Raw genomic sequence first — 72,089 nt, 5'->3', positions numbered from 1 at the left:
ACCTGCGTTGTACAGTACCTCTGCTTGCATGAAAGACCAAGCTGAGCTTTGCCGGCGCATGGCGCATGGCTTTGATGCAAAACCCCAAACTGACATACACATACCAACTCTCAAAGATATCCAGGCAAAGGAACACAATACCCACCGTAGATCCATCCACATTATTCATCCATACTGTTATGTTGTTGTGTTTTGTATGCATTCACAGATTAAACGGATAACTTTGTTCATGTGAAGTTTGATTTGATACATTGCGATGTTGAAGTGTACCTTTCATGACATGACAACTAGGGAATGCAAGAACGGTAAAACGAGATCAAACTGTCAGAGTGCAGTGAAACATTGTGCTTAAATTTGAATAATTTAATGTTAATATGATATAGCTTCAAAGCACTGAAACAGATAGATTCCCAGTATACACTCAAAACAGTTTCAACAAACACATTATACCCTTGATGAAGGAGCAGTTTACTGCAGGGCTGTTTGCATTACACTGCATTAGTTAAAGCTAGCTATACCTCGCCGAAACTCGGAAAAGTAAGAGGGATTATTGGAGTTTAAGATGTTAAGTGAAAAAAAACTACAGAATCTAAAGTCTTTTATATGTAGTCAGTTTACTATATATCACATTGTGTCCACTGCTCTGTGTTAGCTCTTTAGCATATACCACAAAGACTACTAGTAATATCTAAGATCTAAGAAAACTTGAAGTAGCAGTACAATACTGAAAAATCTTAAATAATTGGTCTTTGATAAGTGATAAGTGATGTGAGATCTTGCATACCAGCCAGATATGCAATTTCTCAGATGTACATAGTTTTTTTTTATGTATGGTTGTATCAAATCTTGAATGACGTAGATTCTTTTCAGCAAGTTTTAGCATGTATGCATCTAAACTCCTTTCTTACTATTACTATACACAGTTTCAACAGACTGGGTTGGTTTTAGCCAGGTACAGCTGGCTGAAGCTAATGCAGTTTTAGCTAGTTTTATAAAGAGGTGCAAGTGTACCTGATGTAGCATTGTGCATAATGCTAAATCAGCTTTTGACTACTGGCAATATATTTTAGCAATATCTACTCAACATCTACAATATCTATTTTGTGTGTTATATGCTGTGAACTTTTAGCATTAGAACGATACATCAAAATATTATATGTTATGTAATGAAGTCTGACAGTTACATAAAATACGTTGTACTATGTCTTTCTTTTACTATATGAAGCAGCTTTTAGGTAAGGTTAAAAGTTTGCCAAAATCCACTGAGTTGAGTAATTTTTTTTAGCATGTATAAATCTTCATTCCTTTTTACTTGATAAGCATGGAGCGTTTGAGCAACAGGACAAGTGTATTCCTGATTAACCTTTAAAAAGTTGACATTTTGAGATATATCTCTCCCAAGATAGAGACGCCTTTTCATCTCTGGCAAATCTCACCTGCGTGTGACTATCAGAGGCAGGTTTTCACTGCAGCGGAGTGGTATTACATATACCTGGTGTTTTACAGAGTTTTACAGAATCGGGGTTAGGTCTGACTGTACGCCTCGACTCGTAAAGCTGTCATCTGGGTAATGCGAACTGACACTAGGGTCAATGAGAGCAAAAACGCTAGCGGGGAGCAATGTGGCGTGCCGCCTTTGCGAGACAGACGGGTTAGAGCAAGGGAAGAGGGGAGAAATAGAAGGAGACAGGAGAGAGAGATGGGGAAAAAGAAGAAAGAAAGAGAAGGACAGGAAACATACGAAAGGAGGGAGATGGGACTGTACCTGTTGGAGGAGGGAATCTAATACAGACATACGTATCCCTCTTCCCTGTGGCTGTTGGCATGTTTTCAGCTGCTTCCAGAAGATTCTCTTAGATCAGCCATCAGACAGGTCAGAGTCTCCACTAGCATTTTTGCCCTCCAGCCAACATCTCAATACAACTTGGAATAAACAGCTGCGAGAGGAGAGGAGAGGAGAGGAGAGGAGAGGAGAGGAGGAATGATTGAGTAACTTCATCCACTTATTTTTAAATCAATGATGTATCAAATTAGGGAATAAATGACAAAAGCTGAATTTTTTTTTATTATCAGCCGTTTGTGTGTTTGACTGACACTCAAATATTTGTGGTTGTTTAATATATTTGTACCATAAATAGATTAAAACAGATAATGGTGCAGGTCTAACACATTCACCTCAATTTTCCATCAATGGTAGATGTGTTTTTCTGTTTTCTGTCATGATCAAGCCGCCAGTTTATTGACTTTGTTGCAAGTACAGCTAAACCACATTTTATTATTTGTTCTAGTCTTTGTTGAAGCCATCAACAGAGGCAAATGTTTTGTAATGAGAGACTGTACATCAGTTGTCTCAAGTTTGGGCTTGAATTAATTCCTAGCGACGCTGTACTCCCCCCTCTCTGTCTCCCCCCCTACCTCACCTCTACTTTTCCACTCCCACTTCTCTCTCGCTTCCCCGTCCTCCTCTCTCTTCCTCCCTGCTGTATCTGTCTTTATCTATGCAGGGAGGAGTCTGGCCAGAAGCCCAGTGTCTCTTCAGGAACAGCTAAAGGACACACAGATCTGGATGGACCTCTGTTCCACCGAAACGGCACCAAGGGAGACGGTGAGTTTACTTTAGCTTTTCATGCGTCAGTATAGGTATTAAGTTTCTCCACTAACTTCCCTCCTTGTTCCCATCAGACTCTGACTCAGACAGTGAGCTGTCAGTGGATGAACACAGCTCCTCCTACGCCTCCTCCCACTCCTCCGACAGCGAGGACGACGACATCGACGTCAAGCCCAAGTGGAACAACGAGAGGCAGCCCATTCACAGCACACCTAAAGGTATGTACACGGTCCAACTGAGCCTGTACCAATCTGAGACACTTAAGTTGTCCATTACATGCTACATGCTAGCATACTTTTTACTCCACTACTTGAATTTGACATCTGTATTTACTTTTCAGATTAACTTTTCCATAGAAAACTTGATATGAATGTGAATGAACTAGATTAAATTCCTCCAAAGCACATAAAGTAGTGTGTGTCAGAGTCGAGTCCCTATCACCTGAGTCCAGGTCATCAAGGTTGAGTCTGAGTCGAGGTCCAGGATGGGCTCCAGTGCTCCACTCTGACACAGTCAAAGAGCTGAAAGGTCTACATTTAATACAAAGGATACAGCAGTCTTGCAGGATTTGCAGCAGGAAGTTAATTTACTGTGTGACACGCACACACTACTTAGATGTGAACATTGTTTTTGAAATGAATAATTCAAATTGAATAATGTTACAGTGTCAATGTAGCGATCAAAAATAAAATGACAAATTATTATAGACTTCTACTACAAAGAAACTAACAGAAAAAAAGTCAGTCCGAGTCTCCAACTTCCAAGTCTGAATGCAGTCAGTGCTCAAGTCCGGGGTACAACCTTGCTGCTACAACCACAACAGGAGAATCAAAGTGGAATCTTGTTTTAATATTGCTACTTCAAATTTGTCTTGTCCACCCCCCACCCCCCTATCAGTGGAGTCAGTGCCCAATCACATGAAGCCTTACTGGCCAACGGAGGCCACCACAGCCAGTGACAGCGAGGATCCCGGCGGGGCAGAGAGGCTGAGGGTGGAGACCAAGGTGAATGTGGAGCTGCACCCGGAAAATAAGCTTAACCATATCGGAGAAAGAGAGAGGGAGATGCTCCAGGAGAGAGACAGACAGACACCCAGTAATGCTAAAGACACAGCGCACCCAAGTCAACCCAACAGCAACAGCAACCATCAACCAGAACAGAGAAAAGGTAAGAATAGAATTCAATTGAATTAAATCAAATTCAATCAAATGAATGAATGAATATTGCTTGATTTACACTGGGATAAATTATTTGTCCGACTCAGGTATCTTAAAGAACAAGATCAGCTATCCTCCGCCACTCACCGACAAGAACATGAAGAACCGTCTGAGGGAGAAGCTGAGCGACTACAACTCCCCCACCATCACCTCCCCTCCCCCCAACAACAACAACAGCACCTCCTCCCCGCCCCTTTCCTCCATCAACATCATGACCCCTTCGTCACGTCCACCCTCACTGGCCTCCAACGATGGGGGTCGCCCCGGCAACCACGATAACAGCTCCCTCATCAAGCCGCCCGTCGCTCCGCGGCCGCAGATTCCCACCGGGCCCCCGCCGGCGGGCATCTACCGGGAGACCAACGGGGGAATGGCCATGCACTTGAAGTCAGGGACGGTCAACGGAGGCAACGAGTCAGACTCAGAGTAAGTAGTCATTGAGGGAATGCTGGCACGTTTTATCAGTCGACATCTTTCTTTGTCCTAATAAAAACATCGTTAATAATGAAGTTAATTTGATAGCACAAATTAAGGAATGATGCATCATCCTTGTCATTTAATCATGTGATTTGAATCACTTCAAAAAAAATGATTCAAGATCAATCAGAGTTTGACAAAAAGCTTGTCAGCAACCTTACAGCTAGATGACATGTTGGTTGACCATTATGTTAACTGATGCAACAATGCATGAGTAGGATAGTGATCGTAATAGGTAGTTCCACATTTTGAGAAATATACTTTGTTTTCTTGCTGAGACTTAGATGAAAAGATTGATACCACTCTAACGTCTGTACGCTAAATATGAAGCCACTATCATTAGCGGGGCTTAGCTTAGCTTAATGTGTAGCATACAGGCATGAACATGGTCTCAGTCTTCTTATCTAACTTAAGGCAATAAAGCAAATAAACATATTACCCAAACTGTCAACCTGTTCCTTTCACTAAAGCATGAAATAATATGATCACCCTGCTTCAATGCTGCATGATGACTCCCTCCACCCCTGCATTCATTTTTATATTGCATGTTTTCACCTTCCTTCCTTTCTCCTCACATCCTCCCTCCCTGCATCCACCCCCCATCCCTCTTCTTTCCCTCCCTCCATTTCTTCCGCTAACAGTGGCAGTAACGAGACTTCGATCTGACCTGTTAGGAAAACCCAGACCAGCCTGCCCTTGTGAGAGGAGGAGCGAGCGGGAGAAAACCGCTGGGGGAAGAGAGCCTAGAGCGAGGGGAATGAAATGAAAAGAAAAAGATGGAGGGGTGCTGAAGATTGGGCCCACGCCTGATCCTTCCATCCAGCCCTCCTCTGGTGTTCCCTCTCTCTCTCTGGAGAGCAGTATTAATTGCAGACTTTAAGACTGCCGGGGACAAGAAAATAAGCAGAGATGCTGAAAAGATGTGAGAAATAATAAAGGGAATGCTGTGTTGGACTGTACCAAGAGAGGACGAAATGGAGCCATGTGTGCCAAAACCACTAAAGGAAATGGAGAGGAGAGTCAGAAGATGAAGAATGCCCCCAGAATGCATTGCAAGCCCCAAAATGATCACGGTTATGAGGGGTCGTTATGTCGCTTTCCAGCGGGTACAGTTAGGAAAGCAGGACAATACTTTCGGACAGCTTCTTTCTCATGGAGAAAAGCAGATGTATAACCACTGTGCATGAACCTATACAAGCTGGTACAGTCTCATTTGTAGTCCAAAAGGATTTCAAGGACTACATGTCCCTTAAAGCGTCATCAGACATAAACCTGTCACAAGCTGTTCCCACTGACTTTTGGACACTTCCAACCCGTTGATACCGAACGGCGCTATCACACACCAAGTGCTCTTTTCTTCTTCTTTTTTTTTTTTTTAACTCAAAGAAAGGCTACCACAGCCTCTCGATGCAGTGCATTTAGAGTGTAATTAATGTGTAGATATTGTTAAAGGTGAAGAAGAAATGATCTATTTTGTATTTCAGCTGTAGCAAGGAACTAAAAATCGTTTGCCTGTGTTGCGTTGGGATTGTGAAAATCACTTGATATGCTGGTTTAATCGACTGAGAACAATAATCTGTGCCTTCATCCTGGATTGAGGCCTTACACATGAACACACACACACACACACACACACACACACACTCACTCACTCACTCACACACACATATTGTATTAGCCCGTACTGGGCTTTCAGGTGATGTAACACACTGTCTGGCGCATACACAGACATAACAGATGCAAGGCTGTTATGTGTGTGTGTGTGGTCGTCCCAAGTGCGTGCACACACAGTAGGGCCTAAATGAACATTAATTATTTGGAATGGAGGGAAATCCCCCCTCTGTTGAAAACTCAGTTCGAGCACTATGAACCTGAAGCCTTCTTTTCCAGTGTCCATCCTGCCTGTTTGTTCAATGCAGCACATATTCCTGGTTACCAAAGTCATGAAATACAGTAAATGTGCAGAGTAGAGTTGGGGTCAGTTCACTTTTATTTCAGTTTCATTCCAAAATTAACCCAAAAAATGTCTTTCAAATTTGTGGCATCAAAGTCAAGCACAGAGTTAGAGGATCAATGTCATGTTTTTTCCTTTTTTTTTTTTAATGGTGCTATTTGTAAGTTTTGCTATTGATACATGGCTAGCGTTAGCATTAACGGCTGTTTACTTACCACTCTAAAAGAAACGGTGCAAGTTCAGCATCCTTTACTCGCCAAGAGCTGTGTCCATCGGTGGAAAGCAACGCCAATGTTAACTCTCGTCTCTATCACATCTTTACTTCCACTGAAGTTAGCACACTAACCAAGTAGCCCCGGCCCGTCAGATAGCGACTCACCGTAGCCTCCAATCTGCCCTGAAGACATGGGAGAAGAAGGTTGAAGCGATTGTGAAGTGACAATCACCAATCACCGACAATCAACCCTCTCCCGGTAAGAAACCACGTTCAGCCACATAGAAAACTTACAAATAGCCCCTTTAATCCTGAACGGATATAAATTAACCCTTTAACATGAATAAAAAGATTTTTTTTAATTACTGGATTTTTGAATCTGAATTCAAAGTGAAAATGACAGCAGCTCCAATGCATTTTTCAGCTTGTAAAAGGCAACTTAAAGTCTGGTTTACCACTCACCACTGAATGCCTTTGTACCATATATACTGTACACCCCCAGTGTTTTGCCCTCATGCAGTCAATGCTGCCGATAGATGTCCTTGTGTTTTTTTTATTGATCCGTGACACTGGAAATGTTTTGTAACATAATGTATATTTATTTTTTATGGTTTTAAGACACTGGAAAGAAAAGATGATTGTGACTGTAAAATTAAAGATGACATGATGAATTTGTAACCGTGTTGTAGCCTTTATATGTCTTTTGGCTGGAGGGAAGCATGGGTGAGCTCAAACTTGTTCGCAACCCAAGGGAAATTAGGTAACAACAAGTGATGAGTAATAGAAATGGTTACTCACCCATTTTATAGTTTTAAAGTAGGTAATCACTTGTCGGGGAAGTGTTGGCAGCCTGGCTGCTACGGAGATGCTGCAACATGACTGATGTATTTTTGTCTTTTGAAACGCTGAATATGGAGACTTTCCAGATCCCATGCTCTCAACTGGCCTTACTTGCAGCATTTCTAGAGAAAGTCAATCTAGAACAATTTCTGTTCAGATGCATTATCCCAGAAAGCACCTCTGGAAAACTGCTGATTTCTTTTTTACCAAAACAACCAATTATAGAATTTTCAACCTTATGTAAACAGTACAATTTTAAGGAGACTGAATGTACAACAGCCACATTAATTCAAAAATCTATTTTAAAGACACAGGATACCTTTTTTAATCAGCTTCTTACCATGACAGATGGGATACGACATTCTTCTCATGTTCTTCTGGCTGGTTTGAAGGGGGTGGGGCTCAACAGCAAAAAGGTGATATCAAGTATTTCCGTGCACCAATCAGAATTCTTGTGAATCAACCTATGATTACAGATGGTGGACTTTTTGTGTATGTTGCCAGGGCACTGTCGGTCAAATCTGGTCAAACTAAAACCCACACATTTCTCAAAAAGCAGATTACCTGAGTTTTGGAGTTTTAAACTCATGAATATTTCATTTTTTATCAAGGAAAAACTTTATATTTGAATCCAGGTTTTCAGGGGCTTTAATGCTAACGCTAAAGCAGGTAAAGAATAATCCTGTAGATAAGGAGGGAGGACGGAGGGACAGATAAATCGACAGAAAGCCAGAAAGAATTCAACAGATATGACTGTTTTCAAACAGAGGTTCACCCTGGAGGGCTGTGCCTGCTATGGAGATGATGTCCATACAAGGTAATATGTAAGGAGAGCAGTTTATCTTAAGCGTGGTGATCAGTGCCTGGTGCAGACACCTGAGTAAACCTATAGTGTAAAGTCAGCACAGTGTGCATGTGTGTTAATGGTCGACTGCCTCACTGTTGGGCTGAAACTAAAACATAAGAAGTCTGTGTGTATCAAAGAGGGTGGGAGGCCTTAGGTATGTGTCTATCTGTCTGAGTGACTGTGTTAATAAAACAGTGGTGGCTGATAAATTGCCTTACTTTGATCTGGGTGCTGTTGCTGGACACACACACACACACACACACACACACACACACACACACACACACACACACACACACACACACACACACACACACACAGGGACACACCACAGCTCTGCAGAAACCCTCTTTTTGAAAACATTAATACCTTGTCGAAATTTTTCAGATCAGGAAAGGACTTTTCAAAATGAATTAAAATGAATCATAAAATAGCCAATATTTGTGATCCAATCTCATTTTGCATACCAACACTCCAGTGGGTATTCACCAAAGTTTAATTTCACAATTATGTATTTCACAAAGAAATATCCCTTTATCAGATGACTATTTGTATATTTGTTTAACTGTTAATATGTACATTATAATAAGAGTTTTTTGACATGAGCAGTGTCTAATTGAAAGCAATAGTTGAAATTAAGGGAAATGTGACAAAATTACTTATTCATAATATAATTTCTACACTGAGCTCCATGAATCTTTCTTAAACATGACTCTGAAGCCACTGCTAAGTACTACACTCAACTTTTCCCCCCACATTATTTACATTTTTTCCACAGCTCAGCTCACTTAAAGACCCAGCACTTTGCTGTGGCATTCCAAGGTAAGCTACACTTACTGGGGAGAGCTGGGGAGAGGTACCACGAGGGCTTCTTTTGCTTAAACTGGGGATGAGGGGTCCTCAGGTCATTGATGTAATGGGTCTTTGTAAGGTTAGATACCATGTCAGGGCCTGGAAATGGCAACTGTGCCAAGACCACCACAAAAACACATACACCTAGGGCCTTCTGCCACCGGGTACTGCCAAGTAAATTATTGTCAACAGGTGGAGTGAAAGGTTAGACGGCAGAGTCAGGTTTCAGAAGCCTATTGGGCGATTAGTTGTTATGGCGACTGAAGCCAGTCCTCCCTTCAGGTGACAGAAGGTGCAAAGATGAAGTAAGGAGCTGGAGCAGAGGCAGCATGTCAAATTATGACGAGTGGCAGGGTTAGTCGTGACGATAATGAAACATGTTTGTAGTAAGTCTTCAGTAGCTAGACTCCCTGCTGTCCCTATCTTCTCTGTTACATGACATTACATGAACTTCAATCACTCTGTTAAAACAGGTATCATTTTGTCAGGTGGTCTATATTTCACTTTGGAATGAAACCTCCAACTTGAAACCTGAGGAGTTATGCCGGCACCGGTAACTAGTCTCAGACTCTCTATCAGACTGACCCCCTGCCCCCCTCTTTATCTCTGTTCCATCACAACCTGGCAAACTAAATAATTTAGACCCAGGAGAGCCACAGTTGGCAAGCCGTGCTGAACAGGACCAGGCAGGAGAGGAGAGGGTGACTGATACAACTGTGCCATCTACTGGTGGAGAATGGAAAGTCAAAGTTCATTTAGATTGTGTGCAATTTGTGTGAGTATTTGTGAGGAGAGTTACTGAAAGGAGCAAGGGATGAAATGCAACTTCCAACCTTCCAAGAGGTTTTGTTGCTACAGCCTTTCTTGGTCTGGTGTGACCAGTAGCTAATGGTGGCTAACTTGAGGTAGATGTGGCTGTGTGGCTGACGTTAGCTATTGAGTCAGTGTGATGACTCAGTTGCTAATGTGCTGCTGTAACAGTATTTTTTAGCATTTAGTACCACTACTAGCCACCTTTCATCAAAGGTTAGTGCTTTAAAATGACTCTTTTATTCAGCTTGTAGAAACTAGTTTAGGCTTAGAAATTAAGGTTAAATTGAACAAAATCCTACTTTTTGAGGCTGTAAAATGGCTATACAGTTCTCTTTATAATATATATAAATCACAGGATTTGAATTACCTTATAGCTTGAACTATAGGTCACAGTTGCTCCGTGTATGGGCTGACAATCTGGACTGTCAACCCGAACCAGTGATGTACAGGCGGGTATTATTATGCATCAGAAGATAAGGGTTTGATTCTAAATTAGTTTATAGTTAGGGATGGCTTTAGGTTTAACGTTATGGTTACAAAAAATTTTAGGGAACTTAATGCTACATATGTAATGGCCCCTGTAGTTGTAGGTTTCAATTTAGGTTAAATTTTAAATTAAAATGTGGGTGGAAGGTCCTTAGAAATATAGTATTGCAACCAGTGCCAAAACTGACAAAAAAAGGAGTTAGTCCAATTTAAATCAGCTATGATGAATGTTATCTATGTCTTATATATCTTATAATGTTTACACTGGAAAAGAATTCCTTCTGAAAACATATCTAACTAAAATAACATGTTAGTGTGAAATCAACCATCTTATCCAAAGGTTTTTTTTGCATCAGCAGCCTCATCATCCTCCCTTTCCTCCCAACTGTCCTATAATTGACTCTGAATACTCTGCCAGTTGCATAAGACACGCGTGGTTGTGCAACCCTCTAGAAAATGCTGGCCTGGGATTAAGAGGTTTATTACAGGGTTTCTAAATGAGCGCAGAGGGAGGATTTGGGAAATCTCAACAGCAGTAGTTTTGCTAGAAGACATCTGAAGAGGATCACAGGCCAGAAACCCATTGTGTGTGTATGTCATCGTTTTTGTGTGTGTTAAGCGTGACTAAGGGAAATCCCGTCTAAAAGCATTAGTCCCCTTGTTTGCTGCATAATCTCTGATGACTGTGCAAACCCTGAGTGGTTTCCTATCAGAGCTTTGAGTATTAACAGATCAAGTATTGCATGGTTATTTCCAATGATACATCAGCATACATGGATGAGGTAAAAGGCCTAAAACATAGACACAGACAGATTTCAGTTACGTCTGTGCCAACAGGAATAATGTGGAATGATGCCTTCAAAATGATTATGTAATAGGGATTAATAAGATATTTCTGATTGATTCTACATTGAATCAAATAATTTCATGACAAATTGGTTTTCTGTGGAAAAAAAACCCCATAATTCTAACTGAACTAGGGAAAAGGTAGTGTTGACTTAGTGCATTGGCAGAAGGAACAAAATACAAGGTTGAACAATCAATTACTTTGACCAGACATTTTCATGGAAACATTTACATAGACTGTTTCTGCTAATGTATGATTAGACTTAGATTTATGTATGACAGTTATCATTGCTTAAGTTGAGAGGTCCCCCTCGTGTATGTAAATGGTGTTGAACAAAACACCAGCAACACCATCCACTATAATGCAGTGCACCTCAGTAGGGAAATTACATCTTTTCTGATTAGCTGACTGTTTTCTGAATAGTCAAATAAAAATATATCAAAAATCAGTAAACAATCAGAAACCAAATCCTGCAAGGTTGGATGGTGGATGCTGGTAGGCAGGGCTTGGGGCATGGCTGAGGGTGGTGACTGCTTTGTTGTGACATCACAATGTTATGGAAGTCCTGATGGCTTGTTTTAAGGCTCAGTTTCTGAATACAGAAACTGTGCATTTCTCTGTGGACTTAGCGCTTTGATACTTTCACAGTATTAATATAGAACCTAGACCTGCTTTATAAGCAAAGACCACATGGAAATCTCACATGATACAATATGGGACCTTTAAACCAGAAACTGTTTTTTAGCCACTTCGGGGATGCAAAACTAAGCTGTAAACGCAACACTGACATTTTATCACCTTTCAAGTTGATATGTTAAACTTGTTGGCAAACAGTTGCCTATTTACGTACCCAATGATTATGTAGCAACAGTAGCATTCATTTGGAGTTGTGTTTCTGGCTACCCAGCAAATACACATCCAAAATTCACTCTCCTTTTAGCTCTGTTTTGGTCGCCACCAACATCAGAGTCAAATATCTGGCTCTCTAGCTGCTATATGCCCCATAATGTGCACCAGCTAGGCGCTAACTTTGTCTATCTGCTGTTTAGTGCTGGATGATGAGAGCCGTGACAGTGAACCAAAACAGAAAAGTTGTGGGCAGTAAAACCAAAATTAAGAGCTGAAAGACAACAAAAAGACAAAGCTTTGTAGAGCTGAGGGGAACTGTCCTGTAATAATTCTGTGTTGGTTCATCACAGCAAGCATCCCCATTCACACAATAGTAGTCATTTGATCCGTTGCTGAAAGAATTGAAAGTATTGAATATAGCTGCTTGAATGAACTTCAGTTTCCATAGTTCGATGTTTCCTGAAAGAAACTGTATGTTTATATAAATCTAAGAGTGATTTCAGACATAATGGCATAGACTCTCTACCTGCATACAAGTGGTACCCAGCAATTCTTTATATAGCAGATTGAAATCACTGTTAATTATTCTAATATGTGGTAACAAAGAATTACCTATATTATTTGCTAGAGTCAACTCATAGTTTCCAAGCTGTTTTTCATATCATCTGATCAGTCATGCAAAATACTATAGAGTCTAAGACTCTAAGACTAAATATAGCCTAAAGGTCTGCAGAAGGTACAAATGGACTGGGTATGGAAAATCTTCTCTCCCAGTGCTGCAGAGATTTGCCTACACAAATGTGAAGGTAATCTAAACCAGCACTATGTGTCTTTGCCTACAGTAGCACCTTTAGCCACACAAACATGAGTTTCTTGTCAGCATAAGCTGCACCTGGATGACGGTAAGACACAGCTATGACTTTTTCTGTCTGTTTCAGTTTTTAAATGCGGAATGGAACCTTGATTAATGTGGAAAAAGTGCTGGCAATGCTTTAAAGTCTGATCCACTTTCATGCTAACATGATGAGTTGTTATGTAGGCAGCTGATGGTGTGATTTTGGTGCTAGTGAAGAGGTGTCAGCATGGCAGCCGCAGGACAATCAGGCCAAAGCTCTCGTAAGGACAAGACTATACACTGATCCTCATCGGCCTCATTGGTAGTCAGACAGCAGAAACAGAAAGTACTTGTGATTACATCCCCGTAATCTACAGTCTCATCTCAGGGGTCAAGAGTCAAGTCAACTCCCGTTTCTCTCCTGCTTTCTATCCATTTCACCCTTCGGTCTTTCAAACCCCTCTCCTTTTTTTGTCTTTTTGACTCATTTACAGTGTAAGTGCAGTGACAAGAGGATTGTCAGAGGAATCTCTTAAATCAAGACCACTTCATCACTCCGAAACATGATTGCTGAAATAAGGGGATAACTTGGACGACAGCAAAGGCTCCCAACTTGGATTCTGGTACTTACAGAAGACGAGAAGAGTCTCACAGACTGACACGACAACCATGCAAAGGTTAGCGCTTCAAAAACTCAAGTCTTTATTCATCTGTTCTGCCTACTTGAGCTCACTGACTTATCTTAGACTTCAACTCACAGTTACAAGAGGTCAAACACAGAGATGACAAGGACAACATATGTTACCTATGGCTAGGTTAGGTTTAGATCAACAGTAATGAGGTCATATATAGTTAAAATGGTAGATCTTCTGAAACAGAAATGACATACACAATACACTCAATGTAATTGTATCTATAGAGTAGATTCTGTTAAACTACTATTTAAAGAGCCCTGTCGGAGTCAGGGCCCCTGAGGCCATGCCCTTGTAATTTTTCCCTTGAACCATGGACAATTTATATTTTACAGGTAAAATCTTTCAAATTCTTGGCTAATTCAACTATTTTCCCATCAGGATTCAATATTTTCCCACTAGAATTTCATTCCTGGAAGTGTGAAGAATAATACTAATAATGGTCTGAAACATCCTTATAATTTCATAAGAAGTCATGAAAGAAACTATGCAATTTGGTAGGGAAACAAACAAAGTTCAGTTAGTATTTGTGTTGATTTTTAGAGGGATTTCTTTAAAAGAACTGCTCCATTTCAATGAAATAGAAAAATTATTCATGAGTATTACAGAATCAGCATTTGGAACTAATAGGAAAAGAGACTAATGGGGCATTTTCACATCATATTCAAGCATTTTTGTAAATATGTTTGAATAGAAGAGCTAATGGCTAAAATCAATGCACCACATGAGTCAGTAGGAATAATATTACCGCAGTAATATCATCATTTGTCTCTGGGGTTGATTCACAGTAATGTCTAATTACATCATAATGAGGCCATTGTTTACCCACCTGTTTTATAATTTAGCACTACATGACAGTGGCAGCCACAGGGCGGTGGTAAGGAGAGGTGTCTGTGTCTGAAGCATCATTCACTACTAACGGCCCCTTTAAGACGGCGGCACCGAACACTGACGAAATTTCCTCGGCCCTGCTGCCTTGGCTGTTTCTGCGAAATCAACAAGAGGCGAAGGCAAAGCTGGTATCTGCAAGCTCCGGGCCAACTACGCTGGTCAGGGCAGCTCTCTCCAGAGAGGAGGGGGACGCAACTGGTATTTTTTTTTTTTTGTCAGTGTCTGCCTGTCTAACTGCTCAGCACTCAGCAGGAGACGACATTTAGCTCGTCGCTGAACAGAAACGAGCGGATATTGTTGGGATGGATGGACTAAGTGAGCAGTTATCGCCGTGAGACTGGCGCTAATTTGGACGTCCTGAGCAGCAGGTGTACTGAAGGATAAAGCAGACTAAAGGCAATCTCAGTGTTCATGAAACTTTGCTACGATTTACGTGCTGGGTAAGAGCGCTTTTCCCCCCTCCCTTTACCGTATTCAAATGTCTACTGTTTGAGAAAGAAATAATGAAGGGTATTGTTTTATGTCATCGTGTCTGTCTCTTCGGGGTCATGCTAAATGCGGATTATTTGGTTTTCATGTTGTGTCTCCATATGTTACAGATAAAAAATAACATGTCCGACAATTTGATGGTTTATTGAAGCAGTTAACTCCAGGCCTAACTTCAAACTCCACCGTTTGATTTAAACGTCTGTCTAACGGTCACATTTGTATTCAACATTGTAGTTTGGCCTAGCTAACGTCAAACTGTATCAGTGTTGAATGAAGCCGTTAAGTCTAACGGTCGTCCGCTGTCTATTCAGTTTTTTAAAATAACGTCCATTGCCGCTTTTTTAATAGCACCATGTCGTGTTTTCTGTGTGTTGAAGCCCTAGACAACACTAATAACTCTATCCCTGAATAATGATATAGCCTAGCTACTTTGTTCATATTTTTAAAATACATTTTAGGCAGCCACTGGTTCAGTGTTTCATTCATGTTCGTGAGCTAAATGAAACTTGACCTGTAGTTCACCACAGGTGAATTATGGATATATGATGTTAGACATGAAACATCATGCCTCGTTTTATGTTTGGTCCAAGTTGAATAATGTACCTGAAAGTGCTTAATGATTTGAAAAGTATTGGTGTGGTGTGTTCATGGACAATAGGAAGCTCTGACGTCTAAGATTTGAGATAGTGTTCTAAAAGGTGCTGTCAGACGTTAACTCCCTTATTCATATTCAGTGGAGAAGTGGGGACAGGCTTTACATTCCTGTTCTGAATTGATACTGATTTGATTACACTTCCACCATTGTTCATCCAAACTGAGAGAGGGGGCAGATTGGCCAGTTGTTAAGGAAGAATTGATTGTTGATATCCTTGTTTATATAACTGCATGGTGAAATAATAGCAGCAGAGTAGGAGGGATGCTGCATGACTGGCAAGGAGTACAAGGACAGAGTTTAGAGGGTAAAAACAACAAAGACACTGCAGGCTGCAGAAAGCCACTAAACTCGCATGATCTTTTTCTAAACTTTCATGTTTGCTAATGTCACTGTAAGTGACTAAATTCATCATCTCAATCCAGCCTCAGTGGCACACTTTAATTTGGGTCATTCTTACTGTCTTCACAAGATAATTACAAGTTCAAGATGTTCTCTGACATGTTTTAGAACCAATGGAGACTGGTTTGAGACTGACAAGTTTTTTGTTGTCACTGCATATCAGTCGTGTTTATAACCAGTTAAATGCCATACACATCATGCACATGAGTTATAATGTTGGAAAAAAGCTACACTGACATAAAATAACCCAAACATGATGTTGGCTTTGAAAAATGCGTGCCATGACTGGCTTTTATTCTTGTTCAGCCAACTACACGTTGCCCAGAGGGTTGCATTAGTGGGCTAGATAAAAACAAATGCATTCTTCTTGTTCCTACCATTTCCTTATTACTCTTTTCTCCAAAATTGTTGACCGCCTGGGACTCTACTTGTGCATGTTTCTCTGTGCTTGAGGCCCTTGTTTAGCCTCCGACTACAAACAGAACAGAATGTGTCTAATTGGTCTAATTAAAGTCCATCACATCTGCACCCTCCACCCTCCTTCCTCCCGTTCCCTCCCCAGGGTTGACATCAAATAGAAAGAAGAAAAGAAGAGGCTTGATGAAAACATTTACAATAACAATGTATATATCAAGCTTGAGATTGTGTTCCAGCTTAATAAGAATGTGGATACTCAGTAGCTACTTGTATTTGGCAGTAATTGGGCAGCTTAGTGGGAGAGATAATACAATAGTTGCCTGTGGGCCAATTGAAAAATATTCATCTTTCTGTTTTCTCACAGTGGCACCAGGCAGCATACTTTGTTTCAATTCTTTTATTTGTTTTTTAAACCATCTGTAACCTCTCACTTCATCATGAGTGCAGGAAAGTGAACTGAAGAAAAGTTGCAGCCACTCATTGGAACATCCTGGTCAGTGCTGGCAGATGAGATATTTAAGGGTCTTGTTAATCCCTCTTTCTCTGTGTCTCTCTGAGTGTTTGGTGAACCTTGTTGAAGTTGAGAATAGCTGCACAGGCAAGTTTCTCGCTAGAGTGAGCCTTGTTTCTGCAGAAACTAAGTATCATGGATGATGATGGTGACAGGATGGTCTTTCGTGGTTTATGCAGCACATTTGAGTGAGAGCACCTGTAAAAGGAAACATGGTTTGCATCAGTTACCAGAGCGGAAACACTACAGTTTAGCATTTCCACCTAACAAGTAGTAATTGTCAAAGTTTCTGTTATTATGAAACAAAACCTGACTTATGTCCCAGAAAATACACTTGCATAGAAAGTGGCCTACTTGTGCGAGCGCTCTAGCCTTTATTGTGCTCAACAGTATATGCCTGTTTGAGTGTATCCACTGCCCCCCCTTCTCTTTCATGCATGTCTGATAGCCATCAGTGAAATAGGATGTAATTGTAGAAAGAACCACTATACCAGGCTAGTCCTCTTAAAGATGTAGATAACCAGGGACGATGATGAGGCCATGCACCTGAATAGTGTAAGATGAGAGTGTTGGTGTACAGCTGAGAACATGCAGGTTTATTAGCCAACCAATCAATGCCCATTATAAGCCAATCAAATTGATACTGAGATGATATTAATGTACATAGAAGAATGAAGAATGTCTGGATATTGCATGCTAAGTCTGTAATCTTCGCTTGTGATCTAAGGTTGCTCAACTAGAAGGAGGGTTATTTTGCAGAATGTTATAATCACACTCATTAAACTGCTATTATATAATAATATTATTTCATGTATGGTATTTTGAATATTTTTGACCAACAGTGGACATCTTAAATCAAAGTTACAATCCTTCACATTTCAGTCCTAGTTGATTTGGGAACACGCATGGTTACCGTGGTAACAGCAAGTGCAATTTAATACTATGGCAAACACTCCTTGAACAGCTCTTTTCTCAAAAATACAACAGAAGAGCAACAGTTTGTTTTCAAAAATGCTGAAGATGACTGTGTTGTTTTGTGTACATTTTTGAATGAATGCGATTTGCACTAACAATGGAGGAAAATACATTGCGTTTACTGCTACTTCTTTACAATAAAAATCACCCCTTATATTTTCAAGCTGAAAATTTTCATGTAGAGCAACAGCAGTAGGGTGTTCTGTGCGCATTAGCAGTAGCTTTATATAGCTCTGACACAGTGTAAAGAGAGTGAACAGTAAACAGTGAGGTTGATGTCAATGTGTCAATACATGCATGCATTGTTTGCTGTGATAATTTGAATGCGGCATGGGAATGGCAGACCCCACCACTAACAATGAAAATCAGTATATTTAGAGATTGAATTATGAATTTAAGTAAATTAAGCAGTCAGCGCACAAAAATGCTGTCCATAAATAGTATCAAAAATGAATTAATTCAGTGAAATTGTTTCACGAAATGTTTGACCCATAGTGGGCATTTTAAATTAATGTATTTCATATTGTCAGTTTTGGTCATTAAATATTAATTATAGAATTGCAGCTTATTTTCTTGATTCATCAGTTGGTCTAGCAAAAAATAGAAATAAAGAAAACAAAGAAAAGAAAATCACAATTTCCCAGAGGACCAAAAAAGTTCAAGTTCTAAGAATCTGATCAGTAGTCTAAAACCAGATATTCTAGATATTCTATTACTGTTGAAATAAAACAGAGAAGCAGCAAATCCCCACATTTCAGAAGCCGGAACCATCCTATGTTTGGCTTGTTTACTTAATAAATGACATAAAAGATAAATCAGCTACCAAAATAAAAGCCAGTCAGCCTCAGATGAGACCTTTCCATGATTGTCTTGTGTTATAAAATTGAGAAACACTGATGTAGGGCAAAGGGCTTTAGATGGCCTCTATCAGTCTGAGATCCACAAATGACTGTGATTGGCTGTTTCTGCGAGTGTGACCTCTTTGGCCAAGAGTAACCTCCAGCTACTACAGGTCATTAGCAGAAGGTTACTCAGACAGACATAAGTACACACACACACACACACACACACAAACACACACACAGACACACACTCAGATACAGTGTATTACGCTTGTACAGGACATACACGCTGGGCTTGTAAAACTACTCACCCTTGACTAATGTATGCAGTTATAAACAAATACTATCAGCAATACCCTAGCTGGTGTGTTAGCAGTGACATGATTAGGTAAAGGTGGATGGAGGTATCTTTGTGTAAGTACATAGCTGAGCAAATGACTCATGGAGCCTGCTTGTGTGTATCCCCACACTAACATTAACAGTGATCAGACCTTGAGCTAAAGCCCCTTCCTCCTCATCCTCCTCCTCCTCCTCCTCCTCCTCCTACTGTCCTCTCTTTTCATCCTCTATTTAAGATGATGTTGTGGTTGAAACTGGCTCTGGACTAAAGAAATCCTTATGAAGGAAATAAATAGAAGAAAGGTAGACTGAATAACACCAAAGTGCAAGGATGTAAAGAATAGCATCAGAACATGTAATGTACTCTTAAAAACAAGCTTACTTTCTACAAAGTATAGCTCTTTTCATAAATATTACCACTTACTTTCAGGTGTTAGAAGTTTTCAATGGAGCTCTGAATGAAAATGGCCATTTCTGGGGTTTATTTTTTGAGTAGGGACATGCTGATGCTTTTCATTCGCCATTTGTTAAAGCTAGATAGGTAACTACAGGGAGTTTGAGTTGACCAGTGGCTGACTGAGCTGTTGTATGGAGCAGGCTGTAAGTGGATTGAAGTGGTTATTGGGAGAACAGATTTCATTGTGGCAGGTGTCTTGACAAGAGGAGAGAAGTGTTTATTAACCTGCCATGTTTCCACTCACCCCTCAGGGAGGAAATTTCAACCCAGTCACCTCTGTAATTTCCACTTATTTGTGCCCCTGTAGGTGGGTTGTGTACATGTGGAAACACAATATTTGTTTCTAAATTTAAGGTCATGCATGAAAAACTTGCCTTTATGCCTGTCTATCTCTCTACTTACTTGTGGGTACATCTCCCTTCCCTTGATAACATCCATCTTTCCCTCCATACGTCTTTTCCTTCCACCTTAGTCCCTTGTGCTGAAGATGTAAGAAGAGGTACAAGGAAAACAGAATTTTTAGAGAAATGGAATTTGGACTTTGTATTTGCATAGATAATGTTCTCTCCAACTAATGAGGGCACACACAGTGATGTTGAAAAATGCAAATAGTCTATGCATGTTTCCCCTCCACATTTGAGAAGCTGGAACCATTGAATATTTGGCATTTTTGCTTAAAAAAAATCATAATCAATGACAATAACTTAAGAGGCAGAATAAAAACACTGGAATGTCCTTTGTGATGGCGGACCAGATCGACTTCTAGGTCCCGCGAGGAGTGAGGATTGATGAAACAAGGGAATGGGGATGTCCACTTTTTTCTAAAAAAGAAAGTGAGTGGGTCAGTGACTTTCTTTTTATTAATTTCTTCAGCCTAAACACCTTAATGAATTCCCAGTCAATGAGAAAACCATTCCTGTAGGTATTTAGACTGATGGATTACCAGTCAACAGTCTCTTGCCTTTTTTAGAAATGAAGTGAGTGAGAAAGTTAGACCAGCAGTCAGTCAGACAACAAGCCTCTCAACCATTCGGCTTATCAGTTTGCCAGTCATTCATAGAAAAAACTGTTCAACAGCTTATCAGTCGATAACCATCTTGGCAGCATGACAGCTAGTCATCCAGTCAAACAGATGAAGGATTACATCAAGAAGAACCACACTTAATCCCTTCCCAAATGACAAATCACAGCAGTGAAAAAACAAAGCAGTCATATTTACTGCAGGTTCTGTGGCTCCATGCTCAGCTGCTGAAAAGGATGATGGATCGTTGAGAGAATTTTTTTGACGTCCTGCACTCAGTCAAATCAGGAATGACCTCCACGCACAGTAAGAGTACTACAGGGGAATCCCACTGTTTTTTCATTCAGTCAGCACTTCAAAGAAAGACTTTAATGGACGTGGTGGCCAGGGGGTCAACACTTGGGGTGCAGTCTGAGTTTAATAAGACGGTAACGTGTATGAACTGGTAGCAGTGGGGAGACTAGCATACGTTTCCCAGTGACAGTTTAGCACCTGTTGCGTTTTTAAACTAGCTCCTATATCGATTCCTATCATGATCTGTTGGCTTACTTTTGGTGAGCATTAATGAAGTCAAACAACCTGTCTATATTTTGTTTCTATCAGTGGGATAAATTTTAATGCAGTGTCAAGCTACTGATGCCGAATGCAGAGGAAACGCTGCAGTAGCTTGACTCCTGTGCCTCTTGTGTGCGATGACACAAACAGCCCCACTGATCTATCTGTCATCATTACATCTCGGCCCTCGATACCAAAACACAACCATTAAGCTTTTCAAAACCTCTCACCAGCCACTGCCACTGCTCCTGCTATGAAAGTCGAATCAATAAATGAGGTCAGAAGATCTGCTGCTCTCAACTGTTTTTAGCGGAGGAGTGAAAGGATGTGGTTGTCATGGGTATAACAGGGTTAGTGGTTCTATCTTCCTGTGTAGGCCGAAGGGGGAGAGCAAATCACAAGCACTGACAAGGTTATAGCATTAATATCATTAAAGGTTAGAGGTTGGCTTGTGTTCGGCCATATGTCACCTTTGGGAAAATTAACTCAGGGCATAAAAAGGGAATTAATAAGGGTGTCCTTGTCAGGCAACTTTAGATATCAGGGTGAATAGGAAGCTAACATTGCTTTGAGATGCATTCCAAAATTAAATACTAAAAAAAAAATGTAACACCTACACCTTTTGATAAAATAAGTCAATGTACATATTGAATTATCACTTCCTTATCACCTTCCTTTTTAAAGGTGGGGATGACGGGTATTGATACTGATCAACCAACACAAGATGATGATATTTTTTTTGCTGAAACCACAAGACATTGCTGTGGTGATTCTAAGAAGCTTGTCTGTTTTGTTTTGTCCTAAACTATCTTTTCCTTAAAACTAATGTTGTATTTGGAGTAAGAAAGATCCAAGGCACTCTTCACAGCTTGAAAATATTCTTAACATTGTTTTACTATCTTTATACTTATTGACTTATCATAATCTTATGTTTTTCTTTAAGTTAAATACAGAAATTAAGCATTGTGTTTTTTGGGGGTCTTTGAGTCTCCCAGCTCTAAAACATGGTAAAATACAATGGGTTTTCATTTTCTCTACCTCTGTAATTAGTGTTGATGGAACATTTTATGCAACACTACCCCTCCCAAATCTCAAAGAAGTCAATTTGACTTTCTGTTGTTGACATATTTTAACATAATTTTATATTTGGGGTCAGTTAGTCCACTCTGACCCCAAATATAGAAAGAAACACAGTGGATTTGTCTGTGAATGACAAGATGCTATATTGGCCTGAATATAAGACAACCCCTTATTAAAAGACAACACTCCCTTTTTCAGCATCTGTTTTCGAGAAAAAGGCTTTTTAAAGCTAGGAAACACTTTTAAACTTGTCCTGTATTGAAAGTGGGAAAGTTTCCCCTGAGATACCACTGATAGAAGAGTGCTCGTATATAAATGATACATAAAGAAAACATGAAACCCACATTTGCATAGCTTGTCTCTCTCTCAGGCCCTTGGAAGTGGTTCATTTCTGCAGTAAAAACATAGGGACATGCTGTGAACTCATCTTCAATTGCCATGAATTAATTTCCTCCATGGCAGCTACACAGTTACACAATCTCTCAGAAACTCCTGCAGGTTAAACTGCGTTAAAACAGTTGTAAGGCAATGGGAAGGGTTTCCACTGTAATACTTTTCCACATATTGTGTTTTTAGAAAAGTCAGAATAAAATAAGTTTTCTGTGTTGCCACTGTATACTAATTGTCTTTTTATTGTCCATGCAGGGTTGCCGTCCGCCATGTTAAGGTAAAGCCCAGGTGTGCGGTGTTGACCATGCTAAAGCGCCTGGACAAAATCCGCTTCCGGGGCCCCAGGACGAGAGACGACTTCCCGGACCTGGCCGAGTCGCCACCCGCCTCTGACAACGAATGTAGCGATGACGTACAGCTGAAGCCCAGGGCAGCTCTGCGAGAAACAGAGGACCTCCTGCGAGACCCTGTGAGTACTAACCACACATTTATATCAATGTCTGTCACCCCCCCACACTTCATATGGCTTTGTATTTATCATCTTTACTGGGTAAACAGGTATCTTGCTTTTGTCGTAAATATACACATTTAGCCTCGACTGGCTAGGATGAGCAGACATTTTTTTAAATGTACTCATGAATTATTCCGTCTGATAAAGATTCTCTGACCTCATCATGACACTAGCATCATTTCCTGGCTAACACAAAAAAGAGGGTGGGAGAATGTGCAGTAGCCTCTGTTTCACCTCTCTGATGTTGTTTTAGCATCATTAACAAGATTAATGAATGTTTCTGGCGAAAATGTGATTCTTTGTTTTTTATCTAAGCCCAATTTTCTCTGCTCATACTTTGTGCCACAGAGCTGAAGAGGAGAATGATAGATGGAGGGGTTGTTATGATAAAGAAAAATGGAGGAGATGACAGTGATAAAGATTTTCCAATGGGGAACACGGAATAGAGATGGCAAACAGCAGCAGACAAGAGCAGAAATAGTGAAAGCAGCGGTGAGATGAACAGATATTGGAGAGCAGGAAGTGAATGAAAAATGGAAGGAGAGAAAAGATTAAAGCAGGGAAAGTGATAAAGGAGGCTAGAGGACAGGAATTAAGCCTCAGAGGACTGGACTTAGATGTCTAGAGGGGAGGAGATGAAGGCAGGATGAAGAGGAAATGTTGAGAAAATACAAACTCTCCCACTGTGACAAAAAAAATTCAGATCATGCTTTCTGATGTTTCCTCCTCCCACGCTGGATACTGTTCATATTTCATGAAATCTGCAGCTGTTTCGTCCTTGTGGATGACTTAAAAACACCAGCATTGTCATCATCATCATGCACGGGCACTGATAGGGAGATACCGGAGTTAAAAAACACTGGATTAGTCACTTGATTGTATCATTTCCTGAATGAAGGCCCCAGGAATCTCTGTCTCCCTTTCATTTTTATCTCCTTTGTTACATTGTTTCTCCTCAAACAGACAGCTGATGGAACTGTGGGTTTTCCTGCTTCCCATTCAAATATGGCCAAAGCCTGATGGTAAATGAGTGGTACTTAGAGAAATACACCATTAAACCTTAACAGCCTCCCTGCACCCACATGAGAAAAAAATAAACTGTGGCTTTTTCTAATTGGTTCTAGAGCTATTTTTTTTTAATCATTCATGTACAGTAGCTGACTATGGATATGTGCAACATGTGTCTGTTTTTGCATGTATGCACTTGAGCTTTCCTCTGTCTCCCAGTGTGTCTGTGAGCTGGTGTTTGTATGTCTGTATGTGCTCTAGTGTTTGCCTGCATGATTATCAGCCCACTGGGAAGGCATCGCCCACATCACGGCACTGATGAGTCACACTCTGAAGCCCCAAAATAGACCAAGCTAGCTCTTATCCCTGCTGGGACACACACTCACATACACACATGACACATGCACACTGTCTCCCACAAGGCATGCAGTCGCATTCAATGTCTAGGAGCTGCCTGTGCTTGGTGGAAATCTCATCGTCCCTGCGTAGTGCCCTTCATAGGCCCCTAGTGACACACTGGAGCCAACCCATACTGCAGTGATGTCTGTCTCTCCCGTCTCCAGGATCACACCACATGACCGGGGTCCAGACCTCACCTTCATTACCTCATCTGTCAAAAAGAGGACAGAGTGTACCCTTGGGCTGCAGAATCCATGAACTGAGACTTTATGACAAACTAGCCTGTGTTATCCATACTGAATAGGTAGAATGTCATCAGGCAGATGGTGTTCAGTCATTGCACAGATGACTGCATACGACCTCACTGGCCTCTAATCACTTTTCTTGCTTGATCAGGTGGCTTCCTCACTGTATCTGTCATACTTTGCCTTTGTATCCATTATCTATTCACACATAAAAAGTGAATATCATTTTATCAGCATTAATCATATAATATTAATATTGATAATGAATGTAATTAACAATCTCAAAATCTCATAAACTTAGACCTGCATAGTAGATTCATCCACAGTTTCCTTCTCTCTTCTCTCTGGGCATAAACATTTGTTAGTTGGGTAAATAAAAGAGAAACCCTCCACTGTTGCTGCATTAACACCTGCTCCACTCCTGCGTACAAATTAAAACTTAATATGGTTCCCTAGTTTTATTGATCAGAATTATATTGCCCTTAATGACCTGATCAGCATTATAGCCATTGAAATGTGAGCTGTAGTCAAACCAGAATACATATGATATGTATTTAAATTTGCCAGCTAACTGTATGAAAAGCTGTAAAATGCACCTTTGCTGCTGATGTTGCTCGAAGGGCCTGTGTTTGTCTTTACCGAGAAGACTGCTGCCTAAGTCATTGTGGTGGATCTGAGTTTTGTTCTGTGGTAAGAGATACCTGTCAGTTCCGAGTGTACCGTAGGCTGAAACTTTTTCAGGTTTAGTTTGGTTGTTTTGTTTTTTATATAAAGTGATTTATATTTTTCTGTATTTTTCTGTATTTATGAGTGCAGATGTGACAAAACTGTTGTCCTGATCCCCTGTCAGCAACAAACTTGAGTTCTTGTTAGACTGTGTTTGTATGTGCATCATTTTAAAAAGTCAAGAAATCACAGGGTTAACAGGAAATCAGGTTGGGTAGACAGGAGCGTGCATGGTTTCACTGGCAGGGGAGGAAATGTGAAAGTAGAACAGATAATTTCATATCTGTCAAGTCGAGTATAACCACATTATCTGTTACACTGGAAGCATTTTCTACCATCAATAGAGCATTTATCATTCACCTCTACTGACAAAGTATAGTCACAAAATCCACTGATCTTTTTACTTTGTTAATGGCCTCAACTGGTTCTTTTTGAAGAGCCGTACCACCTTTGCAGTCACATATTTTATAAAACACACATTAACAAACAGCGGTATGGTCTGTCAGTGTTCATTGTGTGAAAACATCTTCTGTGGTAGGCTAGATTCCTTTGTTAGTTGTTCATTATTGGACATCACAGATTGAAAAGTACCACCAGCACCCTGCTGGACAACACCAATCTGCCACAGGTCTCCTGTGATATTTGTGTTTATGAGCAGAGCAAGGCCTTGGAATCACACCTTGTGTATTTCACCTCCTACTGTTAGACTCACACTGAACCTCATGAGAGAGCTGTAAGCTGAAAAAGCACACGACTTTTCACACCAGAGAACAAGGAGCATGGAAAAAGCATTTGATGTCCCTGTGGCTGCTCTCTAGGATAAAAAACATTTCTGTGTCAGTTCTGTACTGAGGAACACCATGTAACCCATGGACAATGTCCTTAGAGGCTGAGTACGGGAAATGTGGAATTGTAAACCAGCCAACATAAACTACAACCCAAAATTACTAACCTTCAAAATTCTGACCATAAATCTGAGCACAAAGAGGAAGAATGGAGTAAAGGATCAAATGAGCGGTGCAGCAGACGACTGACGAGCGTGAGCAGGAGGTTAGAGAGATCAGTCAGAAGTACAGAAAAACACAGAAAAACCAGACTGAGTTCATCAAGCTCATTGAAGAGAAGCACAAAAGAATAATGACAGGATGAAAGCTTCATATTAGACCTGGAGCAGCAAATTGCTGACCTGAAGAAGAGAGATGCAGAGCTGTGTACAGAGTTGTGCCTCAACTAGACAAGCCAAGAGGGCTGGAAAGGCTGTGAGGATAGTCGAAGGGAATTTAAGTCTGAGAGACTGAGAAGAATCTTTCAGACAAAGAAGAGCTTCAGTAGTAAAGTTAAAGTTAAATGATAAACAGTCTTGACTTTGTTTTGTTTCTTACACATGAATATGTAGCTAATATTGTGTTTTCTTTGTTTCTTTTGTGGTAAGTGATTGATTGCAGTTCACCTAGAGTTGTGGATTGTGGCTTATTTGTTTCAGAAAATGCGTTTAGCAACATCTGTTCACCTCTGTTCCACAAGACAGAAAATGATTCTGATGTTCTGAATAAATTCTTCTCAGTTTCCTCATGTGCATCTTCAGTATGAAATGACTGAAGGCTGATGGTGGGTGTGAAGCACAGTGCAGTAGCTATTAATCTCACAGCACTGACGCTTTTTAAAGAATCTCATTAAAAGGTGATTTTCATGTGTATTCATTTTTGCATACATTTTATGGTTATAAGAAATTAAAAAAAAAAACTGCATACAGTGTGAAAATAATCATGGAAAAGATAATGGAGTTTTACAGTGGATTCCTCTGCTCACATCAGCCACAGCCACGAAAGAGGGAGAGGGGGAACACAATAATTAATCGGCCGATAATCGTCCAGGGTGACGTCAGGGCTTGACCTACTTTTGATGACCAGGAGCCTCTGACTAAGACTTGATGACTGTAACGAACACATGAAGGTGTTCCTACGTTATGTAGCAACCATTAGCGATAAGAAAAAAACAAAGCTGTCACAATCCAGACCAAAGAGCCTTGTCGCTGATTGCTCGTAATGCAGCAAATATTCTTTTCACTCCCGCCGTCCGATCCCTCCTCCACGTCCTCCTTGTCTTTGTCTTTTTTTTTTTTTTTTTTACCTCTTTTACTTTCTTTCTCTCATTTATCCTCCTGTCTCCATTTAATTCTCAAAACCTGAGTCAACATCCTTTTTCTTCTCCACGACACACTTCCAGAAGAGGCTCTCATTTGTTTTCTTTGAAGTGCTTCTTTATTCAGGGACACTCTCTCCATCTCTGTGTCTCTGTGTCTCCCCACCCGCCTCTCTTGTTACGTTTTGGTTCTTTCCCAAAGCACATTTTTTTCAGGTCACTGTCAGTTTTGTGCTCTCTCTCTCTCTGTCTCTCTATCTCTCTCTCTCTCTCTCTCTCTCTCTCTCTCTCCCTCCCTTGTTTGCTCTCGCTTTTGCAGAGAGCACATCAGCTAGAGACATTGCAGTGTGTCTATGCACACACACACACGCTGGTTGCTGTCGGGGAGAAGCTGCTGCAGCCGTGTGTGTGTATGAGTCTCTTAAAGGACCCTAGCTGTAGTTGAACAGTGAGGCTCAACCTGCAGTGCTCATCATCCTGCGAGCACAGCCATCTCTCCTCTCCTCTCGCACTCTCCTTTCCTCTCCCTCCATCATCTACTCACCCCTAATTCCTCACACTCTCCCTCATTCCTCTCTTCTCTCACACAGTCATCATTTCTCAATCACTGTCATTCACTCTGACCACCTCCACACATGTTGTGTTGCTAGTTGTGTGTGTATCTGTGTGTCAGGGTTAAACCCCTTAGTCAGAGGTGTGTGAGTCATCAGTGTTGCCGTAGTGAGAAGAGGGGGAATATCCTCTTTTTCGCCTCCCTCCTCCTATCTCACTCCTGCTGGACTTAAATCGAGAGAGGAAACATTACCGTGAGTCATGGTGCCATGCTTGTGTATATGTGTGTGTGTGTATTATGGGATATTACTGCTTGTGTTCTCTTGTATGCATTACATACAAGTACTGTACTTGTTATTCTAAAACCAAACATGTCTTTCTTTTGTTTTCTCTGTTTGTGAACGCAAATGTTTGGTGTGGTGTGTGTTATTGGTGTGTATGGACCTAATGAATTACATTTGTGTGTGGTGTGCGTGTGCGTTGGATAGCGGTATAAGTGTGTGTGTGTGTGTGTGTGTGTGTGTGTGTGTGTGTGTGTGTGCGCGCAGGCAGGTTCAGGGTCTCCCACCATGGCTGCGGCCATCCAGGAGTTCCAGAGGTCGGAGTCAGACCGACTCAATGAAGTCAAAGGTCACCTGGAAATTGCCTTACTGGAGAAACATTTCCTCAGTGAGTATACACACACACACACACACACACACACAAAGATAACACCAGACAAACAGACATTGTAGTGCTCTGTTGCTACAATGGAGGGTTACTTGATTGTCTAGGGGCTGCCTGTTTGGTATATCAACAAACATTTGCTGGAAGCCCACTGGTACATGTTAAGCCTTTCAGTAAGAGGTTATCATCAGTCTATGATGTTCAGTGTTCAGAGTTGCAATTTACTGTTGTGATGTCTCAGTTTACCTTCATCTTTACCTAGAATCCCACTTGTTAGTTCCCAGAGAAAAGCCCTGGTTAAACACAATATGTAGGTGGTGAGCAAGAAAGCAACAGAATAAGGAGAAAGTATGAGTTGCAATGTTTTGCAGTGGTGACTTTGTGTTGTGGAGATGCTGCTTCTTGCTACAGTTTCTTATCTTCAGTGCCTCTTTGATGAGGGTCTTGTTCAACTCGGTTGTAATGGATATGAAAATCTATCCTCCGCATGTTGACACTTATTGATGTGTATCTAACTTTAAGCATGTTGTGATATCAGTCTTCTTTGTGGTTTCAGCCTGGCAGCAGGTTGGTTTTGTGCATTGCTCTTGGTTGCTGTGTGCAACTTGATTATAACAAATAAGCAGTTAATGACAACCTTGACGGGTTCACTACATGAAACCGCAAAAATGTTTTGCCCAACTCAGCTGAAAAGCTAAAATAATACCCAGTTGTACCTGTAAGCAGTACTCTGTTTCAGTGCTTCATATAATGTTTGCTATTAATTTCAATGAAATGCTAAAATTTGAGGGTTTTATCCTGTCTTACCTTTTAAAATTTAGGATCATTAGGAGTCAACACACAAAGTTGGACTGACTTGAGGTAACTATGTTACCTGATATTTAGGATGGGCTATAATGACTGTAACATCCTGTTTTGATGACTGTATTTTAGCAACCCTGAAGCGTAATGGAGGCAAGCAGCTGCTGAGCTAATGTTCATCAATTTACCATGCTACACCAGAGGGACTCACAGTGAGGTGATGCATCCATGAAACAGCAGTGCATCCTCAATTACCCCACAAACCTTTCTGTTATTAATTAATTTATTCATTTGTTTGTATCATGCATATCCTGATAATATAGAGTGTCACCAGGGAAGTTAATAGCAGCATATTAACATAACTCAAGGTGAAGGCAACATATTATAACACCAGACACATGGTTTACTGAAAGGAACCCAATGTCAAGCTCCAAATCTAATTAACCATAGGGTAAGAGTTGTTGTTAGTAACCTCACAGTGTGTGTAGAAATACTTTTACACTTCTCATAATAACATAGAAGTTCTCTAAAACAGTGTTTTTGCGCTTTTGCTTCATCGTAGAGCTGCATGCAGCCCAACACACACACACACAAACACATTGACCACAGACCCGTCTGTCATGGTCGAACTGGCCACCGGAAGAAATCCTGCCGATGGACCGTCAGAAAATCCATAAAGTTTTTACCGGCCCTGTCTGTCTCTTCACCGGCCCTCTCTGTGTGCCTGCGTGCAATGAGAGCTTGCCCCCACCTCAACCCCCGTGTTAGGCGTTGCATGACCACGGCATTGTGGTTATGCTGTTATTGTCACAGCCCTATTCACTATCGTCAAAAGTAATATTACTGTATCACTGATGACAGAGATAAATGGAGGGTTGCAGATGCAATGGATTATCTGTATACATCTGAAAAGTAGGGCTCGTGTAGGAGTTGAATGCAGTTGAATGAGGGTGATGCAGAGGCAGGGAGAAACGAGGGGAAACATCCTGATGTGAAACAAACCGTACGATGCTTATCCCAGGCCCACCCACCCAACTCACACACATTTCCAGGCTTGTCTAACTTGGTATCCAATGAGGGGTACTGCTTGTCCTGTGCCGTTGCAGCACGTTGACAGGCCCGTGGTGTGTAATGGACTGTGAAGTCGCCCCCCCCTTCCCCTTTCAACTGTGCATGTCTATTAGAGAGAGATTGAGAGACAGGGAGAGAGAGTGTGTGTGTGAAAGAGAATACCTCAGGCTATGTCCTCTCATAATACCAGTGCCTGAGCTAAAAGGGCTGGATTCATTGTCACATTGTCAGGAGCACAGCTAGATGAGACCTTCCTTCCTTCCTTCCTTCCGTTTTGCCCTTTCCTTGCGTCCTCCTTTCTTTCTTTCCTTTTAAAGAAATTCCTCTAGAGCTCTCTTTGCCTTTTTTTCTCCATCCTGCTGGGCTGCTCTTTCAGATTCTGCCCGCCATTCCCTCTTCTTCATTTCTGGATCAGTCTCTGCTCTCTTCTTGCTCATTTATCCTCTTAGCTTCTTTACTCATGCTTTTGATTTATTTTGCTTTTTCCTTTTTGTCTTCTCTCCGTCAGACTCGGCAGTATTCTGAGGTTCTTGTAATATCTGACAATCACACGTGTTTGCACACAAATCGGGTAAAGCAGCTGTGACAGTTTCATGAGCTCAAAGAGTAACAAACAGAAATGTCATCTTAGCTTTACCTAAGATGGCAGCCATTTGGCATTTTGTAAGGGGATGAACATTCATACATATCGTCTTCTGTTGTTGAATGGGAAAGGGTAGTGGTACCTCTAGGTAATGTTGTTTTTCTTCTGACATTATTTCAGGAGCTTTGTGTGTTTTATTCCCCCTGATTTCTTGTAGCCGCCTGCTGCTTCACCCTGACCATCTCATTCTCTGGTTATCCATTTCTCTCATGCCTCTCAATCTCCTATCCGCTCTCTGCCTTGTGCAATCGTACTTCGAGGAACACTGAAGCATGAAAATCCATTACCACCTAATGGAGTCCTGAGCTCTCTGCCTTGCACTCTAGTCATTGTGTATTCTATTTCTATTATTTTCCTTTGCACTTTATTTTTTCCTTTATGCACTTTGTGCTTTATGTTGTCATTGTACAAGACATGGCGACTGCCGAGCGCGTGATTCCTCGTAAAGTATAGCCTGCTACAGAAAGACCTACATAAGTGTGCATTCATCATGTTCTCAGTTATTTGTTGACACAGTCTTAAATGCTTATGTACAGTTTGTCATTAGTTAAAGCTAATGAGATTAGTAGGGTGAAACAAAAGATTTCTTGTAGCAGGATGTAACGAGTTTATGGGTTGTGTAATGGCTTTTCTGGTAATATAGGAAAACAACATACCATATTGAGGAAAGACAGTTTGACATAGATATAGTTTGCTCATTGAGAGGATGCTGAGCTAATGTTAACTGATTTACCATGCTACACCAAAAATGCAGTGTCCGACTTAAAGACATTGCTAGCTACAGGCTGGTTTATTTCAGCCTGTTGAGCTAACCTTGCCACCTCCTTGTAAAGATTTGGTGAAACGAGGACTTGCAACCCGGCAACCAGGGTGAACTCTGAGTATGACCGAAAGGAAACAGAGAAAAGCCGCCTAGAACAGCCATTATGCTATCTTTTAAGGATCTACATTCAGGGCAACTTGCCAGCTGACCTAATCACCCTGCATAATGCTGCTCTGAAATGTCACATTCTTTTTATTAAACGCAACAGCTCACAGTGGGTCTAAGAATATAACCAGATGCTTGTGTTGATTGCTAGTGGGCCAGCCTCTATCCTTTCTTCAGCTGATTTTGCGGAGGTAAAATAAATGTCTCCAGGACGACAATGTTGACAAGTGTCGCAAAGTAAGTTCTTGTTACACTGCTGGAGACATCAATTTCTGAAGTCTTGAATCAACAAGTTCCATTTTCTAAAAGTTTACTGCAGGAAAACCACCAGTTTCCCGAGGTGTATTGCCTTTGGGATGGTCCTGTTGTCTTTTTGTCTCTTCTTCCATCCTTCATCTCTCCTCTTCCATTTGATTTAGCTCCTCATCTGTCATCTGTACTCCGGTTCAGATAAATACGGTCAATCGTCAAAGTGAAATGACTCGTAAAAGTTTCTGTGTTTACTTTCAGTCAGACTGAGAGAAAAGTGTTTGAAATACAGCAGAAGAGCAGCTGGTGTATTTGTTTGCAATACCGCCAAACAGACTTGTTTTCATAAAGATGTCAGTCAATAATTGTCCTTTTTCCATCATGCCATTAGCAACCACCATCTGATTTCATGCTGCACGTGGTAGGAATAGTTTTCCACGCCACAGCAGGGTGCAGCAAAGTTGGTTACGTTGCTCAGAAGTTAGATGTGTGCAGCCTGTAGCTCTTCAGCTAACAGCTCAATAAAAGCCACCCTCTGAACAGTTATTATGAAGCAGCAGCAGTAGTAGCAGTAGATTATTCATTTATTTTTTTAAATTTAGGACTGTCGGTCAAAGAAACCAAGACAGAGAACTCTAAATCACTCTTGGTTCATATAGAGGAAGTTTTGTAATTGAAAGGTCACTGTTTTTTAACTCTCTTGTCAATTTGAATTTGCTCGATGAGATCTTCCACTCAACACCTAAGATATGGAGGACTTCCACTTTTTAACACTTGTCATCTCCCCAGGACTAATTTCAGTTTATAGTTCATTGTACAGTTTCCTTCACTGTGGAGAAAAGAAGATGTATTCGTCTCTTAGGGTTTTACAAACATGCAATTCCACAGGGAAAGGACAGTGATTCATCATTTCAAACCTCGGAAGTGTGTGTTGCTTTTGTGCTCACTTATCTAATGGTGTATCAGCATTTAACCCAAGAAATGAATTGGGCTTCTTGGATTTCTTGCACACTCAGAGTGAACTAAGTGTAGGCGTATTCTCTCTCTCTGACGTCTTTCTCTCTGCTGTCTAAAATAAAGCTGGGGCCCACGCTGTATACTAAAACAAACACCCTACTTAAGTAGTATATTTTTCCATTCCGGATGATGTGTGTGTGTGCGTGTGTGCACGTATGTGTATGTGTTCTGTGTGTGTGGGGGGCTGGGGGGGTATTTGTGGGTACACTGACCCATGTCTTTTCTCTTGGCTTTTGTTGTGATTGACCCATGCTATTTTTAGGGCACTTAATTGGTTAATTTGTAACCATGTTTCCGGACGTGAGATCACATAGAACGAGACACACATCAAGTGGGGGTTGTGACGCCCTTCTGCTGTGTTTCCTTTAGTTTTCCTCTCTCCCTCTTCCGTTCTCTCTCTTCTCCAGGCCCTCATTCATTCCCTTCCTCTCATCTATTCCCTTGTCAATTTCTTCTTCTCTTTATGTAGTGTGTATGCACACACAGTCTTTTTTTATGTTTTCATCATTATGCATGAATGCATAAATATAGATATTCACCTCATTCTACCTTGACCAGGTGAAGTGCTGTGTAGTCTCTATAGTCTGTCTGGGTGGTGCTTCTCTCAAATCACAGAAACACACATCTCAGTGCATTAACAATTGAAAATGTACATGTGGAAAAACTCAACAATTGTGTGTCTTTTCAGAAGAATAGTTGTGGTTACACATGAAGGACTATGTTACTATAGGTGTGCATTATCATCCCTTGGATGGATCAATATTTTGGAACTGAAATACATGCTAATATTACCAGGTTCCTATTTAAAATTCAAACCTGGGATGAAAGCTCAGTTCAACCTGTACTAGAGCTAGTTATGGCAATATACATTTATAATATACAAATTTCATATTCCAAGTTGTCAGTAATCATTTGGTCAACCATTCCTTGATTATATGCAGACCGGCTGCTCCACCCTTTGTTTAACGAAGCTGCAGAGCTTTGCAAGGTTCAAGATTTATAGTAGCAGCCACAGAAGACACATAATGGAAATGTAAATTATGCAAGTAAGCATTAAACTGCAATGTACTACACCCCTGGTGTGTGTGTGTGTGTGTGTGTGTGTGTGTGTGTGTGTGTGTGTGTGTGTGTGTGTGTGTGTGTGTGTGTGTGTGTGTGTGTGTGTGTGTGTGTGTCTAAAATGACCAAGGTGGGAATATATGAATGTGTTTTTGAGTGTGTTTCTGCGTGCCTCTCAGTCTGCACATACTGCACACCATGATTTACGATAAGCACTCTGAGAACACAGTTTCCTTGAGTGATAACCCTGTGATAGCTCTATGATTGTTATAGTTATGGGCGTAAAACCAGAGAGATATATCAACTAGGATCTGTCCCGTGGGTGACAGAGCTGAACTGAGCCAACCCTCCTACTGGTGGTAAAATGGGTGAGGGTAGTACCACTGGAAATCACCTCATGTAATTCTATGAGCAGGCTTGAAGTGCTAATCTTTCATGGCTTCCTTTCTCTGTCTACCTTTGGTTCTCTCTTGCTTTTATTATGATTCTCTTTCACCCCTATCTCTAAATGTCATCGTCTTTCTTAGGGCTTAACGATATGCAAAAAAAAAAAAAAAAAGTCATATTGCAATTATTTTGACAGATTGCAAAATGAGTCATGTATGAGTCATTTAGTATGAATGGTCATTTTTGCTTTTCATTTTCACCGAAGAAGATATAAAAATTATTATGTGATTTTTGCCTGGGTCTGTACCAAACGAGCATGTTCACTTACATCTGGAGAGCTCCCCAATGCTCCAGTTACTTATAATATTTCAATTAATTGTTCAGCGCTAGTCTTTCTTCCTTCCCCTGTGTCGCCTTTTAGTTTCTTTCTTTTGCCTACTTTTTATTCTTGGTTATTTGTACTTGGAGCTGACAGATGTTGGCAAGCTATAAAAAAAACAAACCCACAAACACATGTAGCTATGGCATCCACAAGCCAAATGGATAATTATACAGAAGCACAGATGAACTGGACATTTTTTCTGTTGACATCCATCCTTTTCCTGGCGGTATGTTTGTAGTGCTTCTATAGTCTCACATTGCATTGTGTAATAGGCAGCCCCTGCCTTAATTGGGGTCTATTGGTTTTACTGTTACTAGTTCTGTGACATTCGAAAGAACTAGATGTGTTGGTGAGAGAGGCTATCCTGTTTGAGGTCGTGCATTTGAAGGTCAGTGCGGGGGAACAGACCAAGCTTTGGTCTACAGTGACTGGCTGATCAATACAGTGTCCTAGCTGCTGTCCTACTTCATACTGGGCAGGGGAACACACACATTAACACACACAAACCAGCACAATGCTGCAGCAGCACAACCAAAAGCTAATGATTTCAGAGATGAACTGCAATAGGTCTGTAATGCAATGTGCTCTTCACAATACCATCTGCTACTCTATAAACCAAACTGTTACTGGGAAACATATGTTCCAGTGGTGTATATCAAACAGACATTAGTGTCCCATTCCCCACTGACATTAGAAAACATATGGATAATAAGAATCCAGAGATATATACCTACATACTCAGGTTATGTTGCCTGTGTGGGTGGACTATGGCTTTAAGTTGGGCTGAAGTTTAGATCTCTCTGCTCACTTGCTAAGTTTTCAGACACTCTCAATTGCAACACACAGTATTGCAGTGTTACAGCTGAGTCAATGGATAGTATGAAGAAATGTATATCTCTTCTTAGGCCTTTGATTTTGTACAGCTGGTACCCAAATCTGATATTTACTCAAATGTTTTAAAATGTAAAAAAAAAAAAGTTTCTGCTGTCAACCTGAATTTTAGCAGCCTTGGAAATATCTTGCTATAATGCAACCTTGACTGTATTTGTTAGTTATCTGCAATAGAATATAAACTAAACCCCCAAAACTACGTAGAAATTGCAAGTTACATTGCTAATAGCTGCTTTTAAATCATTATATTTAACAGAGTTGGATGAGAGTGTAGTAAAAAAAACAAAACAGAACAGAGCAAGCCTATTAAGGTGTTCATTATACCGACATTAATAACTTTCCATTTTAGCATACCTTTGGGTTTGGCCTCATAAAGAAGTCATTTTTCATAGTATCAAGTTTTACACGTCCCAGAATCAGCACAATCAGCTAATAGTATGTATGTCTCAATAAAAATTTCTATACAGTATACTATAACAGGAGATATTAGCCCATTACTGCAAACTGTAATATCACAACAAAAACCTCTTGTCTTAATGAGTTATGCCCATTCTTTTGTGCATTTTTCTGCAAATGCATATCCCTAAACATGATATGAATCATGGCAGTCACTGTCCAGAATCACACACAGGGGCACCCAGCTTGCCTTTGCACATTATGCACTTTCTGCATGACAAGTGTGGTGACTGTTTGCTGGAAGATGGGGGAGATGGCTGTCTTCCCCTCCTCTGCGGTCTCTGCTGGGATGTTGTAGGTTGTGTCTGTGGGGAGACACAACCTACAACCTCTTGGGACCCTCTGGAAGTGGTGGTCTGTGGTGGAGGTCTTCTGGGAGACGTCTGCACCTGAGGGGATACTTGTGGTTTCTCAGGGGGAGACAGGCTTAAAATGACTAAAATAGTTTACTGTAGTATTTGGTTTATTCACATACTATTTACTTACCTAATTGTAATTGTTTAATTGTTTATTGTAGTGACAGAAAAAAAAAGATGGCAGGTAAGATATTTAAACAATTACAATTAAGCTCAGAATAATCTAGCACCTCACAGCCCAGCATTCATTGGGATCGTACAGGATTGTATAGGATAAAAGTAAAATATAAAAGAAATGGATTTCAGTAATTGAAAACCTTAGTTTTGTATTCATGGAGCTAATTACGCAAGTGATGGAGTATTCTGTTTGACACAAACCTTATTACTCATACTTGTACTCTGATGATGATGATGATGATGATTCATTCTTTTTCTAAATTGGCAGCCACAGTACATGCTGCATGATAATGAAGAAATCTTGCTCAGTGCTTGCTAAGGAACTTCTCTACTGTCATAGGTGAGCTCTGTTCTACAGGAAATGAAGTCGTCGAGGCAGAATGGGTCCTGACAGTTCAGTAGCAAAGGTTAATGTAATTGGATATTTGAGTTTGTTATGCCTCTGCCGGCAGCAGCTGTGACCGTAGGCTGGAGTGGCCAGAGTGTTAGGGCTGTCCATCCATCTGTCCGTCCCATTCTCGTGAATGTGATATCTCAGGAAATGACAGAAATTTAGTTTCATTTCCACTTGGACTCATGGATGAAGTTTTTAGATTTTGGTGGCCATAGGTTAAATGTCAAGGTCTCATTTTGACTCATAGAACACGTCTTTGGCCATAGCTCATGATTTCATACACTAATTATGACATAAAACACACATACCATTTATTGAATTCCGTCAAAGTCTTCACTACATATGTTGTACAAGTCTAGACAGACATGGATGTAAACTGCCACTGGTTGGTGGAGGCGTACAGCCACAAGGTAGTAATTCTAGTTAAGAAAAATGATGTGTGGAATGTGCCTGTAGTTCATGAAACCTCTGTATTAGTGAAGATAACATTATTTTGAGTTTAGTTTCTCTCAATGCACTTAAGTCCATGTTATAGTTCTTTATTTTTATTGTACTGTCATGAGTTCGAATACAGTAGTTTTTAGTCATCATTCAGTAGCTGTAGCAGAGCGTGTGAGAATGCAACAGGTGGCCATGTGGGTAGAGAGACTAAGTTCTCAGTGAAAAATCACAGGCTCAGTGTTTTGACCAGGCAGCATGCCCACAACATACTGAACTGTAAATGCTCTGTCTGTGTTTTTAAGTAAGACACTGAACTTGTATATGTTCACTGTCACTGGATTAAAGGAGTAGTCAAATCCCTCAAGTCAGTATCAAGACCCTTGTTTGTTTTTCTTACTGTTTCCCTGAAACCACTTGGTTCCCAGTGCTTGGTGGAGGCTGCAGAGCCTTTGACCAGATGACTGTGATGTAATGAAATCTATGATGTGATTACTGTTCTCCAAACAAGCAAATGCTATCCTCCCTGCTGACACAACATTGGATTATGGAACTTGTTTGTCTAGATTATTTATTGCATGTTTATTTCATCTTCCATTATAAATATTTGAGCATGCACAACAGACAGTAACATAAGAGAGAGAGAGAAGACAGACATACTGTTACTCCCCACACACCGCCTGTCAAGGAGTCTGGCTCCGGACAATGTGAACAAGAGGTCAGTGAAGACACAAGGCACAAGAAAGAAAGCGTGTTGTTTTGATGTGGCAGGGAGCCTGTGAAGTTTGAGATTGAGCCATGAAGTCAACATAATGTTGTAGTGGGGGAAAAGTGAAACAAGTGAGTGAAATCTAGGTCACCCAGAGATATCAGGGCCAGAGTGGAAGGAAGCCACTGAGAGGAAAGAATTTTAAAAAGATACAAGACAAAAGGAAGATAAATTACAGTACTTGCTCTTTGTTCACTCCAAGGACAGTCTGAACTACAAGAGAATAATTACAAAATACAAAACTGGACAGAAAAAAATGAATAAATTATGGACTATTATTATAATTTGACATTGTAAATAACTTAAAAACACTTGTTTTGAAAAGTCACTTGCAGAACGAGGGCAGTATGAACAGTTAAAATGTGATCTGCTGTTGTTGAAAATATGCAACAGGTTTCATTTCAAAGGCAAAGGTGAAAATGAAAGATGATGCCTCACCACTGAAAATAATAATATTGTAATAATGTTGTCTGTGTAGAATAGGGGATAGATAAAGCCTTCCTCAAACTCTCCACTTGTCAGAGCTGGGTTTATATTGTTTTTTATACCTTGTCTTCCCCTTCTCTTTGTCCTTGGTCAGTGTCTTGAATGGCGTATTAACATCTGCAGATTGGCAGCAGGCCACAAAGCTCAACCTTCCCTTCTGTTCAAGTCAACTAGTGTTGTGGCAAATACTGTGGTGAATGGGAACAATGTGAGGCCAATGTGAAGCGGCTGATTCTCCCCCTTTCTCTCCCTCTCTCTGTGTCTGTCTTTCTCTGAACCCCCCATGCCCCCACCTTCCTTTAATGAAAGGAGCCATTGTCTCTGGCCTGGATTGAAAAACTCACACAGTACTTTTCCTTTGAGGTCTTAAAAAACGTTGCCTGCTTAGATGAAAAGCGATTTGCTTTGCTTGCGTATGTACAGTACTCATGCACAATCATGCTGCTTCGCACAGATATAAACATGCACAACTAAGAACACAACAAGCACATAACACATTCTCACACATATGTACACGACCAGTCATACAAACCTATACTGACACATGAACATGCGTAATGCGTGTGTGTCTGACAGCTCCAGTGTGCACAGAAATCTCAGATTCCAGGCCCTCTTGGTCTGATGGCCACCCAGCAAAGCCCCACCTCTCTCCACCTCCACTGCCCTCCTTCTCTTTCTTCCCTGTGCCTAACACATTCATACCAGCTCCGGTCACTGACCATCACTCTCAGTGCGTGGAGGCCAATCAAAATAGTATCTTGCGTTGCTGGTGACATATTAGCCTGTCCTTTCTAGATGGGACATGTAAACATGGAGGATACACCTAAACCTTGACGGGCTTTGAGGAGTTTTGAGGTCACTACGTAGCAGACGGTGCAAAACAAACTGGACCGGACCTGGAGAACCTGCAGCTGTGGCTCGATTTCAAGAAAGAACCAAGGCGGCCACTCTGCCGTCCCGCTCCTGTGTGAGTGTCCCGGGAACGGGTCGACTGCAGAGACGGATGGCTTTGTGCATGGAGGACTGCACCTTTGACAGTATTGAGCTGCTTTACAGTGGAGCTGTCGATAAGATTAAAAGCCATAAAAGTAACCTCAACCTCAGTAAGTTTCATCAGCTTCACCATCAGGAATTTATTGTAAATTTGTCAACTTGAATAATTAACCAGCCTTTGTTTGGAAACCACACTGAACTGTTTAAAACTCTTATCATCAGGATTTAATCAGTCAAACAAGCCTCTGTTAGGTACTGAGAACAACCCCAGCCTCTTTTTCATTGGAAAATCAGTCAACATAAAACAACCTCAGGATGTCCATTTCAGTCTCTGTTCACTAGATAATCTCTGTCCCACTCATATAAATCTTTGTCATCACAAATATCATCAACCTCAGCAAGTTGTTAACCCGTACTAATTGCTGTCCAACTAAAAATAGAAACACTCAAGTTAGTAAGTCTTAGTTTTACTGCTTTATTGCTATTCAGTGTAATGGTGTTGATTTTGAAAATGATTGTGCCATGTAAGAGATATAGTACTAGTAATAATACAACAAAACTGATTTCCCCCTTGGTCAATATCACAACAAAACTGAGTGTACCTTTGTTGCATTGTATACTCTGTGCAGCTGTTGACCACTGCACCAACTGGTTACATATTGTGATTTCCACTCAAGGCTAACTGCATGAACAAGGTTATAAAAGAACCTGTGAACATCACAGCTTTCTCAGTTTTGGCCTGGGTTGTGTCTAATGCAACATGACGCCACATAGTACATAAGATGATGATAAAAATGAAAGAGGATACAAGAGCATCTGAGGCTACTGATGGATAGGAAGAGCCTTGCTACCAATAACAGAAGCTACAGTGGTTGTCCTTTGTCCTTCTTTCTGCCATGTACAATTTGCTATTTACACAACCTTGCATTGAAAATCAGATGGGTAAGTTCCTCTTACATGGCACAAGGATTATCTGTGGAAATTGGTGCAAAGGACATTGCATGAAGTCAGCCTCTACAGATGGCATCCAAGAAAAAATCCATTGCATGAAAGGAGCCTGATGAATATTGGCAGCACATTCTTTGGTCAGATGAAACCAAAATAAATTGGTTTGGATCAGATAGAGTCCAGCATGTTTGTCATGGACCTGGCCAGGACTACCACAGTGACTGCAGAGTGCAAATTTTCAATTTTGTACAACCCAGCTGAGTGTAATCAACTTCTACTTTCGTGAGAAAGTCAAGCACATGCTGATTAAAGTTTTGTTATTCCATTTTGGCACCATTTATTTAGACAAAATTGACTTCAGCCCATGGCCCCATGTTAAGATTATATCTAAAAACTCACCTTTCAGAATATTTTACTCAACTTCAGCACAATTGTTGAAGTACAATTTCACTATTTCTGTCTTCTGATGCACTGAATCTGCTGCATTACCGAGACTAAACTAGACAACATTATCACCCATTGGCCACAGTCCCATCCTGATATCGTAATTTCAGAATATAATGTATGTAACTCTTATCAAATGGCTGTTTTTTATCTTTTTTTTTTTTTTTTTTTTTTTCTAGGAGATTAGAGTTTCATGGAAGGCCTGTATGAGAGAGAAGGTCAGCGCTATTAAAAGTGACATCTCCTGGCATGGCATTTAGCTAATCCCCTGCCTGTGTTACAGATAAATGGTCTAGTTACTAGCCTTCATTATGGCCAAAGAGACCTTGTGATATGGTAACCCAGGATGAAGATTTATATATAGAAGACTGCAATCCAATTATAGAAGCAGAACTGGCGTGTTGACAGTATTATTAATATTCTATCTGATGTAGAGGCCCTCTGTGGAACAGGAAAACGATTGTACTCTATCTCTCTCAGTCTGACACACATAGCATATTGTGTCATTCTGTTCTGTATCACACACTTGTGGCCCCCACGTCTAATACGGTATTATGGATTATTATGGAATGAGGCATCTCCCTTTCTGGTGTTAGGAGGGATATAGTCAGTGTGGAAGTAAAGACCTATGGAGAGGAAAAGGGTGGAGAAACAGGAAAGGAGATGTAGAAGATCCTATATACACAGGAAAAAGACAAGGTAAACAAAGGGAGTTACATACAGTATGGGGGCAGGAAACTGGGGGGAAGGAAGGGAGTGAGTGTGGTGAGATTAAAGAGTAAAAGGTAAACAGGTTCTGGGGCTTGAAGGTATGGACAACAGCACCCTCTTTCAGGTTATTTTTTGGATGTACAGTCCACAACTTTATTGTTTCGGTTGAGTCTTACCGCTCTCATCAACTCCATTTCCAAAAGCAGCTGTCTTTAACCTACTTGGCACAGCAAACTGACACAGTTTGTGACTAGCTAGTGACCATTGTAAGGCACCATAAAATGCAGGAGCTGGTAGAAACCAAAGCAGAGATTAAAAAAAAAAAAAAGACTGATATTGCTGCTTAGCTTTGCATTCAGTGCAGCATAAACTACTGATCTAGTTGTGTCTATACCACCCATAGTACGTTGCTGCTGCTGTTACCCCTTTGTCTAAAAGGTTTACAGTTGGCTGTGGATCTCCTGGCGCAATGCAACCTAGACAGTGCTAAGCTGCTTAGCCCATAGCAACCTTTGGCCAGCCTCTTGCTTACGCTGCCTCTTACGCACACACAGACGCACACACATTCATTCTCTGTCTTGTTTACATACATCAATACCGGCACTTCTTATTCTTATTTTAGCAGATTGGGAGAGGGAAAAGGCAAACTGAAAAGATGGGGTGGGGGGTGAGAAGAGTCATATTATAGAAGAAGTAAAAGAGGAAAGAATCTTGCTTTATGTTTGTGGTTTTCCACCTTAACGCCCCAATGAACAAGGTTTTCCAAAGAAAGGCCAAAATGTAAGCTATAAACTACAAATGAAAATGACAAATGTTCAAAGCAGGTATATTACAGTGTGCGGAGATACAGTATATGTCCCCTCTCAGTGAGAGCACCCGGGGTTGTAGCCGATGCTGTAGCTGCAGGAGGTGCTGGCAATGAATGTTTTATTAGCGTTAATGGGAAGAGATAAAGGACAAGAGTGAGTTATGAGATTAGGTGATGAGAAAGAGAGAAAGAGAATCTGGCAGATAAATTCTTGTAATATGAATCCCCTACTGTCTGTGTGATGAAATGATCTCAGGATAAAGAAACAGGGACATGGTGATGTACACTTTCATTAGCAGGGGATGCACAGCTCAGCTTTTATATCACTGTCTTTAATGTCAGGTAGAAGAATGAGGTTACGAATGGTCCAGGCAATACTTGTGTTTTAGGTTGAAGAAATGTTGATGTCATTGCTCAGTGGCACAGCTTGTTCTTCTGTTACCAATACCATATAGTGTTGTTAAGATGCATCATTTTCTTATAAATCCTCAATAAAAACATCATACTATCAATCAAAAAAGTTTGTCTCTTTTTATATGGTTATGTATATAGGAAGGATTTAATCTGTGCTTCTGGCTGTTCTTGTGCTTAATGTTGTAGGCAGCTAAATGGATTCATTCATTTGTGCCTCTGCACATGTGCCCACTTTTATTGCCTCCCCTCCTCCAATATTCATGTGTCCCTTTAGTCAGGGACAATAGACTGAGAGGAAACACCGCTGATGTTGCACCCTAAGCTTAGAAAGTCCTGATACCTGATACCACTTGATGCTAGGAGCTGACGAGGAGGAAGAGTGGGGGACAGGTGAAGGTGAAGGAGACGGATGGAGGGAGAGACAAAACAAGAGAGACACATGCAAGTAGAGGCTGCTTTTTAGAAATTGTCTCCAGGTCTATGACTTCAAATTTGGTTCCACTTTCAAAACATTTTTGTGACCTAACAGAACACATTTTTGGCCATAACTGAAGAGTTCATTTGCTAATTATAGCACGATTTAACACAAATGTCTAATAGGTTAAAATGATGAAGTGATGACATTATATATCCAAATGGTCAAAAGTCAACTTCACTGTGACATATATGTATAACATAACGAAATGTTCTGCAAAAACACTTCTGGTCATTATTTAATGCTGTAACACAGAAACAGAAGGGGAGGTTGTCACCATATTTCCTGGAACTTGACTGGTTGGTGAAGGCATACAACCGTGAGGCAGTATTACTAGTTTTTAAATAAATTGTCTGTTTTAGTGAATTTGAAGTTGTTATTCCCAAATATATTGAAATAATGGCTGAAATGTTCCACATGAATTCACGTAAATCAAATTTGAATACATATCGGCTTTTCTGATCTGCTGTTGCATTATGAAACACCCCTCAGGTCGCCTGGGACAGGACAGGTCTGCTGTCTGTCCCCAGAGTCAAAACTAAACTTGGGGAAGCATTGTTCAGTTGTTATGCTCCACATAGCTAGAACAAACTCCCAGAGAACTGCAGGTCTGCTGCAACTCTCAGTTCTTTGACATCAAAGCTGAAGACTTTTCTGTTTGCCTTGCCTTTGTTTTTAATTAAATCAATGAATTACTAATTTCTTTCACTGCACAGTAAGTTTTACCATTGTATCTCTTTTTTTATTTTTCAGTAATTCTTTTTAATTTCTATCTAAATGCTTTTTTTCTGTCTTGTGTTACTTTTACTTTTTGTGTTGATGCTGTTTCTATTGTACTTTGAATTGCCCCGTTATTGAAATGTGCCATCCAAATCCTCTTGCTTTGCCTGTTGTTTTCCTTTCTTTATTTTAGATTTTTAATATTAGATACTGATCCTCAGTGTTTTTGTGGTGTTTTCCAGAGGAGGAGCTGAGGAAGCTGCGGGAAGAGACCAATGTGGACTCCCTGCGGCAGGAGCTGGAGAGGGAGCGAACCAAGAGGATAGACCTGGAGCAGAAGATGAATGAGGTGCTCAAATCCAGGTAAGACAGGAAGATGGAGAGCAGAGCGCAGGGACAAGAAATGGGGATTAAATGTGCGATATGGGAAGTAGTAACGAAATGACATTTCAGCTCAGAGTTTATTACAGGTCAAGTTGCATGGTGCGTGCGTGTGTGTTGTGTGTGTGTGTGTGTATCAGTCCTGGTGCTACCCAAGGTTTCTGTTATAAATAGAGGCCTCAGCAGCTTAGTAAGTGGGGAATTCCACAAGGTGCGTGCGTGTGTGTATGTGTTTTGACAGAGATAGACGAAGAGAAAAAAAAAAAACAGAAGCAAGTCACGCGCTGGTATGTGTCGCCAAGTGCACACTGTGACACAGTAGTTATGCTGGTGTCAGGAAAAGCCTGCGTCTCTTTAACACCAGCCAAACAACCCTCGTGTGCGCATGTTTGGCGCTGCCTGTGTGTGTGTGTGTGTGTGTGTGATCAGATGATGCTTCTGCCCCTGCCAATGGTAAATTCCACTGGTGCTCTCCAAGTGATTACCAGCAGAGAAACACAGCCTCAAGAATGTCAGAGACACTTCAGGATTTTGTGGGAGGTGAACTAATGGACCATGGAAGTTTTTCCTCATTAAATCCTTTGTCAGCAGTAACCAACTGGAGAGATGCATGTGAAGATAGCAGACGGTAAACATATTTCCTGTCACTAATATTGAAACAGCCCTGAACAAGACACTAGATATATTTTGTGAACATAATTATTAGACCTGAGATTCACCAGGAAGTAAATCACTTTAATATTGTTAGCAATTTTTGTGGCTTGTTATATTAGAATAATGCACTAATATACAGTAAAATGTGATAAGTAATGAAGAAAAAATATGTACAGGCTGGGCACGATCAGCCTGAAAATGGCTTAGGGTTATGGCTCAAAAGAGGTTTGATACAATACAAGATGGTAGACATATTAAAGGACAAACCAACAAAGTATTAAGCTGATCCATCAAAAGCTGCCTGTTTCAGTTCTCCTCTAAGTCTCTGGGACTCTGCTGGAGGGATGAACACCATTCCTATAAAAGATTTCACTCTCCAACACAGTAATGCAAAGTTTACCATAGGTGTGTTGTTCGAGTTGAGATCACATGATTCACCTCACTGTCATACTCATCACCATTCACTGATACCTCATGCCCTGTAGTGTTTATGTAGCTTTTTCCTTCAGTTTGTCACCCTCCTGTATAAAACAGCAGCCCTTCCTGTATATGCAGTGGCAGTGATAGTTGTATGGTTATTAGGGTCTCTCTATATATATATTTTCTAAGTACCCAAACATTATCTATCTTCTCATTTTCTATTTTATAAAAGTTTATTCATTAAAGGAGTCATTACATCTAATCTGATGTAACTATGTTATGAGTTGTGTTATGTTGCTTTTTTTAACTGTGTAATGAATATGTGTGGTCTCCACTCTGGCCTACTTTATCCTCCATATATCCTATAAGTCATTTGTAGAAGAAAGCTTCATTGGTGGTTAAACTTTTCTTATTTTAAATGAATTATCATGCATATAGATTTCATATTTTTTATACATAAAAATAATCAAACCTTTTTGTAATGGAACAATAAATGTGTTATTTATATATTTCTAATTATTTGGAAACAGTGAATGAAATTATAATGAATGAAATAATGAATAAAATAATGAAATAATAAATAAAGTAATGAAATAAAAAAGAAAAACAGGGGAATTTCAGTCTGTTTTTCGGAGTCTTCCTTTAGCACACTGGAATGTTTTTGAAGCCAGTCACAGACGCGTTGGATTCGACTCCTTTTCTTCACCTCTGTTGTGGTGTTGGAGGTTTTTCCACCTCTTCCCGCTGCTCTGTGTGACCCTGGCTCATGGTCACGTTGTCCTGCACTGCAGTGATGACAGCAGGTTCATCAAGGGGGATCTGAGGAGCTGATGGCAGTGGAGCCACAGCAGAGGCTGTAGCTCATGTCATATTTGATGCCAGTGTTGGCAAGAGGTTCAGCTCTCAGGGTAAGAAGAGTTGGTGGAAGAGAAACAGCAGCACAGTCTGGTTCTCCTGTTGGTTCTGTGTCTTCTTCCAGACAAGACTGCAGTCATCCTGTTCCTCATCTGTGGGGCTCAGATCAGCAGACACTGCTGCACGAGTCTGAAGCTGGGGCTGAAACAACGCACAGATTTCCCCGGTTGCAACATGAGTGATGCTGGTCAGCATGTCTGTTGCGAAGCTCCCCAGTTTCCTGACAAGGACATCCTCAGTGTAAGCCTGTCTGACCTTTGTGTTGATAGACAGGACCAAGTTGTCCCTGGTGGGCAGGAGAAGCTGATCTGTCGGAGCATAGTGGACAGAGCATTGGAGACCTGGTCCAGAACAGCGTTTGTGATGCTGACAGCCATTTCACTGAGCTGCTGGGAGGGCTTATAGGGGCTTAGAGGAGGCACCCAGAAGCCCTGCAGAACTCCGGGAACCACCTGGATCACCACATCCCGTGGGCCAAGTAGCTTGTTGCGGGGCGCCTCCTGCTGCTGCTCTGTCAGGGTCTTGGCATAATCCTGAGCCCCTTTAATGATCATTGAATGCTGAAAACATGGAGGCATGGCCTCTGGAAAGTTGAGTAACTTTGTGCCTTCGAATCCAATGTCTCTCATCTTCATGCTGGTGTTCACCTCCCACACCAGTGTCAGAAGAGTCTTGGTATCAGCATCACTGAAGTCTTCAACTTCAAACTCCCAGAGCTGCACTCTTAGAGTGCTTTTGCTCTGGTCCACCAGCAGGTCATATCCTCAAGAGTCACTGTTTTCCTGTTGTAGCTTGATAAGTTCAGCCACGAGTGCAGTCTGAGCCTTGTAAGAGCTGATGTTCCAGCAGAGCTGCAGAGCCCGTTTGATAAATGGCTGTGCCAAACGGCACCCTGATGGGTCTGTACGAGCCTTCCATGAACTTTATGAGTAATATGTTGCTGTATATCTGCAGAACAACATGAATTGTCAAAGTGACGACAAATTACTTAAAATGATCAGTTGAACTCAAACACAGTCGGTCCTTCAGGAACAGGAAAGTGTGTTCAGGTTGGAGAGTGTGTGAAGTATGTATGTGTATGTATTACTAATGTATTTATTCTTCATTTATTTTCAGTATTTCATTTATTTAAACACAAGCCTCCAGGCTTTTTCAGAGTAATTATTCCTGTTGGCCTCACATATATTTTAGGGCCAAGCAGCAAATGCTGCGGGATCCCTATTGTTTTTGTTCTCGTTATTATTATTCTTTAGTATTTTTCTCTACTAAAAGTGTTAGTGTAGCGGTCCATAATTTCCTAATAATTTCCACAAAGTTTCTTGGAAAGAACTGTGTATTTGGTGTTAGTTCCAGCTTTCACTTGGTACACTTCTAATTAATGAATTCCAGTTGATTATAAGTGTAACGTATAGAGACTCATGAAAAGTTTTCTGCAAACATACCATTAAATATACTGTATATGAAGGATACATTTCCTTATGATAAATGAATGGTGATGAAATATTTAACCAGGTGGAAATCGAACTTTTCTTTTAAATCATTTCCTATTTTCCTAATAATTCACACCAAATGACACAGTTCTTTTATGGAAACTTCTCGGAAATTATTTGGGAATGACAAATATAAAATATTACCAACTTACTGTATCTCTTGAGGCACTAACTTTTAGTAACAAAGAATTGCTTTGTATTTCAAGAGAGAAGATCAACACTATCTCTCTGTTTTCTTGGCCATTAGCAGAAAACCCAACGACCATAATACCATTAAAGTTGTTGGTCCAAACTATTGGAATGCTTTTTCGTCTTGATACTTGATTCTGCCTGTATGCCTATTTATTTATGTCAGTGCAACAGATGGAGAAGGACTCATCCATGTTCTATGTTTTGCTCCTGTTCACAGGTTTGCGTAGATTTGCTTGACTCGAATATACAGAAGTAAAAACTAATGTGTGAGGTTGTAAGTGCATGTTTTCTTGGTCTCTGTGTGGGCTCTTTCTTTCATTCTGTTTGTGTTTGTCCAAAAAATGTTAGAGACTTCACAAAGGCAGATGGAGACCGAAGTTGTTTTCCTTCACTCCCTCTTGTCTCTGTGTGTGTCTCACTAACGCTTTTGACAGTTGTTGATTTATCCAGTGCTGCAGCTCTCCACATATTAAAATGAGAACTTCCTGAGACCTGCCTGCTGTGTGACTGTAGCTCTGACAATAGAGAAGTGAGACTGACACTTGACCGATCTTCCCCCTTCTCTCCCTCTCTACTCTCTCTACCCCGCAGGCTGGAGGACTCTCCACCACAGCCTCCCCGAAAACAGCAGTCGCCCTCAAACAATGGAACAGGTAAGACCTTGGTGGAAAAGAGAGAGGGGGTTGGTTGGGTGAGCGGGAGGACAGGAAATGAGTAGGGAAGGAACACTTTGACGGCTTCCGAGTGTGGGAGTAAATCAAGAGGGCTGTGCGTGTGTGCGTGTGCGTGCATGTGCGCAGGCGAGCTGGGGATGTAGGATGTGTGTGGTGGAGAGCTTGTTAGAAACAGAGTGTGTCAGAGGGGTTCTTGGGTTATTCTAGGACATATAGCAGGGTGTCATGTGCATGGTAACAGAAATACACGTTTACGGGGTGATTTCTGGTGTGAAATCAGTTGTAAGAAGAGAAAGGATGCAACACAACAAACTGCATCAATGCACTGAAAACTGTTCCTCTGTGGAGGTTAATTGCTGTTATTAGTACAGATTTGCACTGCTATTGTCAGTGCCATAACAGTGTGTGTTTGTGTATGTGTGTTTTTCAAAATCTGTTAAGGAAGGGACCTCATTAGTGCAGACAGATGGTATCTGCAATGTGTGTGTTTATTTGTGTGTTTTGGGTTTTTTTGTCATGGTTTGACTTCCAATGACCTAGTGACTTGTGTGTGTGTGTGTGTGTGTGTATGTGTGTGTGTGTGTGTGTGGTTTCAGAGAGAGAAATGAAGGGAGAGACCGAGTAAAGCTAATTTTGGAAAATGGGTTATGATTGTAGATCATTTCATCTAGGGCAGACAAGCCCAAGCTCTAACTAGTGTCGTAGGTGTGTGTGGATGTCAGTGTTTTCAGAATGGATTAAGTGTGTGTCTTTGTGTGTGTGTGTATGTGTGTGTCTGTGTCTGTGTGTGTGTGAGTGTGTTTGGGGTTTGTTAGTGTGGATTAAAGGACAGCGAGAAAGTGAATGTAACATGTTAGATAAAGGAGAGAGGCTGAACAGAGTAATTTGGGCTGATGGGACGTTGGTAACTGTAAACTACAGATTAAAATGGCCTGTAACTGAATGTCATCATCAGCACAAAAATAGTTGTTTTCATAATAAATCTGTTGCAGGAAAAACAACCCTTTCAGAGCTTTAACTCTTCCATAATTACATTGTCTTTTTTATTCCATTGTGTATTTATCCTCTCTGTGAAATTTGACTGAGCTGCTTTTGTTTTTTCTGCTTCACATTCAGCCACTCTCAGTAACCTGTGGTAACTGTTCAGTACAACCACAGTCGTACTCACACGGCCCTGCCAGATGAATTCAAGTAGCAACATCAACACCACCAGTCATGTTAAGCGTGTGTTCATTTGAATCCATTTTCAACACTGGACATTGTTACAAAGGTGTTTTCAAGTGTTTCACTAGCAGATTTTATCATCTTATGCTGACTAGCATAAAACGGTTCATTTTAAACTAGAATGGTCATAATTATGACTCTGGCTACATAAAGTACATGATATTGTGCGAAAAGACTGAAGCTAAAGCTGCACGTCCAGGACAAAAAGTCAGCAGCCTCACCAGCTGAGAAAAAATGAAGCAACAACTTTGTTTGTGCAGTGTTGTCCTCATTTACATTTCACTTCAATATCATGAAGTTGTAATTACACAATGCAGAGGGCTTTTAATTTGAAACAATGGACAAAGTGGAGACATGTGGTGACACCCAGCCAAGGCGAGAGGGTGAGAGAGAAAGATGAGCGAAAGGTCGATTTAACTAGTTAAATAGATTTTATTACCTATTGATATTCACTTTGACCACCATTGTACTATGTGCCAGGTACAACCAATCCTTCCAAAAAAGAAGACACAAGCCTCCGAGTTCTTTAGAGTTTGTCTTTAATGTTTTTTTTTCAATTACTACAGCCCCATACACACTGCTTCAACATGTCCATGTCAAATCCAAAGCTTGACGGTTTCCAGTCGTGGCTAGGTACAGTTGCTAAGCTATGATAGGACAGTTGCTGTTAGTGGGCGGGGTTGAGCGTGGACACGGAGGGAATTGTTTCCCATTGTGTCAAACCTAATTGAAGGTGCTGATTACATCCCCATTCTGTTCTCTTTAGCAGATAAACAGCAGAAGGAGGTGTGGAGTTCGCGGCTGCAGAAGTGGCTCTACGAGCGCTTCGGAGTTTACATCGAAGACTTCCGCTTCCAGCCGGAGGAAAGCACCGTGGAGACCGAGGAACCGCTAAGTGCTAAAAGGTGGGAGAGAGCTGCTTTTGAATAGAATGTTAAGAGTCTGTCCTGAGGTATTGATCTGCGGTTGCTCCAGGAGATGTGGAGACAGAGATACTCAGGGTACACAGTCAGGAATCGGTATATGTATTGCCTTTATTTGAGAAACTAATTAAAATCATATAGTGTTGTATTTACCTTAGAGATGTGCTATACTGTAGCTGTCTCACTGCTGCTTTGAGCTATTACATTGCAGAATGTTGATTGCTCAATGCAATGTATTCAAATCAGCCTAGATTTAACAGCGAGGAGAGAAAGTTAGAACTCCTTTTCTCACATATTTTCTTCGTTCATTCTTTCTTCCCTCTTCTGTAAAGACGAGTGAGTCATTCCAGGCTGATGAAGGCCAAGGTGTCACCACCTCCACTCACACCCAAAGCAGCTTTTTCTTTGCGTGTGCGTCTGTTTTTACACAAGCATCTATGCGTGTTCTGACCTTCACTTTTTGTGTTTACCATTCAGGTTGACAGAGAATATGAGGCGACTCAGTGAGTACTCAAAACACAGATATAGAAAACCAAACAACTGAATTTAGTCTTCCATAACTGGTTTTCAGGGTGAAAAAATGTCCCTCACTTGGAAAAATGAAGTCTCATTTAAAGATCTACATTTATTTCACACATTTTAATGCTTTGAAATCAATACTGATATAACAGAAACAGTGCCATTTTTACATTAATCACGAATATATCCCTCTACCCTTGTTTCAGAGAGAGGAGCCAGACCTGTCACCAACTTCTTAAGGAACCTCTCCGCCTTATCTAACTGGCACTCCGTCTACACCTCAGCTATTGCCTTCATTGTGAGTACACTTTTCCTACTCATAATTCACAGCTCACTAACACATTATTATTTTAATTGATTTTCTTTTTTACTTAGATTTGACAAAATATCTCAATATATCATCATGTACAAAAAAGTGAGATCTATAGATTTACTCTGAGGCAATTTTTTCTTACACCCCTACTCCATGACAGTAAAATCATTTCTGCTCCATAGTGACAGATTACAGTGATTCTGCCAAAGACCACACAGGTCAAATCAGATCTTTGTTAATGTCCAGAGTCAGTGATTATGCTAAGTCATCTTCAACCCACTGGCAATACATGCCAAGACCATCTCAATATCTCAAGATGATCTTGTTCTAGTGTTGACAGGTAACTCTTATAGCATCTGCCATTATAAAGCCCAAAATGAAATGTTTGAAGTCATTGTGTCAGAACGAGCCTCCCAAATCATCATTAAAAGGAATCTTTACATTTATCTTGTCATCAGTTGGTTTTTTTTTCTCAGACTTAAAGCCACACAGTTTTCCTAGGCAGAGCTCTGTCAAATGAAGCTTGGTAAGGATAAACCACTATGGTGGAAGAGTGACACCTAAAGGAATACTTGTTATCAAAGTAGAATTTGTAATCTCTACAGATAGTTAGGAGTTTTCTCTCAGGGTGGATGAGCTGCTGTCTTGGTGAAAAAAAAATGAGTCATTGCATCAACTTATTGAATACAAATTCTGACAAGTGAACAGCATTATTGGCTGAATTAATTCAAGTTGATGAATAAAAAATGATCAATAAACCAAATGTATATTCTGTTGTTTCCTTTTGCCTGCAGATCTACATGAATGCTGCTTGGCATGGCTGGGCCATTCCCATGTTCCTCTTCCTGGCTATCCTGCGATTGTCCTTAAATTACCTCATTGCCAGGTAAAAACATTTCTAATCTAACCAGTAGACAGTCTTCTAGTAGAGGAGCCGTTGTCCAGTTTTTATTGTAATGTTACTACACTGCTGCCTTGGCTTTGAACTGAATAGCTTCTGAAAATAGTATGTTTTTCAGCTGTTGGATGGTTTACTGTACGTTTTGTGTAATAAAACACTTTTTTAACTTGATATCTGAGGCTACAGGTGAACAGATACACGCTGTGGACACACAGCAAATGTTATGGTTATAATAGGCAGATTTTTAAAACACGCACACATGCTTGTGTTTATGATCATCATAACTGGACCACAGAAAACCAAGACAACACATTATATCAAAGAAGCTTTTATTCACTGATGCAAACAGGCATATGTAATTAAGGTTATACAACCATCAACAAAATCATTTAAAGTGGGGTGTGTTGGGGGGTCATTATGAAATTAGGGCACATTAGTATTTGTCAGACATCTCTCTGGGCTTAGATTATCAAACTGGGACAGCTGGTCACCTTGAATGAAGGTTGTAACTTAACTTCGGAGGTTGAAGACCAGTCTGGAGGCCTCGTTTTATCCAAACAAAATGCCTTGTAAAATTCACTTTTTTTCCAATTTTCCAGAGGTTGGAGGATCCAGTGGAGCATTGTGCCTGAGGTCTCTGAACCCATGGTAAGACAACGTCCCACTTCCTGTTTCATAGCTCCTGTCTGTCAGAGTAAAAATCTATCCACCAGCAGAGGTCAATTTGTCTTATTAATTTGTCTCTTTGATTTATGCAGGAGCCTCCAAAGGAAGACTTGACTGTGTCTGAAAAGTTCCAGCTTGTACTTGATGTTGCACAAAAAGCACAGGTACAGCACGCATGATAATTCCTCTCATATTAGACTACACAGATAATGAAACAGTCTTGGTTCATACAGTGATTCAACTCTCTTTACAGAACCTTTTTGGTAAAATGGCGGATGTTTTGGAGAAGATAAAGAAGTAAGTTTCTTCAAAAAATTCTGCATTGCAAGCAGCGAATACAAAATGACTGAAAGATTGACTTTTATGTTTTGTTTTCTCTTCTCCCACGTGATTGTGTGCATTTGTCTTTCAGCCTGTTCATGTGGGTGCAGCCGGAGAGCACCCAGAAACTTTACATCTGCCTGTGGGTGACTTTCATCACCTCCTGCGTCCTGCCATACAAGCTGATGGGCTTCATGATCGGTGAGAGACGTACATACACACACGCATACACACACACACACACACACACACACACACACACACACACACACACACACACACACACACAAAGCCTCCTTATCCTCCTGACACACTGTACATACTGCATTTGGCTCTGAATGAAAATACTTATACTCAATCCAACGCACACAAACAAATACGTTCATGCAACACTTGTGCAACTGTTCTCTCTGTGCCTGTGAGGGGCAGCTGCAGGCTGTTGGCATGCCTCATAATAACTGTTTCAGCTATTTCTTGTAAACAGAGGGTCTACAGAGCAGTGTGTGATTAATATTTCCTTGAAAGATGCTGAGAGCAAAAATAATTGTTGACACAATGGTAGTATTTATTCAGCTAGCAAAAAAGGGTTACTTCTCACGTGAGCCCTAAATATACTTCATTGCTACTGTAAATGTAAGGCACAACCAAAATCACTGTAGATATAACATCTGGTACCAATCCAACATAACTACCTACACCTGTTTTGTTATCAAATTGCTCAGGTTGTCAAATGTTTGTCAGATCAGGAAAACATCCAATCAGGATCAACTGCTTCCACTGCTTCCACATCTTTAAGTTGCCAACCATATCTTATATCTGTTAAGTGGCTCATCAAAGTTGGTTGGAGAAACAGATGACCAGTCGGAGGACGGTAGGTGGGCTTAAGAACAGGGACGTAATGGTTACACATAAGTAACTGGCTACATTAAAGAAAAGTTGAACAGAAAAATCAGGACAAGCGTGGATGTAATCGACGCAGCTGTACAAGTCGTTCTATGTCCATGTACAGAGATAACAACTTTGTCTTATTCCTTTGATCAATGTGAAAAATGTGAACTGTTCCGAACAGCAGCTACAGCATCTTCATTGTTAGTTAAGAACAAAGTCAGTGGGTGTGTTAGATGCTTAGCCGCTGATTGGTTAGGGCAAAATGTAGACTGAAAAACAAAAAATTGCCTTGTTTTAATCAACAAGTTAACTAACAGGAGTTCACTGTCAGGCTGAATGAATGAGATGAAACAAAATGGCAGTTCAGTCTGATTATCATGCTAATTATTGGCGACCGCATTTAATATTTTTGCTGTGTTTGTAACCATCAGTATTTTTTGGGCTTTTGCCAAGTTAGTTTAAAAAAAGTGACTCAGTTTGTACACTCGGTGCCCAATTCTCCCTGTCCTGTTGGAATATGTACAATATAATTCAAGGCTTATTTTTGTTATTAAATTGTTGTCAGTCCCAATAATAAAAACTTCAGCTCTTTTTAATATGTCTGATAAAAATACTGAAAAGGAACCGATATTGAAGGGGAAAGTATATAAAGAATTCGAATGAGCGGAGGACACAAAAGGCTCCAACAAGGCCTTAAAAACAAAGATTATTTGAGTACTGGGAGAGGAGGAGATGACTTTTTGCCCATCGACCTTGCTGTACAAGATTTAGTTAATAACCTCTGCCTATTCTGTGTCTTCCTCTCCCAAGGCCTGTACGCCGGCATCAAGTTCTTCATTATAGACTTCCTGTTCAAGAGTTGTCCGAAGCTGCGGGACAAGTACGACACACCTCACATCGTGTGGAACAGCCTGCCCACCGACCCACAGCTCAAAGAGAGGACCAACGCCACTGTGTCGCGGCGGGTAAGGCGACCAAGACACACAAAAACACATCTTTATCAGCTCATTCATTTCCTCTTCTCACATGTTAGTGCTTTCCTAAACTAACCCTCAACACACATACTGACCGTACAATGCAGCTTAGTTTGAAACCTGACTATAACTATAAAATATGTTGGAAATGCATGTGGATTATTGCTGCTAATTCTCTGCTCAAGCCGACTTTGTTGAGAACTGAAAGCCTGAAGTTTGACCAAGGTTATAGCTATAGAGGCTTTGCATTTGCGTCACAAAACTTTTAGCTACTGCAGTGAGCTCCGCTGAAGATTTAACAGTAGCTTTGTGAACAGAATAGTCAACAATTTTTCTGAATTGATCTTATTTCCATATAACTAGTCAATTAGCTAGTTCAGCAAAGAAGCTAATCTTAATAAAATGTTAAAAATGACACAAAATTTGCTTATGTCCATTTAACACGGGATGGAAAGTCAGGTGTTAGATGTACAAATTTCATGTTGGGGTGGCAGAAGAGTTGAGCTGCAGGTCAGGTCTTTCATGTTGGCATGAGTCCACCTAGTGAAGCGTCAGTCTGCCTCCCACTGCTGACCCCCTGTGGAGAGGCAAAGAGAAAAAAGAGATCAATAACGTATCAAAATATTACTCATCAATAATACATTAAAATTCAGGCACTCACTGTCTGTTCTCACTGTGTGGACACCACACAGTGTCTATATATTTTGGTTTGAGCGTGTGAGCATGTGTGTGTGTCTTTGCTGTGGCCTCAGTCACAGGTGTCCTCTGTCGTTTCTCTCTCTCAGCTCTCTGGCACTGAGAAGGTAGGGACTCTGGTGTGTCTCCGTTTGGTTCCTAAACTGTGCCTGGGTGTGCCGCCAGCTCACCTCAAAGCGTGTGTGTGAGATGTGTGACACCTTGAGACTGGCTGTCAATGATTGTAAACAGAATGGATCAAAATGTCACAAAAGCCTGTAACCTATAATTTAGTTATAGATTTTTATTTATTTTTTTTGTAATTTCTCATAAATGTCACAGTGACTGTTTTTTGTCAACATACAAACTTGTGAATAATAATTGACATTTTTGATCCATTGCCATAGATGCTCTGTGAGAAGTAGCAGTGTGTTAACTGAGTAGTTCACATGCACACAGACTAGCCCCTTGACCACTGTAATTTCATATTAGCTCATTAGGTCCTTCCTTTCCCCCACTGTCGGTAGTAATTATCCCTGTAGTTTAATTGCTTTTAGAATTTTTAAATGTTGGTTGATTTAATTCAACCTTTTTTTTTTTATCATGTGTAGCCATTTAACTTAAGATGACATCACAATAAGTTTGTAATTCCAACTTTAATATATAATGCAGATACATTTTAGTGGAACTGTTTCTATATACACCTTTATAAATATATATTCAATTTTGTCATACTTCACAAACTAACAAGTATTTTTGGCCGACCAGCTGTCTTTATGTAACAGTATGTATGCTGAGTGAATGATGGCCTCACTCTCTGCTTTGCACGTCACACCTGAGCCGGCTGCAGAGAAACACATGATGCAATAAAAAAAAAAGTTGAGGAGCTGTTGCAAGTGTGGCCACTTGTCCCAATAGATCTGGGAACATTCGGTCCTATTGGATGGTACCACATAATCTGGCGTGATCCTTGATTTTAAATATTTCTCCCTCTCCTTCCTCCTTTCCCTCATTCTCACACCGTTCTCTTTCCCTCCTAACTGTCATCCTTTTTTCCCCATGCCCTTTTTGTCTCCTTCATGGCCATTCTTCTCTCACTTCCCGTCATCCTGCCTGTTTTTCTCCCCCTCCCTCCCTCCTTCCTGCCCTCCCTCTCCCTCCTCCGTCTCTCTCCAGGTTCAGCCGGTGGTCTCTCGCAGCAGCCTCGCCACCGTCCCATGTGGGGTGAGCAGGGAGGAGGAGACGGGTCGCTCCCACAGCACCAAGAAGGGAGCTTTTCATGAGATCTTCAATCTGCCAGAGTCAGAGCGCCCTCTGGCGGGTAAGGGGACTTACTGTAGCATAAAAAAAACACTGGCACCTGTTTTCATTAGCACTGTGTGCACTTGAACCAGCTCAGAATAAGCAAAAAAGGTGGATTTTCTTACAGTGGTTAAAAACCAGGTTGTGTAAATGTTTTTACCAAGACCAAAGTTGTCAATGTTCTCTATTCTGTGTTTCCTCAGTGTGTGAGAACGGCTGGAGGTGTTGCCTGATAAACCGAGACAGGAAGATGCCCACAGACTACATCAGGAACGGCATGCTTTACGTCACAGAGAAGTAAGTGGGACATCTTCTCTCACGAGAGCATCTTCCATCATTAAATATCTGACTGCAAAAGAGAAAAAGAGGTTACTCTGAAAGTTGGAGCAGAGAGAGGGAGCGAGGAATCACTTAAGCAAATGGGTGTGTGTTAATAAGTTCTTGAAACGGTTCTTTACTAAGAGCTACTCCCCATCTTCTCTCTCTCCTCCTCCCTGAGTGTGTCAGTCAGTCAACAGTGGATCAAGTGAGACAGGCCTCCTCCTGAGAATATCCCTGCTCTTTAAATCTCTTCACCTCTCTCGATTTGTAACAAGAAGTCGATTAAAGTTGTCGTCTGTTTAGCTGGCCTGCTTGTTTTCTCAGGACGCCTCTCAGCTATTGACTTCCTCTCTCTCCCTCTGTCAGTTACCTGTGCTTTGAGAGCTCCAGCTCCAGATCCAGCTCCTCCAAAAAGAATAAAGTTATCAAGCTGGTAGACATCACTGACATACAAAAGGTAACCACGCTTAAATGCACATTAAAACCACTTCAAAGCCAATTGAATTTTTAAATGAATGTACCTTTGCAAATTCAACTAAACATAGTAGATGGCATTGAATCCTTCAACTGTGCTTGTTCATCTCTCTGAATCATCGGTAAATGTGATAGAGATTGCAGCATTAAGTTAAATACCTGCTGACTGATTCATCATGAGATAATGCTGTTAAACACTGTAATGACCTTCCTGTTTTTTTTATTCACCAGTATAAAGTGCTGTCAGTCCTGCCAGGAAGTGGGATGGGCATCTCCATAGCCACTCCTTCCACTCAGAAGGTACTGTACAGTTTTATTTCCTATTTTATTGTGGGTTCAAACTGGATTTTTTAAATGTATACATATATTAGAATAGATTCTGTGAGATTTTGCACTTTGTCAACAGGTAAATGCTCAAGGGTTTGACCTCATGTATTTTTTATGCATTTATTCAAACTACACATTGTTTAAAACATTGAATTTATAGTGGCTGAGATGTTGTTTGTGTTGGTGTCTTTTCCATCAATATCATCAATGACTACTCAGCACTAACCTGCTATTTGCGTTCCTAATATGGGAAAGTTTGCTTCATTCATTAACAGGTTAACTATAGAGAATGGCAACAAGCTGCCTGAGGAGTAGTGTTGATAGATGCAAGAAATATTTTATCCCACTAGATAGTAGATGAGAGGTCATCCAACACGTAGTGTGTCGATTAGGACTACAGCAGCATTAAAGATTAATTGTACTGTAACATGTTTACCAATATGTACATTTGAATATGTAGATATGTTTTAATTATTCAGCGTCTCTTTCCTCCAGCCATTGGTGTTTGGTGCCATGATCCACAGAGATGAGGCTTTCGAGGCCATCTTCACACAGTACATGAAGATCATGACCACCACCAAACCACCAGCCGCTGCAGAGCTCTAGACAGCCTGCATCCCTGCAGCACATCTCTGTACTGGGGTTAAAGTCTGTGGCAGAGAGCCTCCTGAGTTTCTACTGGACTGGAAGATACTTTCAAAGACCACACTCCTCTGCTCTGCGAGATCCTCCTCCTCCTCATGTGATGGGCATCAGCTTCCTCATTGATGGTCGTGGGCTGCATTTGATTGGTGGCTTCCCTGTTTAGGCCACATCAGAGGGGATGTGAGAGTGTAATTGAGATTTAGTCACATAACATACGTTTTGTGGGTGTTGGACAATTGGACAAAATCAGGAGCGAGGAGCTGAAGTGTGGTTTTTATCAATCAGCAGAAGGCTGGTGAGGGGGCTGGTTTACCTCTCCCACCTGACCTGACCAACTGACTGGCTGACTGGTTTCCTGACTTACTTGTTTCTGTGTTTGCATGTTTGAGCGTGTGTGTGTGTATGGAGGTGAATTAAGGTCTTAAATTGCGTCAAGTGGCTCGATTTTTCTCATTATTCCTCAGTCAGTGGTTTGCTGTTGTCGGAAGATTTCAAGAAGTGCTCGATCTGGCTGTAAAATGAAGCTCATAAAACAACTAAAAGATAAACAAATAATTCTTTAACTGCCAGACATCTGTAGGAACAAACATGTAAGTTTAGCTTTATAAATCAGTGCAAAAATGATGTTAATGTTTAGACATTAAACTGGCTGATTGGTGCCTCTAGGCACTGCCCAACAAAATTATAGGAGTATTCACGTATGAGTGATCAGTGATAGTGTTTTTTAAAATCTGTATTAGCTGTGAAAATGTCAGATCACCATTTGACTGACACAGAGCCTTTCTGTTAGTTTACATTGCTGCTGTCTAACTTCTGGATTTCCCCTCTTCTTTCTAGAGTCACATTTCAGCAGCGACAGTAAGTTTTACTCATCTTTGTCGATCCCAACAAACAGAAAATGTACGCTGCGTTCAGCATCATCCGCTTCAGTGTTTGTAAGTGTGCGTATGTGAAACGTGTAGTCGACAGCTTTTTCAAAAATGCCTTTCTTTTGGAAAATGTCTTTTTTTTTTCTCTCTCTCTCTCTTATTTTTGTCTTTGTAACAAACAGCCTTTGGGATGAGTAACTGGCGGTCCTGTAGTTGCTGGTTGTGTCTGACACGAGAGCACAACACCGACTGCCGTTTGGAGTTGTGGCACAGAGGAGAACATAGCCTCCCATGTCTAAGCTTCTCTTTTCAAGGCACAGTCTGTACATATGTAGTGAGATGTTCTTTTCTCTCCGACAATGGTATTCCTCCTGCACTTTATTAGAACTGGAATTCCTGACATTAATGTTGCAGCAAATAGACTTCAAACGCTCACTACTTCAGCTGGAGTCTATGGTCAGTGTTGCAGATAAAGGTATTTTTCTTTTGTCTGGCTACTTGAGCCCAGCACCGGCCATATCCTGCTGGTGGCAGTGCAGCACAAACGCAGTCTGAGCACACTGTATTAATGCCGAATTGATGTCTGCCACGGGGAGGGTGTTATTGTGAGTCAGACGACCTTCAGACTGACCATAAAAGAAGAAGGTACTTTACCTTGATAATGGAACCACTGGCAGATTACTTTCACATCACTGCCCCTCACACATCAAAGTGTTGAGGTATTTCAGCCTTTAAAATATAAATCATCCAAGACCAGTGGAGAAATATTCATTAAACATGTCTTCTTCTGATTGGGTATTCCCACTTCCATAAATACCAGCTGGTCAGGCTGTTTGAGGTTAGATAAGCAGTAACAAATTCTTGATTTACTTACGCGAGTCCATTTTTCAAATCCAAAAACCAGGATTATGAGCTATAAAGACATGCCTCATTAGTTTCTTTTGTTTGTTTGTTGTTTTTGTTTATTTGTAATGCCACAGTGAGTAGAGAGTCATCTGGGTGACTTCCACTCTCTTCCACTTGTTCCAGATCTTCTAAATGTAGTTTTTTCTCTTTTTTTTTTTTTTTTTTTTTTTAAATGGTAGTCTATGAAGTATATGGATAGACGTCTTGACTGAACAGAATATTTCAACGTCACTTTATTTTAAGACACCATTTGCAAGAATAAAGCTGGTCTTTGCTCTGGCAGAATGGTTTGATATGTAGAAATATAATGCCAAACTACATGAGACACTTTACCGTGTTTTGTAAGATGAATGGAGATAGGGTACAGGACTGGAGGTCGTGATTTCTCTTCACATTTAATACGAGAGACAAAAGAGTAGCTAATCCACTCTCCCAGCTCCCATTCACTGTATGCCCAGCAGCACAAGCTTTAGTTTTCTTTTAAGTCTCACAAAACACTGTTAAAAGGGAGACCTTGACATTTGAATATTTACTTTTATTCTGGGTATTTTTACTCACTGGACACTTCTTTCCATGTTAACAATCCTTGATCACACTTCTCACCATAGGCCAAGAAAACCGGAGGATTATTTTCAGTTATCAGCCCTTTAGAATTGCTCCCGGACTTAAAATGTCAAGGTTTCTCTTAAAGTCTATACAAGTCCTCTTGTCATCATTATTAATTAGAATCAACTGGACTGGATATGAAGTTGCCAGAGATGCAATGGACCAGTTCAAACAACCATATTGATATTGTTTTTAGTCCAAGCTAATTAAGGATGTATATTTTTCTTTGACATGCATTTGTATGCTTTGGCCTGCTATTAATAGGCTGCCTTTCCAGACATGGATTTCTATTTTTGTTTAGGAATAAATTTGATCCATGAAGGAGGGAAACCTGTCGGATATTAGAGCAGGTGAAATCAGTACAGTAATTAACGCTGTCTCACTGTGTGATTGGATGGCTCTTTGTAGTCTTAAAGCTTTTACCTGAAGCCTTTTGTAATCTGTTAACTCTGAAAATCAGCTCTCGGGGGTTTGCAGACCCTGACAAGGCTGCACTCAGATAAAGCACAGAATGTATCACGTTTAAATTTTGTTTTTTCTTTTGCCAAATCCTTAAATTTCTGTCTGCCATATTCTGCCTACGCTCATGTTTACAGATGGTTGTAAAATTATTTTGTTGTTTTTTTTCTGTCGTTTTTTTAACAACCCAGTTTGAATTCCTATGACTCTGGAGTTATGAAGACTGGACGGCTACACTGTTCTTGAATTAATGTCTCAGCTCTCATTTGATCTGCACCACTCATATGACTATCTCTGCTCATCTTTAACCAATAAAAAACTCAAATCATAGTGACAGCAGGAGCAGTATTTTAAACCTCACATGTAAATTGTCATATCCAACATCACATTACTTGGTTACAGTGTAGTGTAAGTTGCAGTAAAACACCAGATTCACAGGCTTCATACAGAGCAGAGATGGTCATGGTGGACTGAAATGGCAACAGTAGTGTTTTTGACATTTAGTTTGTCCATTGTGACTTGATGCACCTTTTGAAGATTGTAAAGAAGAAGTAAAAATAGAACAAGAGTTGGATTCCCAATGTTTTTAAAAATGAAATAAAATGTATGCACTCATAGTACTGTAAGACACTTTGGAGGGAAGTGTCAAGCAAATGGCTTAAAGAAATAGTTTGAAATCTTGGAAAATATGCTTTCTTGCTTTCTTGTTGGGAATTAGATGAGAAGATTGATACCACTTTCATGTCTGTTCGCTAAAAATGAAGCTAATGCCAACAGCCGCTTAGCCTAGCCGGATTTTGTTGCTGCTTTGGACAGTGGAAAGGAAAGGAGTAGCTGTTTCCAGTCTGTATGCCAAGCTAAGCTTTTTTTGGTTTCTTTCAAAGATATCTAAGTGAGTGTATCATCTTTCAAATGCACATTAGGAGGTACATCACTCAATATAGTACACATTAACGAGTTAAACAACAGTTACTTTGAGGGTACTGGTAGTAGCTTCATAATTAATCGCTTTGCTCATTCAAATTGTGAAGTTCACTTCAGTTAAAAATTAAAAGATCAAATGCACATCCTTACATACATCAGAAGTCTTGACCACAGCATTTCCAATTACTGGTCCTAATTGGCACAGGTGATGCAGATGGGAGGGGGAACCAACAGCACCTCCGAGGGTCCGCAAACTACACTTCATGAAAGATTCGCGACTGAAGCAGTCTTGTGATGACACTCTGCTCTGCATTCCACCAAGTGACAAAAATTGACGGTCATTTGGTTCACCCTGACCAAGCACAGACATACCCACACATTTCTTTGTTCGGGGACAGGCTGTACAGAGTGAGTTGTGACACTCACTGAAGGTGTAATCACCTAATTCTTGGTGCCACTGGGAAATGGTTTTCCAGGCGGCTTATTACAACCCAAAGGCTGGCCACATGGGGTACGACAAAACACTAGACCGGATAATGCATCAAGTCTATAGGCCTGGCATTCAGAGAGCTGTACATTGCTGGTGTGCCTCTTGCCCCAAATGCCAACTGGTTAACCAACCAGCTGTATCAAAGGCGCCTTTGTGCCCATTGCTGTTAATTGAAGTTCCATTTGAGTGTGCTGTTACCTCTTCGGGCCATTTCACCAGAATGCATGAGGATACCGTTTCGTTTTAGTCCTGGTGGACAACACAATGCAGTGCTGAAGCCAACAGGCACTGTTTCAGGTTGTTTCCAGAGTTGGAATCCCAAAAGAAATTCCAACTGACCAGGGCACCTCATTCATGTGGATATTATAGGAGCTTGATGGATTATTAGGCATCAATTCGGACTAGTGTGTACCACCCACAAAGTGATGGTTCCGTCAAACCTTTGTGGTCACACGGTGAGCAGGCAACATTGACAATGAGATTGTGTGTTCTGACAGGGGCGGGGCAACACAGATTTACCACCTCAACCTCCTAAAAGTATAGAGTCCGGTTACTATGGTAAAGGAGAAAGATGAGTTAGGGCCCATAGTGCCAAATCCCACCAATCCAATATTGCTCCTATGTGATAGTCATCTCTCATTGTCCCAGAAAACACATGTTGCTATGTTGCAGCAGCATTTTGCTGACGTGTTTTCCCCCTTACCAGGACACACAAACTCATGCCTAGTCCACGTGGGCATTTTTTGCAGTGTAGCTTTTTCTATGCGTTCTTCCCTTTCTTCCATGTGCAAAATGCATTTTAGGTCCCTGAAAACAGACCTTTTGCAAAAATCCCTCCAGGGTGAAGATGAAACACCATTTTTCAGTGTTGATGTGTAGACAAGGAAAATAGGGGTAGGCGAGGCCAGCCCATGTCGGGCAGTGGCCATATGTGGTAGTGGTGTATATGGGCTCAGCTGCAGGGGAACAGTGGTATCAGTCTTCACGTGTTACTCTCTGCAAGAAAACCAAAAAGCTTATTCCCCAAAATGTTGAAATATTCCTTTAATGTCAGATGAATGGTCAGCTACATGATGACTGCCATACTGTGCATATTGCTACTGGTGAATGATACAGAACAGTTTGAGGATGTTACTGCTGTCATAATCACAGGGACTTTGTCAAACACAGTGTTGTCTTTTCAAGGTCCCCTTCATTGAAGCTGGTGTCCTCGCTGTTGTATTAAATATGTAGTTTCTCTAACTGTGTGTAAATGTTAATTAAGGGTTTTCCAAAAGCATTTCAACATCCAAGTGATCTACATTGAGTGTACAGTACACCAGAGTTCCTGTCTCATTTTGGACAACTTAACTGTCTCAAGGCTGCGAAACAGCCTTAATCTGACATTATGACTGAAGTAAATTTCAAAGCTTAAATAAATAAAACATGTCAAGGATTCTGTCCTATTTTATGGACTGAGACAGTAGTCATTGTATTTGGTACAGTCAGTGAATTGCAAATTAAAGCCCAAGTGTCACTGGGAAACACTGCAATCATAATGAGTAATTAATTTGTTATCTGTGACAGTCACTATGTTTTTTTTTTTCTTTTTGTCAAAGAGGAATTTGTATACAAATTATTGAAATGTACAGTGAAGAAAACAAAAAAACCACTGAGTTTTTAAAAGACATGTCTATTGTAAAGGATAATGTGGTGTACATTTTTTAATTTAAGTAAATTAATTTAAGGTATTTTGCTCATCTCTGTGTCTTTTGTTAATGCAACATTGACTCTTGCTTTCTGGCTCTGCGCTGCAGTACCTGTTTACACCCACACGAGGTCACTGTGAGACCTTGTGTTAAGGTTAAGACTAATCAGCTGGGAGAGTTTTGCTTCCCCCTCTCCACTGCGAGGTCAGAGGTCAGGGTTAGCTGCCGAACCTTCTCGCTCAAGGATACTTCAGTGTTTTATCTTCAGTGCAGGAATGAGAAAGTGGGTGGTTTGGCATGTTTTGCATTCCTACCAGATCTCATTCCATTTTTATGGCAATTGGAATCAAACCAAGGAATCAATAAGGAGTTGTAAGAAGACATGTTTACACTTTGCCATGCTTTTCTGACCTCTGCAAGTTCAGGCAACAATATTTTAAGACTCTTTCCTTAGGTAAGTCACCCAGTTTTTTCCCTCATGTGTGTTACAGACCAGATCATGAATAATTAGCATTTGAATAGGGAGAAATTTGATGATTTTTGATATTTCTGAATGTTTTGGGCCAAGATTGTGTGCGGTAGCAACATCAACACACATTTTGATGTTTCTCAACTACATACAGGGAGGAAAGACCTAATAAAGCCTTGCAAAAATCAGCTGCAGCTTGCTGCCACTTTCATAGCCAATATTTCTTTTTTTGTGGCTGGCTGTGGGGAGATATATTTATCCATCACACCTCTTAAATGACAACTGCAACTTTCAAAATGCAGTTTAGAGCCTTCCACTTGATGCGGATACATTAAATTGTTTCCTCCATACATCACTCAGTGCAGTCCTTTTCAAAGTTCTACATCCAGTGCAATTTGGCTTAAATGGCACCATTTCAGTTCTCTTTTCAGGTAGTGGATGACAGGTTCTCTTTGTGCCACAGTAGAAATTAAGACCATATACCAGATTCAAGCTGTGAAAATATCCATCTGTCTGGTGACATTACCTTGCCCTGTTTGCAACGTAATGTGACACATACCAGCATTTCGGCGCAGGTGATGGATATAACTGCACATGAAAAACAAGGAAGCCTGAGAAATGTCCTTCTGGAGATACAGTATATCCACAGAAAATGTGATGAAGGGAGAAAGAATTTAAATTAAAATGTAAAATAAACTTTTTTTTTTAATGTACATGGAATGCTGATAGCAGAAAAGTTTGAATTGAAGGAATGAAAATTCCAAAGGTAATTAGAAAAAGAAAAGCTTAAATTTTTAGAGAAAAAGAATTTTCACCTTGCTCACCCCCGTGCTCATTTTAAGTTTGCTATTTGCAGTTTTTAAATTGCAATTTATGTGTAAATGAGTCACCAGTCAATGCTGTCAATCAGGACTGTGGCAAACGCTATTTACTTCCAATTTACGTTGTGATTGAGGTGTGATTATTTTAAGTAAACTTGCATTTATATCCATATGGTAGTATATTTTTACACAGAAAACAGATAAATACACTGATGACTGATGTTTCAGTGTTTTTATGTATCAGTTATACACAAACAGTCCACACCTGTTAACTGAGAGTTCAATAACAAGAATCAAGATAATGTGGTTTATCTTCAAAGCACCAAAAATCAATTTTTGCTCAGACAAGAAAAAGCAGCATTTCATCCTTAACACATTTCCTGCAGAGAACCTGTCAAACACATGCTGAACTCAAAGTGATTTTTTGTTTTGTTTTTTTTTGTTTTTTTTTTTGTTCCGTCCTTTTGAGAAGGCGCCTCACTCACTGATCTGTGTTGACGTGTGGATGTGAAGTGTATTCCTTCTGTAACTCACAGAAGCTCTCACTTTTTCTCTTTGTTCATAAACGCTCTGTTTCAGAACAGAGCAAGAGAAAGAGTGTCACGAACTTTCATACAGTTAAAGGCAGTTTGAAGCGACACTCTGTAAATGACACCTCAGAGTCATTCAGACGCTTCTGTCTACCCCGCTGCTTTGCTTGATGGATTCAGTGTATTTTTAGTCTGCCCAAAAGAGACATTGCCAAACGTGGCACCTTTTACCATTTGTACACTATGACAAAATGGTGACACGCTTTGACAGCTCAGCTCTGTCTCCTTGTCCACTTTGGGGTTTGTGTGTGTGTGTACGTGTCGCACACATCACACACTCTCAAGCCTACGAAAAGTTGAGAAAAAGTATGAACTGCTGGTCAAAATAAACCATGTTCTCTTATTGCCCAGTTAGCAACAAAGCTAGTTAGCTAGCTGTTGAAATGTTTGTTTTTCAAACAAAAGCAGTCAGTATATCACAAAGCTAAGTGACTTATATAATGATTTTTGCACTGCCATTTTCTCATATGACTGGCCTTGCCTATTCTTGTTAGCGTGGAGCTGTAATGCTTTACACTAAAAAACAAAATTGTTAAATGTTAAGAATTAAGTTTAGCCTGAGGATATTTGAACAATTACATTAACATCAAAAATGATGTGTGTAAAGGGTGTTGCTCACACAAAATGATCACCCAACTTTGCAATTCCCCTCAGCTCTACAGAGTGTGCTATCACCCTGTGGTGATGAAGGAGCTGTACCACATTTTATGCACATTTAATGACATTATACAGGTATATTATGGGTAAATTTAACCTTGCAGGTGCATCTTACAATGTTACACTAGTGCAATATTAAGCACTTCTTTAAGGGGACATCCAATAACATGGAAAAAGGCCATTTACTTCTGAACCCAACATATTGAACAGAAGCTTCTATTTCCCACCTGTCAAGTGATACTATGTTGCACCTACACAGGTGTTTTCACTTACCCTGATTAGACCTCCTCCCAGGACTGTGAGGGAGTTTACAAACTCTTACTCTGCCGTTAGACCCGAACACTTTTGAATAAAAGTTCAGTATGTGGAGTTTGGTGACTTTATTTCATTTCCAACTTTGCTGCACCTCACCTCAACCTGAGCAGCGGTCTAATCAGCCACATGTCAAAATTATTAACACAATTCCACTTGATAAATTGCAGGAATTAGAGAGCAACTTTTAAGTCAGCAACTTGTATTTGATATTTTTGATAGCACGTACAGCGGAGGAGCTGTTACCAGATTTTAAACCGGCTGTGTCCTTACATACAGATGTTCACGGTTGTGTGGTGTGTATATGAGTGAAGCGGCCAGTCAGGAGCTGTGGTGGGTTGAGGTGACCTCTCTGTCTCTGTGTGTGGCGGTGCTGTGTGTGCTGGGGTAGAGAGGACGTGCATTTGGCTGCCTGGCCATCAGTCATTAGTTAAATGTTGAAATGATGCTTCCCCTAAAGGATAGAAGGCCATTCTGGCCGTAGCTCTCCTCTAGCAGCTGTCAGCACCCAGCGTAATGACTCACACACACATACACACACCCGCGCACAGCATGATGCATCTGCTTGTCTTCCTGAAGCACTCATCATGGATGTTAATGGCAGTTATTATAAAACGTACACAAATAAAAGCAAGTTCATACCGTGGATGTGCGTAATAAAGACCTACCATAACTGAGAGAGGTGAATCAAAGAAGCAACAAAAAAAGCAATAAAACAAAATGATACTTACTTTTGGTCAATATAACATAAATATGAAGCAATATCAACTGTCTGCTTCTCTCCTCCTAATGTAATTTTCATCTTTCTCTTTCACACACAACTGGAAATCAGCTGTTAAATCTGATCTGAATCAGAACACCAATCAAAGTTAAGTGAGCACATAGTTCAATAACGTTCTTGTAATTGGATTCTCACCTAATACAGCTCCAAGGAGCAGCAGCAACTACTTTTTGTCTTCATGGATGATAGGTCTTTTATGCAGATCTGGTGTCAGCTTTACCCTCCCAGTGAACCTTTTTGCTTGTTCCACAATGAAGACTAGAAAGCTGCATTGGGAGGTACACAGAGGAACAAGAGGAAGCAGGCATTTCTGTCCACAGGGCCATATTGTCTGTTAATTCATAATACACACCACACATTGTTTTTACAGCTGCCAAAAGAGGGTTTTCAAACTGGGTTGGACCATCCAGAGAGCTTGAGAGACAAACACACCAGCCGTTGAAAAACTATAAAAGCCTCTGGCGGATGGTAATGGCTGAAGCACTGTCTCTGACTATACGTAATTAGAAGTTAGTGAACCTCTCTCTTTCTCAGGCACAAGGCCGTAGCCAGAAATTTAGAAATAGAGGTCACAACTCAAAGTGCTCCCCGGCCCATAATCTAAGCAACACCCTCCTTATTAATGGTAGCTAGGCCTTGTCAAGCTTTCCACTGTCATACACCACAAGGGCAGTGCAGTAATGGTGATGACCTTTGGAGATCCACGTCTCGAAACTCTCAGTAACTTTCTCATTTTTATCTGACAAATATGGATTTTGTCAGCTGAAAACACGACTGTCACAAACACATTCTCAGAGTTGTAGATAGCTAGAATAAGCTAATGCTAAAGCTAAAACCCTCCAGCTGACTTTTTAAAGTTTCCAGCACATTTGTTTTAAAACAAGAAGCCAGTAAAAGAGTCTTAAATATGCATGTAATATACATGGTGTACATGATATAATGCTAAAAGACTGAGCTTTTTCTTTTTTCTATGTCACGGTTGACTTTTACGGTAACAGTTATTACTGGCCACATATGCTAACATTATAAATGCAGTAAGGACAAACAGTTTAATCAACTCCTTAGACTTTTAAGTTTGTGTTTTTGGCTTCAGAAAGGCTAAAAATAACACCACCCTACTGCTTGTTCAGTAATTCACTAAAGCTGGCATCAATGTCTCATAAATTTGTCTTTTTTTTTCCATATTTTTTTTATTATGATTACGTAGCTCTTTCCAAGAAATTTCAAAGAAAATGACTATGAAATGCTTGACTTGTAAAAAAGGAGGTAAACTCACCCCCACATTGCAAAACCCAAACCAAACTGCAAGGGATTGTATGAAAATTATTGGTATGGGAAGTTGGATTGGTGTTTCTCTTTATCATTATCCTGTGCAGATTAACCACAAGTGCAGAATATGTCTGACAAAACATTCTAAAAATGTGAAATAAATATCTAATATGTGACAGTAGAACATGTCATAAAATATTAAAATATGCAATATAAATTAGGTGGAAATATAATAAACGAGAGGCACTTGAGCTGCTTAATGTCCTCCCATATCTCTGTGATATATTGAACATAAGTAGTTATGTTAATGAGGTCATTAATTAAGCTAATTCACATTCATTAGCAAATAATTCTGTGTCAGCATACTTGTCTCCACATAATGGCTGGTATTAATGGGAGCTCTGCATCTTAACTTATTAAGGAGTTATAGTAGTTTGAAGAAAATCATTTTTCTCCTCATTAATATCTAAATTTATCCAGCGAGGTGTTTTAGAGTCTAATCAGATCATCGAGTCCGTTGAACACACAGTGCAGCGATGAGGTTTTATCATACAGGATTGTTCCAGTAGAATTGGTGCAAGTACAGACACATCATGACACGGCAGAAAAGAAAAATGTGCTCATAATGTATATCATATATGGAACAGCGAGAGAGCTAAATGTGGCTTCACCTTCAGAAAACATAACTTTATTTGGATTTAGATGTTTGCAACCTCCTAGCAGTCATTTTAGTCATTTTTACTTACCAGTCCGAATATTTTTTCTATGTTAATTTTTATAAACTGATTTTATGTTCCTCCAGCCCTCCTGCTTCTGTCCTCATTGCCTGCAGCGCTGGGATGCTAAAAGTCACTCAGGGGTCGGCACACTTATTCGCATTCATGCGCCGCTCAATTTGTTGGGAACGGGGAGTTTTGACGTACAGGGGTGCCAGCTTGGTTCACGAGAACATTTGACATGCTGGTGCCAATTAGGTCCAAAACCTTCCCTCAGGACTCACACACACACACGCGCACGCACTAGCACAGAGGCACTCACGACCTTCCCCGAGGCCTCCAGCTGTTTGCTGTATAATGAAGACTGTGAAAGTGGAGGAGGAGAAGTGTGCTGTGCAGCTACCTCTGCTATTGCTACCTGGAGGCCTTGGGTGACTTAAAGCATTGAATCTAACAGTGGTACATCTGTAGTTTATGCTGCAAAACGTATTTTAAATGTATCGAGGATCAAATAA

The 72,089-nt window shown here is 40.6% G+C and overlaps 2 protein-coding genes across 4 annotated transcripts in view; both read left to right on the top strand.

Moving 5' to 3' along the window:
- celsr1 (cadherin EGF LAG seven-pass G-type receptor 1) overlaps positions 1 to 4,994 on the top strand; it is a 93,626-nt gene extending 88,632 nt beyond the window's left edge. The window contains exons 32-36 of the mRNA XM_022749418.1: positions 2,505 to 2,605; positions 2,683 to 2,826; positions 3,506 to 3,775; positions 3,873 to 4,251; positions 4,944 to 4,994. Of these exons, the coding sequence (XP_022605139.1) occupies positions 2,505 to 2,605; positions 2,683 to 2,826; positions 3,506 to 3,775; positions 3,873 to 4,251; positions 4,944 to 4,968 (919 nt within the window). The 3' untranslated portion in view covers positions 4,969 to 4,994. The remainder of the gene's footprint in view (positions 1 to 2,504; positions 2,606 to 2,682; positions 2,827 to 3,505; positions 3,776 to 3,872; positions 4,252 to 4,943) is intronic.
- A 9,643-nt stretch (positions 4,995 to 14,637) lies between these two features.
- On the top strand, positions 14,638 to 65,963 carry gramd4 (GRAM domain containing 4). Of its 3 annotated transcripts, XM_022749207.1 has the most exons (19): positions 14,638 to 14,862; positions 22,808 to 23,021; positions 28,684 to 28,804; positions 45,061 to 45,181; positions 49,462 to 49,523; positions 51,538 to 51,673; positions 52,169 to 52,194; positions 52,417 to 52,508; positions 53,318 to 53,409; positions 54,024 to 54,072; positions 54,183 to 54,254; positions 54,344 to 54,387; positions 54,503 to 54,612; positions 56,110 to 56,264; positions 58,125 to 58,269; positions 58,454 to 58,547; positions 58,938 to 59,028; positions 59,277 to 59,345; positions 59,868 to 65,963. In XM_022749207.1, the coding sequence occupies exons 1-19, from the start codon at positions 14,834 to 14,836 to the stop codon at positions 59,976 to 59,978; spliced, it is 1,833 nt and encodes a 610-aa protein (XP_022604928.1). In that variant the 5' UTR covers positions 14,638 to 14,833; the 3' UTR covers positions 59,979 to 65,963. The 3 variants fall into 3 exon arrangements, with proteins under 3 accessions (XP_022604928.1, XP_022604930.1, XP_022604929.1); XM_022749209.1 differs by lacking the exons at positions 14,638 to 14,862; positions 22,808 to 23,021; positions 28,684 to 28,804; positions 45,061 to 45,181 and adding an exon at positions 45,604 to 45,827; XM_022749208.1 differs by lacking the exons at positions 14,638 to 14,862; positions 22,808 to 23,021; positions 28,684 to 28,804; positions 45,061 to 45,181 and adding an exon at positions 45,604 to 45,827 and having other exon boundaries at positions 51,535 to 51,673.
- The last annotated feature ends 6,126 nt before the right edge of the window (positions 65,964 to 72,089 follow it).

The sequence above is a fragment of the Seriola dumerili genome, unplaced genomic scaffold (assembly GCF_002260705.1).
Source record: "Seriola dumerili isolate Sdu_G_001 unplaced genomic scaffold, Sdu_1.0 BDQW01000138.1, whole genome shotgun sequence".
Taxonomy (NCBI): domain Eukaryota; kingdom Metazoa; phylum Chordata; class Actinopteri; order Carangiformes; family Carangidae; genus Seriola; species Seriola dumerili.
The sequence above is the reverse complement of the archived record's forward strand: the minus strand, read 5'-3'. Positions and strand labels throughout refer to the sequence as shown.

What these genes read in the sequence shown, in the direction of transcription:
- gramd4 (XM_022749207.1), top strand. Translation starts at nt 14,834, where the DNA reads ATGAAACTTTGCTACGATTTACGTGCTGG. An exon ending in CCTCAGCTATTGCCTTCATT is followed by an intron (nt 52,509 to 53,317) that starts GTGAGTACACTT and finishes TTTTGCCTGCAG; the next exon opens with ATCTACATGAATGCTGCTTG. An exon ending in CCACTCCTTCCACTCAGAAG is followed by an intron (nt 59,346 to 59,867) that starts GTACTGTACAGT and finishes TCTTTCCTCCAG; the next exon opens with CCATTGGTGTTTGGTGCCAT.